The following is a 72089-nucleotide window of genomic DNA, read 5'->3' as shown; positions in this document are numbered from 1 at the left end:
CGGCCGAGACTGCAGCAGAAGAGGAAGCAGGATGAGCCAGAGACGTTTCTTGGTTTTGAAGGTGTGTACTCCACTGCAGCTCGTGCTTTGCACTTAGATGCCTGATCATGCAGGTTGTGCTCAGGTTGAGAAGGTTTATGCCTCACTTCAAGCTCTGATTGCACAGGGTGCAAACCACTCGTGTCCTGTCATCAGCACATTTTCTAAAGAACTTCCACGCTAGAGAACTCCTTTGAGCTGACTTTGGTGCGCTCGTTCCCTTGCTGCGTTGGGCAGTAGCGGGCGTAGTGTCTAGGGCACGGCCGCTCCGCTTCTGCACCCTGCTCCCTCTTCTGCTGTGCTGGTGGCTCTGTGCGACCACCGCCTCTTCCTCCAAACTACTCAGGTCACCTGCATGACGTTCATTCCATGTGGGGTCGAGGACCTCATCGTCCTCCACATCATCTTCCACCCAGTCTTCACCCCTGCCCTCCTTGTCGGTCTCCACAATGCTGAACGCCGCAGCAGTTGGCACCTGCGTTTCGTCATCATCGGAGACGTGCTGCGATGATCCTTGCATGTACTCATCTTGAGAAATAAGTGGTTGGGCATCGCTGCACTCAATCTCTTCCACTTCTGGGGCAGGGCTAGGTGGATGGCCCTGGGAAACCCTGCTGACAGAGTCCTCAAAAAGAATAAGAGACTGCTGTATGGCTTGGGGCTCAGACTGCTGGCCTGATTTGCAAGGGGGAGAGGTGAAAGACGGTTGGACATTGGCTGCAGGTGCCAACTCTGACCTTTCTGCAGTAGACTGGGTGGGAGACAATGTGAAGGAACTGGAGGCACTGTCAGCAGCAAACCAATCTACTATCGCCTCAACTTGTTCTGGCCTCATCACTTCTAGGGGCGTTTGATGCCCTACCAAATACTGATGCAGGTTCTGTCGCCTACTCACACTTGAGGAAGGTGTTTCACTTGTGCGTGTAGCTGGCACAGATCGACCACGTCCTCTCCTTGCAACAGGAGCTCTACCAGCAGCACCACGACCCAGGCCACGGCCCTTATTTGACGGTCTCCTCATACTTCTGTAATTTAAGATCTTGCCCTAGAAAGGTTTTTATTGAATAGCGGAATAGGAAATATGATCCAAAAAAGTGTATGTATCTCGCACGTACAAAACCACACTAGGCCCCAATTACTATTGTTTCTACCCCTAAAAGGATGGATGAGGAGTAGGAGGAGTATGGAACAGACAGCACCCTCAAATCTTCAGAAGTATGAGATGAACCCCAAAAACTTGGAAAGGTGGATCTCACACGTACCGACACAGACTATCCCGCAATTCAATTGATCCTCAAAGGTTTTTATTGAATAGCGGAATAGGAAATATGATCAAAAAAAGTGTATGTATCTCGCACGTACACAACCACACTAGGCCCCAATTACTATTGTTTGTACCCCTAAAAGGCTAGGAGTAGGGGGAGTATGGAACAGGCAGCACCCTCAAACCTTCAGAAGTATGAGATGAACCCCAACAACTTGGAAAGGTGGATCTCTCTCACACGTACCAACACAGACTATCCCCCAATTTAACTGATCCCCAAAGGTTTTTGATTAAATAGCGGAATAGAAAATATGATCCAAAAAAAGTGTATGTATATCACACGTACACAACCACACTAGGCCCCAATTACTATTGTTTGTACCCCTAAAAGGCTAGATGAGGAGTAGGGGGAGTATGGAACAGGCAGCACCCTCAAACCTTCAGAAGTATGAGATGAACCCCAACAACTTGGAAAGGTGGATCTCTCTCACACGTACCAACACAGACTATCCCCCAATTTAACTGATCCCCAAAGGTTTTTGATTAAATAGCGGAATAGAAAATATGATCCAAAAAAAGTGTATGTATATCACACGTACACAACCACACTAGGCCCCAATTACTATTGTTTGTACCCCTAAAAGGCTAGATGAGGAGTAGGGGGGGTATGGAACAGGCAGCACCCTCAAACCTTCAGAAGTATGAGATGAACCCCAACAACTTGGAAAGGTGGATCTCTCTCACACGTACCAACACAGACTATCCCCCAATTTAACTGATCCCCAAAGGTTTTTGATTAAATAGCGGAATAGAAAATATGATCCAAAAAAAGTGTATGTATATCACACGTACACAACCACACTAGGCCCCAATTACTATTGTTTGTACCCCTAAAAGGCTAGGAGTAGGGGGAGTATGGAACAGGCAGCACCCTCAAACCTTCAGAATTATGAGATGAGCCCCAACAACTTGGAAAGGTGGATCTCTCTCACACGTACCAACACAGACTATCCCCCAATTTAACTGATCCCCAAAGGTTTTTGATTAAATAGCGGAATAGAAAATATGATCCAAAAAAAGTGTATGTATATCACACGTACACAACCACACTAGGCCCCAATTACTATTGTTTGTACCCCTAAAAGGCTAGGAGTAGGGGGAGTATGGAACAGGCAGCACCCTCAAACCTTCAGAAGTATGAGATGAACCCCAACAACTTGGAAAGGTGGATCTCTCTCACACGTACCAACACAGACTATCCCCCAATTTAACTGATCCCCAAAGGTTTTTGATTAAATAGCGGAATAGAAAATATGATCCAAAAAAAGTGTATGTATATCACACGTACACAACCACACTAGGCCCCAATTACTATTGTTTGTACCCCTAAAAGGCTAGGAGTAGGGGGAGTATGGAACAGGCAGCACCCTCAAACCTTCAGAAGTATGAGATGAACCCCAACAACTTGGAAAGGTGGATCTCTCTCACACGTACCAACACAGACTATCCCCCAATTTAACTGATCCCCAAAGGTTTTTGATTAAATAGCGGAATAGAAAATATGATCCAAAAAAAGTGTATGTATATCACACGTACACAACCACACTAGGCCCCAATTACTATTGTTTGTACCCCTAAAAGGCTAGATGAGGAGTAGGGGGAGTATGGAACAGGCAGCACCCTCAAACCTTCAGAAGTATGAGATGAACCCCAACAACTTGGAAAGGTGGATCTCTCTCACACGTACCAACACAGACTATCCCCCAATTTAACTGATCCCCAAAGGTTTTTGATTAAATAGCGGAATAGAAAATATGATCCAAAAAAAGTGTATGTATATCACACGTACACAACCACACTAGGCCCCAATTACTATTGTTTGTACCCCTAAAAGGCTAGATGAGGAGTAGGGGGAGTATGGAACAGGCAGCACCCTCAAACCTTCAGAAGTATGAGATGAACCCCAACAACTTGGAAAGGTGGATCTCTCTCACACGTACCAACACAGACTATCCCCCAATTTAACTGATCCCCAAAGGTTTTTGATTAAATAGCGGAATAGAAAATATGATCCAAAAAAAGTGTATGTATATCACACGTACACAACCACACTAGGCCCCAATTACTATTGTTTGTACCCCTAAAAGGCTAGATGAGGAGTAGGGGGAGTATGGAACAGGCAGCACCCTCAAACCTTCAGAAGTATGAAATGAACCCCAACAACTTGGAAAGGTGGATCTCTCTCACACGTACCAACACAGACTATCCCCCAATTTAACTGATCCCCAAAGGTTTTTGATTAAATAGCGGAATAGAAAATATGATCCAAAAAAAGTGTATGTATATCACACGTACACAACCACACTAGGCCCCAATTACTATTGTTTGTACCCCTAAAAGGCTAGATGAGGAGTAGGGGGGGTATGGAACAGGCAGCACCCTCAAACCTTCAGAAGTATGAGATGAACCCCAACAACTTGGAAAGGTGGATCTCTCTCACACGTACCAACACAGACTATCCCCCAATTTAACTGATCCCCAAAGGTTTTTGATTAAATAGCGGAATAGAAAATATGATCCAAAAAATGTGTATGTATATCACACGTACACAACCACACTAGGCCCCAATTACTATTGTTTGTACCCCTAAAAGGCTAGGAGTAGGGGGAGTATGGAACAGGCAGCACCCTCAAACCTTCAGAAGTATGAGATGAACCCCAACAACTTGGAAAGGTGGATCTCTCTCACACGTACCAACACAGACTATCCCCCAATTTAACTGATCCCCAAAGGTTTTTGATTAAATAGCGGAATAGAAAATATGATCCAAAAAAAGTGTATGTATATCACACGTACACAACCACACTAGGCCCCAATTACTATTGTTTGTACCCCTAAAAGGCTAGATGAGGAGTAGGGGGAGTATGGAACAGGCAGCACCCTCAAACCTTCAGAAGTATGAGATGAACCCCAACAACTTGGAAAGGTGGATCTCTCTCACACGTACCAACACAGACTATCCCCCAATTTAACTGATCCCCAAAGGTTTTTGATTAAATAGCGGAATAGAAAATATGATCCAAAAAAAGTGTATGTATATCACACGTACACAACCACACTAGGCCCCAATTACTATTGTTTGTACCCCTAAAAGGCTAGATGAGGAGTAGGGGGGGTATGGAACAGGCAGCACCCTCAAACCTTCAGAAGTATGAGATGAACCCCAACAACTTGGAAAGGTGGATCTCTCTCACACGTACCAACACAGACTATCCCCCAATTTAACTGATTCCCAAAGGTTTTTGATTAAATAGCGGAATAGAAAATATGATCCAAAAAAAGTGTATGTATATCACACGTACACAACCACACTAGGCCCCAATTACTATTGTTTGTACCCCTAAAAGGCTAGGAGTAGGGGGAGTATGGAACAGGCAGCACCCTCAAACCTTCAGAAGTATGAGATGAACCCCAACAACTTGGAAAGGTGGATCTCTCTCACACGTACCAACACAGACTATCCCCCAATTTAACTGATCCCCAAAGGTTTTTGATTAAATAGCGGAATAGAAAATATGATCCAAAAAAAGTGTATGTATATCACACGTACACAACCACACTAGGCCCCAATTACTATTGTTTGTACCCCTAAAAGGCTAGATGAGGAGTAGGGGGAGTATGGAACAGGCAGCACCCTCAAACCTTCAGAAGTATGAGATGAACCCCAACAACTTGGAAAGGTGGATCTCTCTCACACGTACCAACACAGACTATCCCCCAATTTAACTGATCCCCAAAGGTTTTTGATTAAATAGCGGAATAGAAAATATGATCCAAAAAAAGTGTATGTATATCACACGTACACAACCACACTAGGCCCCAATTACTATTGTTTGTACCCCTAAAAGGCTAGATGAGGAGTAGGGGGGGTATGGAACAGGCAGCACCCTCAAATCTTCAGAAGTATGAGATGAACCCCAAAAACTTGGAAAGGTGGATCTCTCTCACACGTACCAACACAGACTATCCCCCAATTTAACTGATCCCCAAAGGTTTTTGATTAAATAGCGGAATAGAAAATATGATCCAAAAAAAGTGTATGTATATCACACGTACACAACCACACTAGGCCCCAATTACTATTGTTTGTACCCCTAAAAGGCTAGATGAGGAGTAGGGGGAGTATGGAACAGGCAGCACCCTCAAACCTTCAGAAGTATGAGATGAACCCCAACAACTTGGAAAGGTGGATCTCTCTCACACGTACCAACACAGACTATCCCCCAATTTAACTGATCCCCAAAGGTTTTTGATTAAATAGCGGAATAGAAAATATGATCCAAAAAAAGTGTATGTATATCACACGTACACAACCACACTAGGCCCCAATTACTATTGTTTGTACCCCTAAAAGGCTAGGAGTAGGGGGAGTATGGAACAGGCAGCACCCTCAAACCTTCAGAAGTATGAGATGAACCCCAACAACTTGGAAAGGTGGATCTCTCTCACACGTACCAACACAGACTATCCCCCAATTTAACTGATCCCCAAAGGTTTTTGATTAAATAGCGGAATAGAAAATATGATCCAAAAAAAGTGTATGTATATCACACGTACACAACCACACTAGGCCCCAATTACTATTGTTTGTACCCCTAAAAGGCTAGATGAGGAGTAGGGGGAGTATGGAACAGGCAGCACCCTCAAATCTTCAGAAGTATGAGATTGTGTTCACTGTACCCCACAAAGATTGAGTTCACTGCACCCCACAATGATTGTGTTCACTGCACCCCACAAAGATTGTGTTCACTGCACCTCACAAAGATTGTGTTCACTGTACCCCCCAAAGATTGTGTTCACTGCACCCCACAAAGATTCTTTTTACTGTACCCCACAAAGATTGTGTTCACTGCACCCTAAAAGGATGTTGTTCACTGCACCCCACAAAGATTGTGTTCACTGCACCCTAAAAGGATGTTGTTCACTGCACCCCAAAAAGATTGTGTTCACTGTACCCCCCCAAAGATTGTGTTCACTGCACCCCACAAAGATTGTGTTCACTGCACCCCAAAAAGATTGTGTTCACTGTACCCCCCAAAGATTGTGTTCACTGCACCCCAAAAAGATTGTGTTCACTGTACCCCCCAAAGATTGTGTTCACTGCACCCCACAAAGATTCTGTTCACTGTACCCCACAAAGATTGTGTTCACTGCACCCCAAAAAGATTGTGTTCACTGTACCCCCCCAAAGATTGTGTTCACTGCACCCCACAAAGATTCTGTTCACTGCACCCCACAAAGGATTTTGTTCACTGCACCCCAAAAAGATTGTGTTCACTGCACCCCAAAAATGATTTTGATCACTGCACCCCAAAAAGGATGTTGTTCACTGCACCCCAAAAATGATTTTGTTCACTCCACCCCAAAAAGATTGTGTTCACTGCACCCCACAAAGATTGTGTTCACTGCACCCCAAAAAGATTGTGTTCACTGTACCCCCCAAAGATTGTGTTCACTGCACCCCACAAAGATTCTGTTCACTGTACCCCACAAAGATTGTGTTCACTGCACCCCAAAAAGATTGTGTTCACTGCACCCCAAAAAGGATGTTGTTCACTGCACCTCAAAAAGGATGTTGTTCACTCCACCCCAAAAAGATTGTGTTCACTGCACCCCACAAAGATTGTGTTCACTGCACCCCAAAAAGATTGTGTTCACTGCACCCCAAAAATGATTTTGTTCACTGCACCCCAAAAAGGATTTTGTTCACTGCACCCCAAAAAGGATGTTGTTCACTCCACCCCAAAAAGATTGTGTTCACTGCACCCCAAAAAGATTGTGTTCACTGCACCCCACAAAGGATTTTGTTCACTGCACCCCAAAAAGATTGTGTTCACTGCACCCCAAAAAGGATGTTGTTCACTGCACCCCAAAAAGGATTTTGTTCACTGCACCCCAAAAAGATTGTGTTCACTGCACCCCACAAAGGATTTTGTTCACTGCACCCCACAAAGATTGTGTTCACTGCACACCAAAAAGGATTGTGTTCACTGCACCCCAAAAAGATTTTGTTCACTGCACCCCAAAAAGATTGTGTTCACTGCAGCCCAAAAAGATTGTGTTCACTGCAGCCCAAAAAGATTGTGTTCACTGCAGCCCAAAAAGATTGTGTTCACTGCAGCTCACACACAGAAAAATGGATGTGGATCACTGACACCTGCCTATCTCCAATCCCACACCACACAGCAATATCGATTGTAGTTTGTAGAACACAGTTTCCCTAAAATTCAGCAGACTCTGTCCCTAACAGGATTGAGAAGAGATCGTAGATCAGGATTGAGTGCAGATTCACCCCACCCCCCACACAGCAATATCGATTGTAGTTTGTAGAAGACACTGACCCTATAATTCAGCAGACTCTATCCCTAAAATGCCTACAACTCGCCCTGCCTAAACACTCCGACCTGTCCCTCAATTCTATCCGGACACAAATGGTTTTTTCCTGCCTATCTTTCCCTAATCAGCAGCCAGCACATTGATGTGTGCTCTGTCCCTTAGCTAAGCAGCAGAATGACGCTGCTGCGGCGGCTGCCTCGAACTTATAAAGACTTGGTCACATGCTTCAGACGGCCAATCACAGCTACTAAGACATTTGCAGGCATGGCTGGGATGGCTTAAGGCACACCAGTTAAACGATTGTTGATTGGCTGTTGAAAGCCCGCCATGAAAAGAGCGCCAAAGCATGCAAAACCCGGAAATAAAACGACCGAACACGGATTTTTACCCGAACATACAGTAAAGTGTCCGTGTCCGTGTTCGGGTAAAAAAATCCAATTATTCGGTACGAACACGAATAATACAGTCCGTGTTCGCTCAACACTACTCCTAAATACTGGCTTTGGTTAGTGGTGAATATGTCTACTGTTATTGTGACCAAGCAACTCAACCTTGGATTGCTCATTCTTCAGCATTGTTCCAGAAGGCATGATCTTTGTCTATATGTTCAATGACAGATGGTAATCTTGCTGTACTGCTGTTTTTAAACAGCAAAAGCTTGGTCTTCACACAACTCTCATGAAAGTTGAATTGGTGCACTCTTTCTATTTGTAGATGAATGCAGTTTGACCCCAACTGTTTCAAGAATTACCCGAAAAAACTGCAATGAAATTTTGGTTTGTGGTTCGAGCAGGTTTAGGGGAACCTCAAAGAAATTTCAATGTGGGGGGCGTGGCCAGATCACATGTGAGATGGCTGCCTGCTAAAGCCGCTATGATCTGCGGCAGCTTCCAAGGGCAAAAACAGCCAGGTGATTGGCTCCACACGGCGGCAAAACACAGCTCCAGTACCCAGAGACACCCAACAATGACCAAGAGGACGAAGGAGAGGGCAGCTCCATATAAACTGACAGATTTCTATCCTCCGCCGGGTAAACAGTGTGTCCAAGATGGCACCAAAGGGTCAGCAGAGCCTACACGTGGCCTGACTGCCTCAGCATCATAGACACACACTGCACATTACTTGGCCGAATCTGTCCACAAGACAGGCAGCATCTCAGCCACATCCACTCCATCCACAAGCCCAGCTAAATCGAGGCTGCAGCTTACTCAGGCTGAAGACTAAGGGACTGAGGTAAGCCTCTCAATGCAGCCTTTCCCCTCAAGTACAACACTCCATAGAGGCATTCCCTATGACAAATCAGCCAGTGCTGGACACCACATTGAGAGATATGCTGATGACTGTGCAAAGTTCTATACAATCTGAAATACTGAATATGATGCAACATTTCTCATCTGAAATTTCCTATATAGGACTACCTCCTTTAATGAAATGGTGGATGCCCAGAGAGAGGAATCCGATGACATTGAATGGTTAAAAGCCAAATTAGCAGACCTGGAAGACTGTTCTAGAAGGAACAATATCAAAATAAGGGGGCTCCCAGAAACCATTCAACCATCTACTCTACGTGATTATTTTACGCAACTGCTGTCAACATTCTTCCCTGACTCCCCAGCAGGAGAATTGATAATTGACTGTATGCACTGTCTCTCAAAACCGACACACCTGCCAGATACTATCCCATGGGACACGATAACCCGTATTAATTTCTTTCACATAAAGGAGAAATTCATGAGAGCTACCAGAAATGCTGCAGAATACCCCCAAAAATAAATTCTCGAAATTTACCATGCAACACACAAATATCTGGCCACCATCACTAAACCACTTCACAATCACCAGATCCCTTTCAAATGGAGTCACCCAGTGAAGCTAATAATTACTAAAGAAAACAATTCTGTCACAATTCGCTCTCTGGATGAAGGCCTAGGGCTCCTCAGACAATGGAATATCCTGGAACCACTGGAACAGTGCCAAATTTGCCACCACCACCATAACCGCAACGACAATTGGGAGGACGTGAATCCTCTGGACGACATGACCACCTTATCCACTTACCCACAACAAGCTACACAGATAGCTCTGGTTTGCTCGCCCAAGATCGGCTCATTGTTCTTTTTCCCCCAGCTAATAGACGCAGTGATTATAGCTCACACAGTTCTGCTATTCCTAACGTTCTCCATTAAAACCCCTGGTTCTTTCTTACATGCATTATCTGTTCAACACATTACAATTGCCTTTTTTGCTTCCTGAACGAGTATGAAGTAACCACACGAAACCCCTGACATCTGAATCACAGCAGACCCTTCAAATCAAAGTGACTTGACAGTAAGTTACTTACCTAACCAAACTTCATTTGACCACATACACATCAAACTAAATGGCTCTCCTGCTGAGTAGAAAGACCCTCATTTGCCAGCAACTTTGCACTAGTTCACCTAATACGGAACCTCCCTCAAAAACCATGCCCTTCAAAATTCTGTCCCTTAATGTTAAGGGCTTAAATCACCCAGGGAATAAATATTCTCTCTGGTCTGAAACCCGCAAATTCAAGCAGATCATACTCCTTCTTGAAAGGCCAGTGGCTTCAACATGGGTCCAGGGGAATGGGTGAAGCATTTCTTGAAGGAACCACTGTGTCAGACTGAGTCACCAATAATGGTGTCAGTTTGTGGGCAGGTGTTGACAGGAAGTAGGAGAATGAGATGAGAGTCTATATCGAGTGGGCTGTGGACAAACTAGGCTTTTGTACTTAAATTCAGAGGCACTGGAAGCCAAGGGAGACTGTCGCTTGGGAGTCCACTAGGCTGGAACACAAGCCAACACTGGAGACTGGGGCCAGAAGATGTCAGAGCGCCGTGACATCACAGAGGGGGTGGGCAACACCTGCCCACAAACTGAGCCGTTCAGTACAGCATCCACTGACACCATTATTGGTGACTCGGTCCGGCACATTGGTTCCTTTAGGAAATGCTTCACCCATTCCCCTGGACCCATGTTGAAGCCCTTTCAAGAAGGAATACAATCTACTTGAATTTTCTAATATCCTGTGAGTACAGACTTAGATGGCTGCGTCTTCTTTTTTTTGTCTTGTATTTACAGTTCATAGAGGCTTCCAATACCCTCATCGAAGAGGTGCTGCTGCAGCCAAAGATGCAGTGGAATTTTTTTAATTATATTTTCTCAGATCCTGACACTGGCACTTTTTGGCAAATATAATGACTTTCTGTTTGCGCTAAAAGTGTTTTTCTTTTCTTCTATCAAAATCAGCACAGAAAAATCATTGCTCTAAAACAGCAATGCATGTAACAACAGTTCTGCTACATTAAGAAATATTCAATATTCTTGTGTTCAACAAAGACATCAGTGTTGATGTCTAAGGCTATCAAAAGAAACTAATAGTGAACACTCAGTCCAGTAACAATGTACTGTACATATTAAACATATAAAACTTTGGCCTATAGAGTTTTGTATATGCATTGAGCAATGGAATGCTCAGTACAGATACCAGCTATAGGTTATGTGGTTTAGAAAAAAACTGCGGCAGAAGGCATGATTAGTTCAGCTCACAATGTTTGTGCTTATATGATGTTTTCCCAGACACTGAAACTGCTGAGCTTCTAATTTTATTTCTCTGGGGTGAACATGCTCCCCAGTTAATTTTACCTGTCATTGGTAAACAAGTCCTATGTCAGGATTATTAAGCGGTAATAATTTGGAGGCAGCCCTGGGGGTTACAATCAAAGCATATAAACTCAGTAATCATGAAGATATGAGCAAAATGTAATGCAGGTTAAAACACTGCATCCATATAAAACTTATCTTCCATATCATTCTGAATTTCCAGTGTAACATAACATTGTCTATATTGTAACTAAAAAAAATTAAACTAAGAAGAAGATGAAGAAAAAAAAACAAGAAAAAGAAGGGGAGGAAGAGGGTGAAGAATAACATAACTGAAATAATATGGCTAGGGGCAAACATACAACCAGTGAAACATATGTTGCATTTGCCCCAAATGGACCAAGGAAGGTGTGCAGTTGGTAACAGGGAAAGTCGTGATATGAAGTTGTGTTAGTGGTCAGGAGAAAACCCTAACTTTACTTTTTTTGTAATCTGGACCTGCTTGTCAGTTAAACCTGTTCCATTTACAAAGTTTCAAAATGTCAATACATGTGGATCAATATCATGTTTTGGAAGGTTGCCTGCTCATTTTAAGGATGAATACATTGACTTACAGTATATAACCGAATTTAAAGAGGAAGTAAACCCACCAAAAAAAAGGAAAGAAAAAAAAAAAAAAAAACCCTGTAAGACAAAGGCATAATGAGCTAGTATGCATCGCATACCAGCTCATTATGAAATACTTACCTTAGAACAAAGACCCCGCAGTGCTGCCCGCTCAGGGACAGGACGGCCTGATTCACGTCCTCCGGCCATCTGATTGGCCGGAGGCACGATAACATCGCTCCCATGCATGCGTGTGGGAGCCACCGTTCACGGCACAGGGCTCTGAAGGAACGGCATGGGTGGCCATTCCTTCAGAGCGCATGCGCCGATGATGTCATCGGCTGCATTAAAAGTAAATATCTCCTAAACAGTGCAAGTTTAGGATATATTTACAGTACTTATAGGTAAGCCTTAGTAAAAGCTTACCTATAGGTACAAGTTATAAGAGTGGGTTTACAACCTCTTTAACCTCTTCATGCCTAAGCCTTTTTTTTTTTTACATTTGAAGCCTAGAAGTTAAAACCCATTATTTTTGCTAGAAAATTATTTAGAACCCCCAGATATTTTATATATATATATATATATATATATATATATATATATATATATATATATATATATATATATATATATATATATAGTTGGTTTTTTTTTTTTTTGTTTTTTTAGCAGAGACCTTAGAGAATAAAATGGTGATCATTTCAAAGTATTTGCACAGCGGTCTTTCAAATGCAATTTTTTGGGAACAAATACTTTTATGAATTAAAAACAAAACAGTAAAGTTAGCCCAATTTTTTTGTATAATGTGAAAGATGATGTTACACCGAGTAAATAGATACCTAACATGTCATGCTTTAAAATTGTGCACACTCGTGAAATGGCGACAAAGTACAATATTCAAAAATCTCCATAGGCAACATTTTAAACATTTCTACAGGTTACCAGTTTAGTGTTACAGATGAGTTCTTGTGCTAGAATTATTGCTCTCACTCTAACGATCCTGGAAAAACCTTACATGTTTGGTTTGAATACTGTTTACATTTGCGGTTGCGACTTACGTATGCGGAGGGAGGGGGCACTTTAATATTTTTTTTACTATTTATTTATACATTTTTTCACTGTACCTTTTGAAAAAAAAAGAAAAAAGAAGGAATGTAAACATCCCTTGTGACAGTAATAGGCAGTGACAGGTACTCTTTATGGAGGAATCTCTCCTTTTGCACTTAAAAGCATTCAAAATACCAAGTCTGGCTGTTTTGAATGCTGTATCTTTTTTAAATTTGGCGCCTTTAAGTCTTCTGTACACTGGAAGTGGATGTTGGGTCTTTGGCCAGCTGGACGCTCAGGACTCCTGGTGGGACCAAGGACACCAATACAGTGATCAGTGCTAAACATATACTCTGACACTGAACTAAGGACACTGACAGGGAAGGTGTTAACATTAGTGATGTCGCGAACATAAAATTCGCCGTTCGCGAACGGCGAACGCGAACATCGGCGAATGTTCGCGAACCGGCGAACATTGCGAGCCGCCATAGACTTTAATAGGCAGGCGAATTTTAAAACCCACAGGGACTCTTTCTGGCCACAATAGTAATGGAAAAGTTGTTTCTAGGGGACAAACACCTGGACTGTGGCATGCTGGAGGGGGATCCATGGCAAAACTCCCATGGAAAATTACGTAGTTGACACAGAGTCGGGTTTTATTCCATAAAGGGCATAAATCACCTAAAATTCCTAAATTGTTTGGAATAACGTGCTTTAAAACATCCAGTGTGTGTATATGATCAGGTATGATGTTGTATCGATCAGGTAGTGTAAGGGTTACGCCCGCTTCACAGTGACAGACCAAACTCCCCGTTTAACACACCGCAAACAACCGCAAACAGACCAGAACCGACCAAAATGGGACAGGAACTGGGCTTTAAGGGTTAGGGTTAGGTTTAGTGTTAGGGGCTAGGGTTAGGGTTACGGTGAGATACTTAGGGTTAGAGTTAGTAAACCTACCCCTACGCCTCTAACCCTAACCGTCTAACCCTAAGCACTAAAAATAACCCTAACCCTAACCGTAGCCCTAACCCTAATTCTAATTTTTTTTCTGGTTCTGGACATGCTACAGAGCTGAAACTTCACAGGTACACTTTTTAGACCCCCAGACACTGAATCACACAAAAAAAAGTTCTTAAAAATTGTAATTTTTTGATAGAGAGCCAATTATTGGAAAAATTTTAAAAAAATAAAAATAAAAAATTTCTTTGGATTTAGCATCTGGGGGGTCTAAAAAGTGTACCTGTGAAGTTTCAGCTCTGTAGCATGTCCGGAACCAGAAAAAATTACGAGTTAGGGTTAGGGTTAGGTTTAGGGTTAGGGTTATTTTTATGGCTAGGCTTAGAGGGTTAGGGTTAAGGTTAGAGGGTTAGGGTTAGGTTTAGTGTTAGGCGCTAGGGTTAGGGTTACGGTGAGATACTTAGGGTTAGAGTTAGTAGCCCTACCCCTAACTCTAACCCTCTAACCCTAAGCACTAAAAATAACCCTAACCTTAGCCCTGACCCTAACCCTAACCCTAACCCTAATTCTATTTTTTTTCTGGTTCTGGACATGCTACAGAGCTGAAACTTGACAGGTACGCTTTTTAGACCCCCCCAGACACTAATCCAAAAAAAGTCATGCCTGCCACCGTATATATCAGTGGTGGGTGGGCAGTGACACTGCAGTGGGCACAGTACACTCTGTGGACCTGACAGTCACTGGCACCCAGGCAACTGCAATTATAAAAAAAATATATATATTTTTACTTTGCAAGCTGCTGTGCCACCGTATATATATCAGTGGTGTGTGGGCACGCAGTGGCACTACAGTGGGCACAGTACACTCTGTACAGTCACTGGCAGCCCAGGCAACTGCAATAATAAAAAATATTTTTTTTTTCAATTTGCAACAAGATGCTGTGCCACCGTATATATATCAGTGATGACAGAGGAAAAGAAAAAATATTTTTTAAAATGCAAGGTACTGTGCCTGTGCCACCCGAAATGAGTGTGGTGTGCACACAGTACAGTCTGTGGTGGGTCTGTGGCCTCTCACACACAGCGGGCAGGCAACTGCAGTGTACAATAGATATAGATATATATATATATATATATATATATATATATATATATATATATATATATATATATATATATATATATATTACACAAATACCAGCCCTTAGAAGGGCTTTTTGGGGTGCTGTCAGGATGCTGTCCTTACAGCAGTAGTGGACCAAGAACACTGACTAGCAAGACCAGGAACACTGACTAACAACTGTCCCTAGCTTAGCAGCAGCAGCTCTCCCTGCTCTCACTAACACACACTGCTTCAGAATGATCTAAGATGGATGCTGCCCTTGCTTATTTATAGGAGGTGGGAGGGTGTGGGAGGGAGGTATGCTGATTGGCTGGAAATGTGCCTGCTGACTGTGAAGTTCAGGGTCAAAGTTTGCCTCAATGATGTATTATAGGGGGCGGACCGAACATCGCATATGTTGTTTAGCAGCGGCGAACGCGAACATGCTAAGTTCGCCGGGAACTGTCCGCCGGCGAACAGTTCGGTACACCTCTAGTTAACATCAGGGGTGATCAAAGGGTTAAATGTGTCCCTAGGGAGTGCTTTCTAACTGTGGGGGAGGTGCTTGTACTGTGAGAAAGACAGAGATCCATGCTCCTACTTAACAGAAACACTGGATCAATGCCTTCACTTGTCACAGAATGCCAATCTGCCTTGTTTACATAGGCAGATCGCTGTTCTGCCTCTCCTGGGAATGATCGGCTGGTCCCCGTGGACATCGGGTCCACTGGACCTGTTGATTGGCTCCCACTGTGTTCAATCACAGCGGGAGCTGGTCACCAGCTGCGCGCATGCATGTCACAGACCCAGAAGAGCGAAGTCACGTAACTGTATGTGATTTCGCGCAGAAGAGCCGCTGCCCCGCAGTAGATGTACGTGGGGCGGTAGGCAAGTGTTTTAAGGATCTGTACCCCACTAATTGCCCTGACCTTGTAAGTCCTCCAACACCCCTGACACTCTGGATTCCGACATTCTTGTTGTGACAATAAATACTTAGAAACACACACAGTCAAATAAAGCAGTGGAATCTTGTTTACTGAAAGATTAATAGCAATGAAATTCAGTAACATTCTCTAGTTACCTGCAGGGAATTTTCTATGGCAAATAATCCAGAAAGCAGAAACAGTCAAAAAAGTATTGCAGGACTGATTATTGCAGTAGTGCATTACTGACTGCAGTATAATATGAACACTTCTACAATACCAACATATTCTGCTTGAATTGAGATCTATGGATACAGTGTGAAGAAGGGCAAAGGAACGACCAAGTTTGTGTCGGACCACTCCCTTCTGCCCCCCCCCCCCCTGATGCCACAGTCCCAATAAAAAAATGTAATAATTCTATATTCAATTCAAATAATATGACCCTTAAGTCTTTAAACTTACTCTTTTAGTAAATAGAGTCCTGGGTGGAAGTACGGGCCCTTATGGCACCAACACCACTTATCCCTTGTGGAGGAAGATATGTTGTAGTCTCTCAGAATAAAGGAAGGCCTTGCGTCTTCAGCTAGCACTTTAATGGTGTGCTTGAAGTGTCCTGACAAGCAGAGTGAACACTGTCGCTGCTCACCAAAGAGTAAGTTCTCCTACTAGTTAAGTCAGAGAAACAAGACAACAGTGTCCTTTGTTACAGGAAGATGGGCAAATGCCCGCTCACCAATCCCAGTGGCTTTTAGTGTGAAAGAGTGGCATGAGGGCTCTGGCACAGGTCTCTGCAGAGTCTGGCTCAAGGGACAGCGCTTGACCTCGTGTCACACCACGCTGCAGCCCAGTTGGATTTAGCGTGGATGTGATGAGAGCGGCCTCCAGGCATCCACTGAATGAGCAGAAGTGGCTGGCAGTGGATGCTCCTGCACCCCCTCACAATGACACTCTCTTCCTCTGTAGCACAGGGTGCAACTCTGCTACAGTCTAGCCCAGATCACTGCTTGCAGATCCAGGCCTTGATCCCAAGAGAGCGATTCTGTCTTACAGGCTTTTTATTACTGATCCCTGCATTCTGTCCTACTTCCCTAGCCAGCTGGGATTTGTAGCCCATAACAGTCTGACTGAATGTAAAAATTGGCTCTTTGGACTACATGTCCAAAGATGCTTTACTTCACTCTTATTTCTTATTCAAATTGACTTCAGGATGTGGTGACAGAGTCCAGGCTGAGCACTAATAGAGAACAGTCTCACTGGAGCAATACTGCAGAATATCTTCTGATAATGTGGGCAATAGTGGCCAGCTCCTGGCTACATCTGTAACTAGATCAAAATCTTCAGTATCAGAAACAGATGTTCAGGTCCTCGGTTGTCCATTTTCCTTGGTATTAGATGTCAAATACTGGTGTCTCCTAGAATAGTGAATAGACAATTTTGGGATGTTGGTCTTAGAGGCCATAAGGTTGATATACTAAATAATAGGCATGGTATATTTAGGAAAGTGAACTGATTAAATAAGATGAAGTTGAGCTCACTTCAACCAATCATGTGCTAGCAAAAATCCTTTTTGGGTATTCACTCCTCATGTAATATCCTTTACTTTGAACAGCCTCTAAGTCTTTAAGTAAATCAAATCTAGCGATATGCCAAAATCCTTTTGTGGAGGAATCATTTCCCAACAAGAAGTTTAATTGTCCTGAGGCTTTGGCTTGGAATTAAGTTGGTATTAATGACCTTAGGGTCACTTTACCATCTGACTGAACAATCTTCTTTAGATTTATCAAATATAACATGAGGACATTCTTAATCTATACACTCAATTTGTATCCAACCAGGCAGGCTTTTGTAGATGTAGGTAGATATAAAGGAGATTGTACATAAATAATGTAATGTGTCTGGTGAGTTTTAAAGGGACACTTGTGTTATTGGGCATGCCTAATAAAGCCTAGCTAAAGAAAATAGAGTAGTGGATAACGAGGTGTGGCAAGGACAAAAAAAAAAAAAAAACAGCATCTGTGCCTGTGGGCACAATATACAGTAGATTCCTTGACTTACTAGGTGACACCACGGGGAAAAGGTGTAAGCATATGTGGAGTAACAATGCCCAACCATTTGCATAGATGCCTTACCTATAACTATATTTGTTCACATTAGGAGAAAATACATTTATATCACAAAATATATCATGCATAGCATAGGTGACATATCAACATAGCCACAGATTGGTTGCATATGAAATATTTTTTTTAAATATTTATTTATATATGTATTTATTTATTATACAAGGCTAAATAAATTAATTTGCCAGATATCAGCAGATGATATGATAAGTTGGAAGCCAGGGGCTATTGAAAATAATAATAATTATAGGTTCATTAATAAAAGGTCGTTTTCTACATTTCCACAATGCAGGTATTTTATAATGGAAAGTACAGTTTGAACTCTTGAAGCTGGCCATACATTATACAATAGTAAAACGATCTAAAACAGCACTATCAGGCATAAATAATCACAATTATGATGAATAATAAAGTGTACCAGTGCTTAAATAAAAATATCCAATTCATACAATAGTGTCAGACAAATAAATAATTGTTGATAAAGTGCTCAAATAAATTACATTAAAGTGCATTCATAATACATTCATGGTGCAAAAAGTGCAGAAGTGCTGGATACTGTGCAGTCCAAAATTAATAGTCCACTTGAAATTGAGCTAAAGTGCTGAAAAAAGTGCTTGAAGTGTTCCACACAAGTGCCAAGGTGCTTTCAAGGAAACCCCTTTTGGGGATGCACTCCGGACCTAAAATGTAATCAAGCCTCAAAATGCAGTAATTTTCCACAGGGTGGCCAGTAGGGATGGATGAGTCAACACAGCCTCCAATACACCTCCAGCTTTCTCTATGCTCTCCCCTTGATCAGATGCTCATAAAGGAAGGGAAGGAGCCAAATATAGTGAAGCTGTAAGGTATTTATTAGGTTAAAATAAACTAAAACTACTCACAAAAATACAGCATGTATTGGCATTTGTGTACAGCAATAATCACACCGAATCGATCCACGCTTCCTTTATGAGCATCTGATCAAGGGGAGAGCATAGAGAAAGCTGGAGGTGTATTGGAGGCTGTGTTGACTCATCCATCCCTACTGGCCACCCTGTGGAAAATTACTGCATTTTTGAGGCTTGATTACATTTTAGGTCCGGTGAGTGCATCCCCAAAAGGGGTTTCCTTGAAAGCACCTTGGCACTTGTGTGGAACACTTCAAGCACTTTTTTCAGCACTTTAGCTCAATTTCAAGTGGACTATTAATTTTGGACTGCACAGTATCCAGCACTTCTGCACTTTTTGCACCATGAATGTATTATGAATGCACTTAAATAATTGTTGCTAAAGTGCTCAAATAAATTACATTAATTTGTCTGACACTATTGTATGAATTGGATATTTTTATTATTCATCATAATTGTGATTATTTATGCCTGATAGCGCTGTTTTCGATCGTTTTACTATTCTTCCTTGGTTTTTACCTAAGTGAGCAGCAGCTGCAGGAATTAATAATTTATATATCTTTTACCTTAGCGTGGGTTTGAACACATATAGTTTTATACATTATACAATGTTTTTATTTATTTTATTTTAGATTTACTTTCAACTATGTAGTGCAATGACCTGCTTTGTTGCATACAAATAGAAAGTGTTTAGGTTTGACCTCCTATTATATGGTTTTGGTAAATCAAAAGAAAATAGTACAAGAAGATTGTATAATGTATGACCAGCTTTATGCTGAACTGTGAGCAGACAGCTAAATATTTTTTTTATAGTATGTGAACTGTTTTATTTGTTAAAGGATTTGTAAATGCTAGTCTTGTGAAATTGGCACACCTGACACAGTGCAGATAGGGAAGTTCCTGCAACCAATGCTGTTGTTAAGCAATACAATCTAGTTCAGGACATTCAATGGCCTGTGACTAGAATACAAAGAATACAAAGAAACAGCAGCGTATTGATACAGTCATCCCTGTGCTCTCTCCTCCTATAAGCAACTTGTTAGATAGATAGATGACGCCGTATAATGCAAGAGAGACCTTACTGTCTTGGGCTAACTGGTGCAGGAGGGTCATTTCAAAACAAATTCAAATACAAGTATTTATCCTAGCTGTTAGCAATGACACAATAAAAACCAACCAGTTGCTAACATAAGTATTAAAAATAATCAATTTGCTGGAAAAAACACAGACAACTTACCTCTCTTCTCCTCCAGAGCTGCTGTTAGAAATCACGGGGATCCGTACAGCCTACTTGGCAGGGCCCGCCACTGAACAAGACAATATTATCACTAAAAATACACTAAAATAATTATTAACAGACACAAACATAACAGAGAACCCGTGTGAATTAGCCTTTTTCTAGATGTTTTTTACATTTAAAAAAAAAATTATAATTTTTTTTAAATGATAAAAATGTTTACAATTATTTTATTTTACAATTTCTTTTAAATTTTTAATTATAATGTTTAATTATTAATATTATTATTATTATTTTTTTTACAATTACAGAAGCAATAACTGGAATGATGCCCTGTGTCTGTGTCTCTCCCTGCAGCAGCTGAAAGCTGGCAGGAGGGGGAGAAACTGGCTTTTAGCTGCTGCAGAGAGCCAGCAGGGTTTCCTTCTGTAATTGCCCCTCCACCCAATCGCACAGATTTCCCATGCTGTTGGGGCCCCCCTGTGTGCCCGGGCCCCCTACAGGAGGGCTGGTGGGCTGCTGATCTTTGCAGCAGTGGAGTGAAGAATCACCCCTGGCTGATAAACTGTGCAGAGTCTGACATTTAAAGGGGTATTAGATTACGGGCCCCTCGCTGAACCCCAATCCTAAATTATTACTGTGCTCTGTAGTGATGTAGGAGTCAGCTGGAGGAATTATAGTGATCAGCAGTAGGACAGGAAATTGGCACTCCTAAAAATTTTAGATATTGCATGATCTTCAGCCAATGGTTCCTTTCACTTTAGCAGAGTTAGGCACAATGGACAGCAAGAAAGTGAATATGTCCATGTCTTCTTTGCAGGGAGCAGGTTATTTAGAATCTTTGGTTTAGTTACAAAGATGCTTTACCTACTTTTTAGTGCATGTATAACTTAAACTCCCTGGCGGTCTGATTATGTCCAGATTTCTGTGCTAAAAGTGGTACGTTGTTTTGCACGAAAATCTGTTGTTTTACATTTTAAAACTAATCTTCCCCTGCGATTCCCCGCTGTCCTCCCCTATCCTCCCGCTGTGTGTTCGGCCGATGCCGACACCTGTCTTCCACTTCGGCTTCCAGCGGCGGCAATTTAAAAAATGTAAGTGCACTAAATTACATGATACAAAGTTGTGATTTGATCCTAACGGATTACACTGTATCATGCCATTTCACCACAGGATTGCACCTGGTGACTTTTCCTGTGCCCTGCCTGTGCTTTCCAGTTCTTTGTGCCTGGAAAATAGAGAATGACCATGGCGTCCAAAATGCGTTCTTTTTGCGCAAAAGCACTTTTAGACGAACTGGAAAACAGCAACAGCGAAACTGAGTTACCTGAAGAACTGAGCGATAGCGATTCGTGGGAAAATTCGTCATTAGGTACGGAAAGTGACGACAGCGATGATTCTGATGTCTCTTTCTGGCACATAACTCCGTTGGAAATTGTGAAGAATCATTTGATATACTTCCCAAATTCCACAAGCTATGTGCCAGAAAGAGACATCAGAGTCGTCGCTGTCCTCACTTTCCGTACCTAATGACGAATTTTCCCACGAATCGCTATCGCTCAGTTCTTCAAGTAACTCAGTTTCGCTGTCGCTGTTTTCCGTTTGTCTAAAAGTGCTTTTGCGCAAGAAGAACACTTTTTGGATGCTATGGTCGTTCAAAATTTTCCAGCCACAAAGCACTGGAAAAGCACAGGCAGGGCACTGGAAAAGTCACCAGGTGCAATCCTGTGGTGACATGACATGATACAGTGTAATCACAGCTTTGTATCATGTCATTTGTGTTTTTACACTTTTGAATTTGCCGCCGGTTCCACCCCCCCTGTGTCGCAACGCTCGCAGGAGGGAACTGGAAGGCAAGCGCCAGCAATCGGCCCTGCACAGAGTGGGAAGAGACTGTCAGGATGGCGGGGGAGAGCAGGGAAGGTGAATAACATTGCGGGGTAATCCTGAGTGTGGCTCGGGGTTACCGCTTTTGGTACTGAATGTTAACCCCAAGCCACACTCGGGAATACCGCCAGGGAGGTTAATTACATTTTGGGATAGCTGCATGGAGTTCATATTTAAAGCGTAACTCCACTTTTGTTGAGAAAAAATTCCCCTCCGGGTGATCTCTGTACATTGCAAGGGTTTTAACAAGCTTTGTTGCAAATTACTACCTTTTGTTATCCTGAAGAAATCATTGTTTGTTCCTCTGTGCTGAGTGGGTGAAATGGAAGTGGTTTCATAATTATCTATCAGCTATGGCAGCTCCAGAGCTCTAATGTGGAAAGCTGCTGGGCATGCACCCCTTTAGACTTGTTCCTATTGGAAGTATTTCACCATAATGACATTTTTGTTGAAGGGGATGCTAGAACTCTGACCTGTATCCTAGGCAGACTTCTGGGAAAATTGATGAGCCAATCACACAAGCAGGAAATGATGTTTCTGGGGTGTGGTCAGTACACATTCTGTATACAGAACATTTCCAGGTAGCCATATTGCATTTTCAGAAAATTACAACTGCTGCAGATTGAAAAGGAAAGGTAATTTTTATTAGCATTCAATTACAATATGATTTGTGTCACAATTATTACGCTATATTGTTTTTTCTTTACTGGCTTACTTTTTTCCCCACGAAAGTGGAGTTGCCCTTTAAAGAAATATTCTTGAATAACAGTTCTTAAAAAGAAGATTTTGCATGCATAGTTTTCTAGAAATATTAGTTTTATCTTTACACTTAATTCTATTCAGTGTATAAAAACACAGGAATGTTATGTCTGTATTTCATGCACATCACATACTCTGCGTAGATGAAATTTGCAACTCAAACTGTCCTAAAATGAAAGAGCTGCATTTCTAAGCCAGAACACACAGTCCCACAGCCTGTTTAGCAGAGCTGCTCAACACAATCCTTTTCTTAGCATTGCCTAGGGCAATGAAGATCTGATTCCTCAAACAAAGTCCTTCAGAAATAGAAAAGAAAACCTCCTGATAAACACTTTGGAAGACATAATTATAAGTGTTAACCCTTACATTTATGTAAGGCTTGTAAACAACACCATGCATTTTCAATGATCTTTCTGCATAACTGTTTTTTCAAGTGTTTCTGTTGCATCTCTGTGCATTAGCAGATATTAATAAATTATATATATATATATATATATATATAATTATAAAAAAATAAATTTACATTTAATATAGCTTCAGTTGCTCCAAAGCATAGAGATTACATTTTGACATAGGCTGGTCCAGCTGATATTCGCTAAGAAGTTGTGAGTCAGAAAATGAGTTTGTTAAATTCTCTTCTGTACCAAGTATCTTTTGAAACTAAATATTTTATATAACTGAAATCCTTACGTGGAATTAGACTGTTGACCCATATAGTACCATTGTATATTATGATACTTTACATGCCATTTAACTGTTACTTCTTAAAACTGAACCTGTCAACCCTTGTAAAAAAATAAGAAATGTGTACCATACTGCTGTCCAAAAGTCACATCAATGGTTAGAAGAAGTGGGTGGTGTTCTCCTCTTAGACATGTCCCCACTAAAAGATTTCCCCTTTCTTCATACTCTGAACAACACAAAAATTCTGGATTTCCCATCACTTCCATTCTTGGTGACAATGGTCACTAAGACAGCAATAGAAAGTTATAACTAAAAAAAAGTAATGGGACGTTTTAAGTCTCCCACGCATGCTGGCATTTTATCAGATATGTTAAGACAGGATATTGTCATGACCCATACCAGCAGAAAGGGACTGTGTGTGCTAGACAGTAATGAACAAATGGGCTACAGGAGGATTTGTGAGCCCAGTCTGAAATCCCTGAATGCTGAGCCTACCGTTTGAACCCATTTTAAGGCCATGGGAGCCAAAACATGTAATATTTTGTTGGGTTTTTTTCAGGGTCAATTTTCAACTTTTGGTTAAAAAAAAAATCATGGGCACAGCCATAGGGCCTAAAAGATAGTTTTTATTAACTATATAGATAAGACAAATATTATGATAAATTTAAAATATAAATAGAAGTAAATAATCTGACAAGTATGTGACCATAAGTATTGGGAAGTCTGGATTTAGTGCAGGGACATCTCACTATGTTTCTGGGGGTCAGTTGCAACTACCTTAAAGTAAAAGGAGATCTCAAAAAGCCTGAAATCATATGTACTTAACTTTATTGACAGTGGAGCAGTTGAGAAAAATGTAACATCTTGACTAGTCCTCTCTAGCTACAGGCCTGTCTAATGCTAAAGGGTGCTGTGGCTAATGAGGAGCTTATATACCTTCTTAAAGCCAGATAAACCACAGAACTGATACCAGCCTGGCAATAATACTAGTATACTGTATGTACGAGGCCGTGTTTATAGGTTACCCCTTCCGGCTTTTAGGTGGTGGGTGGAACGCATAGATCAGCTCAGCCTGTTATGGCAGACAATGAGATAGAGGCGAGGAGAACACACTATTGTGCATGCATGTAATACTCATGACATCGTGAGATGTATTGACTGTTAATCCCACCTCACTGTGAAAGCGAGGCTTGGCTCTTGTCACTCTTTCCTATCATTGACATTATTAGAATGAGGTGTGGAACGCATGCGGCACGCCAGGACACATGCACTTCCTTCTATTAAGGTAAGAATATGTGAATGTTTACTATGGAGTCAATTCAAATTAATTGAACACCTATATATAAGCACAGTACATGGATAGATGCTCATACCTCAGATGAAGTCCATGTGGATGAAACATGCATTGGGTTGGATTGGGCTTATTGCATGACATTGCACTTATTGGGTCACAATTTGAATGCCTACTATATACATGGAAAATGTGAGTTTTCTACTTTTTAAATATAGTCCTAATTTGATGGTATCACACTATGTGGAGACCTTTTGTTTTTCTGAGCACCCAGGAGATCTGAAGAGACACAGAAGGGTCGTCTTAATAAGGCTCAAAGTCTACTGCTTTTAGGATTCTTTGCTATTGACAGTAGAGTCCATCATTTCTGGTAAGAGTTCCTGATTTCCCTTTATGGTGACATATGCACTTGTGGTGATCCCTTTACATTCTGGAGCACGGAATAGGATATGGATCCTTCTCTTAGGATCCTTCTCTTAGGATATGGATTTCACTTTTGATTTGGACATTATTTATTCACAATAAGTGGACTTTGCACCTTTATATATTTAATTGAAACTCAGAGTTACATTGAAATATACAGGACATATATTTTGCTATATTGCATAATTTTGCACTATGAACTTTGGTCGATTTTTGCACTATTACATTTTACCCTAAAAAGGGATACATCCATTACAGGTCATTAGATATCTTTCCACAGTGTCTGTTTATTTACCTAATCCTATTAATTGTGAAAGGGTACCAAGGGGTACGACATACCCCTTACCCATTCCTGCAACTGAGAGGGCTGGATATCTTAAAGAGGGCATTCAAATTCTAATACGACCCCCCCTCCCCCCCCTCCCCCCCACAGCATGTGGCTTTGTATTGTCCAGGGGGTGGGTGCCCATGCATCCTGTCTCTCTAGTAACTGATATATATATTTAGGGGAACCCCACATCTTTTTTTTGTTTTTTTAGTGTGGGGTCCCTTTTAACAATCCATACCAGACATCTATCTAGAATTTGGCTCTAGCATGGACTTTTGAGAGATTTCATGCAATTAGTCCCCCTTAAAATCCACATGAGACCTTTTAAACAAGCATGCACCTGGCTGGCAAGAAAAAGGAGGGGGAAGTGAATGTGTTCCCTGAAAACATACCAGGCCAGCAGATAAAAAGAAAAAAGGAGTTCTCAGAATCCATACCAAACCCTTATTTTAGGCTTTTCCAAGAAAGGGGTTTGGTATGCTTTTCTAAGGGGAGTCCGAGGCAAAAAAAGAAAATGTCATGGGGTCCCTATAATTAATACCAGAGCATCATTTAGGCATTCATTCTGGATAGGAAAGCATGTGCCCATTTCCAATCCCCAGAACCATACAAGGTCACATGCCCTTCAGAAGAAAAAACAAATAAAAATGTGAGGTCCTCTTTAAAATTCATACTACACCCTTCTCCTAGATAAGGGTACTGTATGTTTTTCCAGGAAAGTCTCCAGGCAAAAATATAGCCCCTAAATATCTGCCCTAACTAAGTGTATGTGTGGAAAAAAAGTAAATACACCCTGAATAAAGACACCCTGAAAGAGTCCAATAAAAAAAAAAAAGTCCCTCAAAGAAAATACAACATCAATCGCGCCACCCAGCAATGTAGATCCAACATCAGTTATGATGGACACCCTGATGACCTGCAACTTAATTAATTACTTACGGCTTCAATAGCTGGAGATTCAGGTGGGTGAATTGTCCAAATCTAGCAATTTAGTTCACCCATTTATTAAACTAGTAACAGCTTTTATTTTTATTTTACTTTAAAATATAATTTCCACTTTCTAGGCACAGTTCACACTGATGCGATGTGGGAAAAGCACAGGAATCACTATTTCTTGCATTGCATCACATAGCAATCATACCGAGTTCATGCAGTATGCTGTGGGTGTCAATTAAAAGTTAATGACACCCCAAAAAGAAGGTCACAGAATGCAGTGCGTTTCCTAGAATTGTATTGCACCCATGCAAACTGATTCCATGCAGCAAAAAAAAGGTACCTGTATCTTTTTTTTAAGCAGATGTGGTGCGATTTAAACCATATAAAATGATAGGCTCAAATTACACCACACAGAATTGCACCTGATTTGCACAGGAATGCGGTGTGATTCCAGTGTGAACCCCATGTGATGTGAAACATCTCATCAGTGGGAACCCAGCCTGAATGAAAAGATCTTTATTTTTTCAGAGGTTCTCCACTTTCTGGAGTCAGTTTATAAAAAAAAGTAAGATGTTTTACTGTTTTTAATGTTTAGCTGCCTAAAAATTGAACATTAGCACTTTTGTTTTGAAATATCCAATTTTACCAGCAGGTGGTGATGCAGATAAAATCTAAAATTTCAGCACCTGCCAAAAGTGCAGAATTCCAGAAATGGAGGGGGACAGAAATAGCAGACAATGACAAAAACAAAAGTGACCATAAAAATATCATAAGAGATGACAGCTTTTCCAATACAATTTTTAATCCAAAAATAGTTAAACAAATTATGGTATCTTATCCAGCTTCCAGATGAGAATCTGAACAGTGCAAAATAAATGGTTTTGGAAGTTTCCCCATGCATGTAAAAAAAAAAAAAGCGTGCCAAAACAATCCTCTACTGCCCACCTCTCCTCAGCCTGGCATCAAGTAAACAGCAGCCCACAGCACTTCTTTTCACAGTGAAACAAAAGGACTTCACACTGAGCCCCAGAGCAAAAGAGAACATGGTTTATAAAGCAAAAATTCATTTCCAAACATCTCCTGTACACAGGATTCCATCGGTACTGTGTCTGACACACCGCACACAATACACACAGCGGGTGTGACATTTCTCTGCCTGACTCACTGGAGACAGGTATTTTGTTATAGTAAACCATCTAATATATCTAATATATCTTTTTAACACCAATTCTTGACAGAACACCTATTTTCCTTTTTTTTTTTTTTTTTTTTTTTTTTTATTCTAATTCAGTACTGATGATAATAGTTCAAGAAAAAAAAAAAAACACTTTTTTAAATAATAACAAGGCTCCTGTATTTTGTCAGAACAGATACAGTAGTAGGGGAATTAAGCCTACTTGGTCATCTTATAAAGTAAACCTGTATATGTATGGTACAAAGCAGGTCATTTCATCTTTGTAAACAAAAGTAAGAGTGGTCACCTTTATGGGGTCTGATATGCAGTGCGCCTGTTATTTTGGTCAGTAGCCGAAGCATACAGGCTTTACTCAAATGCAAGAAGACACTCTTGAAATACAGGAAATTATGTCATTAATGATGTAATTGAACTAATGCCAAATATACTGAACATAATCATAAATGCAACACTTGTTTTTGCCCCCATTTTTCATGAGCGGAACTCAAAGATCTAAGAAAAACGGGATTCATCCATGAAAAGAACACCTCTCCAAAGTGCCAGACTCTATTGAACGTGAGCATTTGCCCACTCAAGTTGGTTATGACGACGAACGGCAGTCAGGTAGAGACGCCGATGAGGACGACGAGCATGCAGATGAGCTTCCCTGAGACGGATTCTGACAGTTTGTGCAGACAATTTGGGTTCTGTTTTACTGCAGTATATTGAAGTGTGTCAGTGCAGTTTTACTGCAGTGTATTGAAGTGCATCAGTGCAGTTTTACTGCATTATATTGTAGCGTGTCTGTGTAGTGCACCTAACACCTCTTTTCATTGATTTAAGTGCATCCAAGTACACATTTCCCTGTCTCTGTATTACATTTGTATTACATTTTCGGTACATTTGTATTGAAATGTATTACATTTCGGTAATACGCCTTCTATCATGTCTGGGAGGCCAACAAGGAGAGGCAAATGTTCCCATGGCACCGTGAGGGGGCCAGCAGGGTATTTTTCCACAGGCAAAGGTGGACATGGTCTGTCCTCAGGCAGGGCACAATTTCTTCTGTTAGTAATGTTGCCTGTGCAATCCAGCCACAGCATGCAGAGGAGGTGGTGGACTGGCTTACTAAACCATCCTCATCCTCATCCTCTATCACCCAAGCAGAGACTAGTGCTGCCAGAGCAGCTTATTTTGCCTCCTTGTCCACAGCCCCAGCATTATGCAGGGAGGATTTATTTGAACACAGCATCAGCCACTTGCTCCTTGATGATGCACAGGTATTACTTGATTCATCAACAGTACCTCCATAGGGTTACAGTGTAAAGGCACCACCAACATCCACCCACCCACCCTTTTATGCATGTGATCAGCTGTGTCCATTCACAGCTGATCACATGTAAACACGGAATTACCGGTAATGGGCTCTCCTCACCTTACACTGACAGAGTGTGAGGAGAGCCGATCAGTGGAATTTCCTCACAGGGGAGACCTGTACAGGTAATCAGGGCACTGATCATCAGTGCCCTGGTTATCAGTGCAGCCCCAACAAAGTCCTGCAGTGATGCCAGTCAATGCCCATGAGTAATGCCAATTTGTGCCCATCAGTGATGCCAATTTGTGCCAAACAGTGATGCCAGTTAGAGCCAAACAGTGCCTGCCCATCAGGGCCACCTAGCAGTGCCCATCAGTGCCACCTATCAGTGCTCATCAGTGACGCATATCAGTGCGGCATATTAGTCCCTCCTCATCAGTGCCCTTCAGTGCCACATCATTAGTGCCCATCAGTGCAGCCTCATCAGCACACATCAAATTTTCTGTCTTCTTGGAATAAATTTCACCAAAAGAACACTCCATTTGTGTGAAAAACAAAAGATAAAAATGTAATTTGGGTACTGCTTTGCATAACTGTGCAATTGTCATTCAAAGTGTGACAGCACAGAAAGTTGAAATTGGCCTGGGCAGGAAGGGGGTAAAAGTGCCCAGTATTGAAGCGGCTAATCTTGTTCTGAGTGCACTAACCATGGCCTCATCATACAGACTGACTCCCCAAGCTGTTGTTTATTAAATAAAGACAGCTTGCAGGGAAAATGTATTTTTTTGCCTTTATAAATATAAATGTAACTTACATCTAAATGGGCACATTTTTCTGTTCTGGTCCCATAGACTTTAATGGGGTTCATTATTCAGCTCAAAACTTTTGCAATGTTCGAGATTTCTGATGCAAACTGAACCAGGGGGTGTTCGGCTCATCTCTAGTCTTCGGTAGATGCCAGGCAGGAGAAGTCATCAGAAATCTTCAGTGAAGCAGGCAGGCTGGTAGACAGCTGGTGAGTGGCAGACTGAAGCAGACTACTACTGGTGACAGCGGGTGGGTGAACCATACACCAGTAGCAGAACAACTGGCACAGCAGCATGTAAGGCAAGTATTGGAAACCTCTGGAAGATTAGATTATTCAGGTAGGCTGAGTCATACACTAATAGGATGGATCAGGTACAGAGGAGCAGACAAGAACATGTTTACAAGCCAAGCCAGGAGCCAATCAGTGGAAGAGAAGCAAATGGAGAAGGCAGAAGTGGAGGTCAAGGACAAGCCCGGGTTGGTGTAGGTGGAGTTCAGAGAGTGGTCCAACAACTTGGGTCAGCAACTGGAATCAGGATTCAGAGTCACAGGATACAGGGGAGGCTGAAGACAAAGCAGCACTGATCCTAAGCACTGACACACCTTAAAAAGCCCATTTGCACCAACAACTGTCACTGATACCTGCATATATGCAGACAGGTGAGCATAAGTATTAGCCAAATTCCTACATCTACAAGAGGAAGCATGAATTAGCCTGTACACAGAAGTCTGTCTAGAGGAACCGGGTTGTCTACTGGAATGCCGTTCCTGACAGAGGCTCTCTTTTACAGTGTGGGGACTTTAATTCCATAATTTTAAGATCTCTGGACACAACCCCCAATACTCCCCTAACAAGAAGCACCCTTTATCCCTGCATAAATGAAACTGACCTATATGATCCCTAAAGTTGTTTGCATGCATCAAAGAAAGACTTTACTTATAACTCAGCACCTCACAAATTGTTTTCACGGATAGACCTAATCCTTACTAATTTACCACTGTTACAGAAAGTATCCAAAGCGGATATCCATACTATCACCTGGATGGATCACGTGCTAGTAACTGTGATCGTGGAAGAAAAATGTTATGTTACCCCATCTTACTTGTGGAGCAATGACACCTCTTTTCTCTGGGGCCCCTAACTGTGACAGGCTTCATTCACATAAGATTTTTGTCAATGGAAGCAGAAGATGCAAGCCTTATCAGATCTCTTAATTAAAATTTAAAACCGCAAACCCAACACAAGAGGACTGTGTTTTCATTACCTTTGGAGAAATTATAAAATTATATTTCTCTTGCTATCTGATCATAGGAAGAACCTAAAACGAGTCAAAACTATATACTATTCTAAGGAGAATAAGGCAGAAAAATGTCTTGCTAGTTATTTTAAAACTAAGCAGGCTAAAAAAAAATATCCTCTATATTAGATCTGACTACTAGATCCCCAGCTTTCCACCCCAAAGACATTGCCAATGCTTTTCAAAAATATTATTATGAACTATATAGTCTGAAACATGACTTAGATACCCCTCAACCTACAGAAAAATATCTATCTCTGACTTGCTGTCGCCTATAAAGATGCATAACTTAGAATCTAAGTTACTGCATTCATTGAACCTCAGAATATCAGAAGAGGAAATACTGCCTGTAATTAAATCCATACCAGGAGTTTAAGGATTCATTACTTCCCCATTTAAATAAATGATATAATGGGGGCGTGGCGACTGCCGAGTAAGATGGCCACTTAGGTGGTGAGCTCCGGTGTGCATCCGGCTTTACACCCATCCACAGCCTGCCACAGCGATTGCCGCACTCAAGATGCCTGGATTGTACTGGGGGAACACTCCCTGCACCCCACCGTGATGACAAAGAAGCGTACAGAAGCACCTCCGGTTTGTAAACTGTCAGAGTTTTTCCGACCGCCAGCACCTGGTCTCCACCAAAATGGCGGCGGCGCCCACTTCCCTTCCCAGACGCTAGGTCTTCTAACAGCGGCGCCAGGATCAACCGGGTAGACGGGGGAACAGACACAGATGCGGCCTGCACGTTTGGCGGACTCCTCTCCCTCCATTCCATCCACCCAAAGTCCGGCCAAGTCAAGGCCTAGGAGGGAGGACAGACCACTGCTACCATGGATGTCATCCATGGAGGTGAGCAGTGACCTTAATACAACCCATAATGCTTGGGCCTACACTCCGCCACCGGACCCTTTTGCAAATCTCACCACTATGGGACAACCTGTCTCGGACACTACATTGAAGGATATGCTCTCCATGTTGCACTCCTCCATGCAGGCTAACATTCTAGCCTCCATATCATACTGCCAAAAAGAATTACATGGTATGGGAGATAGCGCTGATGCTGTGGAAAATAAAATCGGGGAATTTACTGTGTCCTATAACACCTTAGTGGACTCCCACACTTCCCAACAAGAAGATATCCACCGCATTTAGGCTAAACTGGCCGACCTTGAAGACAGGTTGAGGCACAACAACCTCAAAATTTGCGGTATTCCAGAATCAATTCAATCAAACCAACTGCCTTGCTTTGTACGGGATTTATTCCGGAAAGCTGTGCCAGACCTCACCAATGAGGATCTAACAATTGATAGAATCCATCGCATCCCCAAGCCCTCTTTCCTCCCTCAAGAAACCCCAAGAGACGTACTTTTAAGAGTGCATTTCTTCCAAGCCAAGGAGAACATTTTAGAAACCTTCAGACGTAAAGACCGTCTCCCCAAACAAGCTGCAACACTACAAGTCCTCCCCGACTACTCTCAGTACACCCTGCAGTTGAGAAGGAACCTTAATTCTATAATGAAAGCTTTGCGCAACAGCAAAATAATCTATAAGTGGAAATACCCGGCCAAACTTTGTGTGACCCATCAGGGCTCTACATCCCAAATCACCACCATGGAACAAGGTCTGCGCTTCCTCCGCCAATGGGGCATCCTCCCTGATCCTCCTGAGCATCAGCATTCCATTACGGAGCCGCAACCAAACCACCTGCAGCCAGACTGGCAAGTAGTATCCAGACCCTCAAGATCCTCCCACCATCACAAGTGATAATCGCTATGCGATCCTAGGCCGAACGCACCTGACCTCATTACCATTACGGGGCACCCTCTATCATGCTCGTTACCCCACCAGCCTTGCAGCTACAGCTGCCCACCTGGTCCACCAGGACCATGTTTTTTTTATCTCTTAAATGGTTTTGTTTGTTGGTTTCTCTTGTCTACTACCCTTTTTTACAGAACCAGACTACCCTTTTGGAATTGGAAATTTCCACTACTGATTTCCCAGAACAACACTACCTTTTTCATCGTTACATGGAACAAGGACTGCACTGTGATGAACTAATCCTTCACCCTCACCTGGATGGACTTTCCCCGGAAACCTCCACTCCACTTGGCACTACTTCCATATGTGCTACTCAGGTACTGCTTTCTTTTTCACGGGTTGCCACTTCACCCATGCACACCTGCCCCTTTTTACATCAGTCTCTGGCTGTACTCATGACACCACTCCTTCCTCCATGCCACCATGTCTCTCCAGTTGCTATCCTTAAATGTTAAGGGTCTAAACCACCCAGTTAAACGCTACTCCATGTGGAAGGAGGCTGTGTCTCATAAAGCAGATATCAAGGACAAACTCCCCGTTGTTCCCATCAGGACTACCCCCATATCTTTCAAGCCTCCACAACTGAAAAAAATAAAAAGAGGTGTTCTTTTAGCTATTCAAGGCTCTGTGTCTTTCACTTACTCCAGGGTGGTGTTAGACACAGAGGGTCGATATATCATTCTTAACTGCACTATTGATAACTGTTCTTATACAATAGTAAATATATATGCTCCAAATACGAATCAACTGCAGTTCTTGCGCAAACTTTGCTCTAAGGTCAATAAACTCAAGGTCGGTAAGCTGATCATGTGTGGGGATTTCAATTTGGTAGCGAATCAAGCCATGGACTCTTCATCTAGAGGTAAAACCTCCGTGCCCACTCTTGCCACCCTTATACATTCAGAGGGACTTCATGACGTGTGGAGCTACCAACACACGGAGGAGGGGGACTACTCCTTCTCCGCCTGTAATAATACCTATACTAGGATTGATATGTTTTTAGTTGATGCACAAACTCTACCACACATTCTAAAAACTTCCTTCCCCCCATTACGTGGTCGGACCACGCTGCTATTCATAGGTCCATATCCGCCAGACCTACCTCACCATCTGCTTTCATATGGCGTTGTAATAACTCCATCCTCTCTGACCCCGATTCCCTCAAATCCTTAGACTCCCAAATGTGAGAATTTTTTTGTAATAACGATACACCCGAGATGAACCCCTCCACGTTGTGGAACACACATAAGGCGTTCGCCAGAGGCATTCTTATCCAATTGGGTTCCAGATTAAATAAAAAATTTCAGGGCAAAATGAATGACCTTATTACACTCCCTGGACGAAATCCACAAAATTACTCCTTCCCCCTCCAACGCTTCTAAGTTATCCTCCCTTCGCTCGGACCTTCGCAGGCTTCTAACCGAAAAACACGATAAAATGATGGCACGCCTCCGTCTGCAATACAATTCGGCCCACAACAAGGCAGGCAAATTTTTGGCCTCCAGGCTTAAAGCAAGAAAGGTCAAAACCAAGATTGACTTTGTCACACACCCGCACACTGGTGTGAAAATGTCACACCCCCAAAAAATCGCGGATGCGTTCATGGATAACTATAGTTCCCTATACAATCTCGAACTAGACCCAGACACCCCCCAACCCACAGACGCAGACATCCAAAAATTCCTCCAGCACTTACGCTTGCCAACCCTTTCAGCCGACTCCCTGTCACAACTTAATAGCCCCTTTATGCCACAAGAACTGGCCAAAACATTAAAAGCCCTACCTCTGAACAAATCTCCAGGTCCTGACGGTGTGACCAATGAATACTACTGTTCCCTTCAAGAAATATTATCACCTTACCTCTTAAAATTATTTTCCAACACGGTTACCACTGGTAGCTTCCCACAGGAAATGCTTCAAGCAAATATTACTACTCTCCCTAAACCCGGTAAACCCCCCACCACACCAGCCAACTTCAGACCTATTTCACTCTTAAATAATGATGTGAAAATTTATGCCCAAATCATCGCTAATAGACTGGCACTGGCACTGCCTTCACTGATCGGAGGTGATCAGATGGGATTCGTTAAGGGGAGACAGGCACCTGATGCTACAAGGAGAGTAATCAACTTGATCCACCATGCCAAACGTATGAAAACGCCTTCTCTGCTTCTCTCTATTGATGCAGAGAAGGCATTTGACCGAGTTTATTGGGGATATATGAGAGCTGTTTTAGAAAAATTTGGGTTCTCTGGCCCAATCCTCTCCATCGGCTAAGGTACTTTCGGCTGGAACATTGTCTAAATCCTTTCCCATATTGAATGGCATGCGTCAGGGCTGCCCATTATCGCCCCTTATATTCAACTTACTAATTGAACCTTTGGCCGAATCGCTCAGACACAGCCCTCTCGTCTCGGGCTATAAATTCAGACACTCTCACCACGTTATTACACTATTCGCTGATGATGTGATCTTCAGACTTACGAATCCCATCGTGTCCCTCCCGGCAGCACATCAAATTCTCCAAGACTTTAGTAACATATCGTATTACAAAGTTAATTTCAGCAAATCCGTAATACTCAATATGGGCATACACCCTTCCACACGTCTGCTGCACGCTCGTCTCCCCCAAACTCTCCGACAGACTAACCCAGGTGTATATAACTCACAGGTCCTATCTCTCCCTTGATAGGATGGCTAGGTTCGACCCCTCCCGAGACCCCACCTGCCCCAAGTGCCTATTGTCTCCAGGCACTTTTGGTCACCTACTTTGGCATTGTCCTTGCATTAGGGGTTTTTGGGCGCAGGTGATACAATTCCTATATGACCGCATGGGCACTCTTGTCTCGCTAGATTCTAAGCTTTGTCTCTTGGGTATTTTCCCTGACAAGGACATGGACAAACATACCATTAAATTCTTACATGAAACACTATTTAGTGCCAGGAAGCTGATTGTCCGCACATGGATTCAGCCCTTGCCCGACTCTTGCTATGTGGATAGCGGATGTTAACCAATCCTTGCCATATAAGAAGGTTATTTATGCCAACAGGGGCTGCCTTCAACGCTTTCACAAGATATGGGATAGATGGCTTCAGGCCTCTGACACTTGCTCTTCCTCATGATTACTGGTCACTGCTGTATTGTTATGTTTGGAACTGCCATACCTTCATTGCTTTTTACCTTGGTATGCATATCACCCCTCTTTGTAGGAGACTTGCTTGCTTTTATTCTGTAGGTTTTGTTCCCTATGTAATTTACCCTACCCGCTTTGCCGGGCCCATGCACTGTTTTTTTCTTTTGTTCCCTTATGTATGACTCTGCTATGCCATTTTATACTATGTTTGTATTGTTGTTTTGCGCAGAACCCAATAAACGTTTGTTTTTTAAAAAAAAAATAGTAGAATCCCACAAAGTTCCCTCTGTGTTCCTTGCCCTGGTTGCTGTGAATTTTTTTGACCAGGTGCACTGGGGGGTACTTACAGGCCACACAGGTGTACATTTGGGATTAAGGGGTTTGCATTGAACACTATTTTGGCATTTTACACTACCTCCTCAGCTCAAATCTATTCTATCTATTGTTTTATCAGACTCTTTCTCTATCACGAGAGGTCTCTCTCTAAGGGCAAGTGAAGACATTCTTTTGTGTGGGAGAGAGTAAAATGTGCATGATTTTATCACTACTCTGTTCTTTCTTTCAAATGCCGTTCCATTTTTTTAAACAGGTGTAAATAGCTATAGGAGATTCAATAGCAAATAAATCAGGAAATCACTTACAAATATACCTCAAAATTGAATTTCAGCTGTAAAAGGAGTAAGTGGATCTTGAGACATTGTATGTTCCATCCTCCATTAAAGGAATTCAGATACTTCAGCTTTTCTCACTGCAGTATTGACATTTCTCTGGTGGATATAATGAAGACAGATCCTCCCATTCAGAAAAAAGTCTGAGAAACAATTTTCTAAAACAAACAACATCTTGAGGGAGGTATACATTTTTTTTTTTTCCAAAAAGCTTTATTTGAAAATTGTGCATAAAAAAAAATAAATTATAGCAGTGGGACCATTCCGATCAACATTCTCAGTAGTCAAATAGTAACTTAGAGTGAGGCAAACATGGGATGTAACAGTTTCACATTGGAGTATAAGATATAGGTAATGTAACTTGAATACAAATAATTACAAGAGCGAAATAGTAAGCATTTGAATTACATTGTTTAAGGCATAATGTTTAGAATGAAGTCATTAAACTTTGTATAATGGTGTGACATTGGTGAGCATATGGTTTTTCTGAAGATGTAAAAGTATATTGTAGGAATAAGAGGAGAACGCACGCCCCCATGCTCCCCCAATGGTGGGAAGGGGAGGGAGAGGGATATGGTAGATAGGGGCGGGAATAAAAGAGAAAATATTTTTGTGAGAGCTGCAAGTAAATTTAGTAAGCGATTGCCAGACGTTTTCAGTGACATAAGTAATTGTGTTTCATTCCAGTTATGTTGAGCCCATTATGTGGGAGTATGTGGGAGTAAGTGGCAGTATTTTTGAATGAGAGCCAAGGGTTCCAAAGTTTCGCATACAGTATCTACTTGGAGTGTCGTGGGAGATTGCAATAAGTTCTTCCATTTCAGAAAGTTTGTCAATTTGTTTATTTGTTTAATTTATTTGCTTAAAATGTTTGAAAAATCTTTGCAATCTGTATAGTTAATTTAGAGAAAATTTTATTTTTTCAACAGTTGAAGTTAGAATGTGATAGCATATTGACCAGGCCCCAATCAAATCAGATTTATATTTTATATTATTGTATTATTTTACCAGATACTATACTTAATATAGATCATCAAAGAGACATTTACATGTAGTTTTCTAAATGCATAATTTTCTTTCTGAAAGGGGCTGCAACATTAAATTCCGTCTCATCTAACTGCAATGGGACAGTGTAAAATATTAAAATGATATAATTTCTGGAACAGTCCCCACATTTATTCCTCCTCTCCAATTGCAAAAGTCGAGTGTTTTTGTTGCTGACTGTTTGGGGGAGAACTAGTTATAATCCTCTTGTTGTGATTCTGTGACCTTCCAAATAAAGCAGAATTTCTGCAGTATTTCTAATCTGGGCAGTTTTTTTGTACCAAATTGTCTGCCTTATATGATGTGTTGTCTCTCTAACTTGAATTCTAAACTTTTGTATATAATCCTAAATAATATTCCTTATACATTTATTTAACTATTGTTTTTGTCTGTAAATGGACTGATCTTAATAACTTACTAACTCTTGATGTGTTCCTTGTATTTACCTTTCCAACTGGTATATTTGTTTTTGATAGCATTTGCTTAAAAGATTTATCATTTGTTTTGTGCATTTTTCTGAGCAATTATTTAATTTCTACTTTAGACCTGCTAATTCAGAAATTAATTTGTCATAAAAAAAATTATATACTACTAACACATGTGCTTTTTCTTTTCATAACAGACAGTTCTTTCCTTTGGGAAATACTGTATATATACACACAGGTTAGAGGTACATTACCTAAATTAAACTAGTTTAGCAAGTGCAAGTTTAAAACACTTGGCACATGTTTTAAAGCAGTGAATGTGAATTGTACAAAACATTCACAGGTGGTAAATCAATCACTGCCATTCATAACACATGCAACAGGTAAAAGTCAACTGCAGTGAATGTCAGATTCACTGCTTTAGAAATATTCCCCATGCTGGTAAAGTAAATAAAACATGCACATTATATTCTGTGACTGGTTACATTTACAAGAAAACTAAAATTACATTTCCAGTACAAAGCTTAAAAATAGATTTGAAAGTAAATAAATGTATTTTTAAATTTACATTTGCAACTAAAATAAAAAAAGTATATGAGTGGTAAGAAGCAACAAAATACACAAAAAGGCAAAGCTACGGGTTAAGAAGGAACACTTTTTTTATTCATTTGAAACCTTTTGCACCTGTAAGGTTACTTTAACTGAAATTATGTTCAGGCCAATGGACACGCCTTTGAACTACAAAAGAAAGAACTAGTCTATATACACTTTGCAATAATATTGTTACTCATAATCAAGCTAACAGCTGGCCCAGGTAATTTTGCTGGTTGTGGGGGCCGCTATAAGGAGGAAGACCAAAGAATATAAGGTACTCACATGTTACTTAGAAAAAGGTTTTTTTATAGTGTACCTTATATGCCCATATGTATCCAAGTTGTTAAACACCTCACTGTCATTTGTGGAGCAGACAGAAACATGGATATCATCAAAATAAACAAGCTGAACATTCTTTTTTATGACTTTCAAAGTAGACATCAATGCATTTTTTATGCAATCTACAAACCCTATAAAATTTTTGCTTTATATTTTTCTAATTCACAGTTTTTTTTACCCCTGTCTTGTTGATTTGTTTGCCTTTGTTGAGATATTCCTCAGCTATACTTAAAACAATGTAATTACTGTACCTTTAAAATCTTATTGTAATATTTTTATTCAATTTAGGATGTTTGTTATTGACAAACCATTACTATACGTTTTTACATAAAATGCATGCCATGCATTCTATATATGCATGTCTATCTTCATCAGAGTCCAAAAAGAAAAAGAAAAGTAAATGGAATTATTGATGGTGCTGAAAAAAAGTCTGTAAAATCAAAAATGGTTTATTGAATTCATCATTAAAAAGACTTTAACCACTTCCACACAGAGCAGTTAAACCCTCTTCCTGCCCAGACCAATTTTCAGCTTTCGGCGCTGTACCCAATCAAGTTTTTTATCTTTTTTTTTTCACACAAATAGAGCTTTCTTTTGGTAGCATTTAATCACCACTGGGTTTTTTATTTTTTGCGATATAAGTGAAAAAAGAGCGAAAATTTTGAAAAAAAAAAACACATTTTGTTTTAGTTTCAATTATAAAATTTTGCAAATAAGTATTTTTTTTTTCATAAATTTGGGCCAACATTTATACTTCTTCATATCTTTGGTAAAAAATAACCCAAATTAGTGGTTATTTAGTCTGTGTGAAAGTTAGAGTCTACAAGCTATGGTGCCAATCATTGAAAATTGATCACACCTGATGTACCGACGGCCTATCTCATTTCTTGAGGCCCTGAAATGTCAGGACAGTACAAATACCCCCTAAATGACCCCTTTTTGGAAAGTAGACATTCCAGGTATTTAGTAAGAGGCATGGTGAGTTTTTTGAAGTTGTAATTTTTTCCCACAATTCTTGGGAAAATTAAGATATATATATATATATATATATATATATATATATATATATATATATATATATATTTTTTTTTACACAAAATTGTCATAATTACAAGTTATTTCTCACACACACTATATGCATACTTGCAATTACACCCCAAAATACATTCTGCTACTCCTCCTGAGTATAGCGATTCCACATATGTGGGACTTTGTCACAGCATAGCCACATACAGAGGCCCAATATTCAAGGAGCACCATCAGGTGTTCTAGGAGCATAAATTACATATATCATTTCAACGACCTATCACACTTTTGAAGGCCCTGGAGCACCAGGACAATGGAATTACCCACAAAATTACCCCATTTGGAAAGCAAACACCCCAACACATAATCTAGGAGGCATGGGCTGCAGATAGGTACTCAGGTACTCTGATGGGCTACAGACAGGTATTCAGGTACTCTGATGAGCTTCAGAAAGGTACTCGGCTATTCTGATGGGCTAGAGATAGGTACTCGGTTAATCTCACGGGGTTCAGATAGGTACTCAGGCACTCTGGGCTGGAGACAGGTACATCGGGTACTCTGATGACAGGTACATCGGTTACTCTGATGACAGGTACTCAAAGTACCCTAGTACCTGTCATCAGAGTACCCGAGTACATAGAAAAAAAGAAAAAGGGAGGCGCAAACACCTAGTGCATTACCCGTGGTCACTGTTTGCAAAATTTTAATAAAAATGCCAAATGCATACTCACAGACATAAAGATGATAAAATCATGTTACAAGCATCCACCATGTGTGAACTGGAACAAGTCCTTCAGTCAGGACCGCTAACGCGTTTCGGGGGTCAGGCCCCCTTCTTCAGAGCTGCCCATCTTTATGTCTGTGAGTATGCATTTGGCATTTTTATTAAAATTTTGCAAACAGTGACCATGGGTAATGCACTAGGTGTTTGCGCCTCCCTTTTCTCTTTTTCTATGTACCCATGTTGGAGTTCCCTGCCTGAGGAGAGCAGCATGCCAGACTTCCCCTTCGGAGTGAGCGCTAGGCTGAATTTTTGTACCTTAGAGTACCCAAATACCTGTCTTCAGAGTACCCGAGTACCCCAGTACCTGTCACCAGCCCATCAAAGTACCAGAGTACCTGATGGGCTGGTGACAGGTACTCGGTTACTCTGATGGGCTAGTGACAGCTACGTTGATGGGCTAGTGACAGGTACTTTGATGGGCTAGTGACAGGTCCTCTTTATTGGGGGGGCAATCAGTGTGTTTTGGGGTGCACTGTAATCGGTAACTAGCTGTTACCACAATCTCCTCCTCACACAGGATCAGTGTGTGAGGAGGAGAACACGGTGACAGCTAGTTACCGTGTTCTCTGTTGACACTCTGTGACCGGCTGTGATTGACAGCCGGTCACGTGGTAAAAAAAACAATTTCATTGGCTCTTTACCTAGATCGGGGATGGGCTCTGTCCAAGGGATGAGCCTCGTCCCCGATCGCCGCACTGCGCACCCCCCCGGGGGGCGCGCATTGAGGAGAGAATGAACGGCTTGCGCTGGAGCCGCTCGTGTGATTGGCTGTGATTGACACAGCCGATCACGTGGTAAACAGCCAAATTCATTGGCTGTTTACCTTGATCGAGGATGGGCTCAGTCCGAGGGACAAGCCTCATCCCTGATCGCCGCGCTACGCGCCCCCGGGGGCATGCAGTAGCGGCTAGAGCGGCCGCCGTCATATGACGGTGGCCCGGATCGACAAAGACTTCCTGCCGCCGTCATTTTACAATGACGCGGTATGGAAATGGTTAAGGAAATAACCCCATAAAATATATAGAGTAATAACAGCTCAGTCTTCCTGTAATATCATCCTCCCTCATATATCAGTCATACTAATAAAGATATTTATAAAACAAATATATTATATAGATGAAGGGGAAGAGTAATGATTAACCCAATGTATTTTGCAAATGTAGCTTCCTCAGGGGTTCAGGAAATGTTGTTAAGCAGAATGACTAAAAGAGAGAAAGGCAGCAAAATAATAACACAGTTTGAATATACTGTATATTATATGCAACAATGTATGACATCAATACGTGTCAATTCTATACATCCAATTCATCACTTACAAATGCTTTTCACAAAAGGATATACTATCTTAGCTGATGGAGACCTTGTAGGACCTGGTATGGAGTGAAACTTGGCCATGGATGATGGAGACAATGCTCATACTCTCAGCCCAAGAAGCCAAAAGGCTGTGCATTGGGAGTAGAGATAACCATAAGGCCATTATAGTCCTCACAAAAAAAAAAAAAAACTGAGGGGGGGGGTGGGGACTGAGGGGGGGGGGGGGGGTGGGGACTGATGGACCCCTGACCCTCTGTCTAAACAGTGCTGATTGGCCCTGTGCTGATCGCGTGCACTCTTCAAAGAAAAAAGAAAACTCTCCAGAAACACACACCAAGCTGTGCATGTGCAGCTTGTCCCTTAATGCTCTGTTCTATCAGGAGATGGATTGGAGTCAGTGGAAGGAGGATCAGAGAAGACAGGATCACATAGCCTTTATACACATTGCAGAGGATTAACCCCTTAAGTTCCACAATGAGTATAACAAGCATGCTTTACTACATATACAGACCGATTTTATTGTTTTGGGTTTAGTAACACTTTAAAAGAGGATCCCATTATTCTGGAAAGAATATTCACTCAAATGTTTACAACACATAACTATACAATTGTAGTGCCAATTTTCTTCCCGGACTTCATAGGGCCATGTAATGTACACAAAAAAATATATCTGTTATAGAGCCATGCTAAAAATGCTCCCTTCTTCCGTTTTTAGTCATTTTCCTAAAAGTGATAAAAGGACACAAACCTTTTTAAGTTGAATCATTTGCAACTGATATAATGTTGCTAAAATATTTAATTTATAAGCATAAATTATAATCAGTGTTGGGGTAGTTACTCAAAAAATGTAACTAGTTACTAGTTACTTCTGTAAATTGTAATGAGATTACTTTACTAGTTACTGCATTTGAAAAGTAACTTCACTACTTATTACTTTACTTTACTCTTTCTTAATTGACCGTGTAGAAGAAGATACATGACACTCTTTCTGCATAGAGTTTATTGTATAAACACAGGCTTTAGTAAAAATGAGAACAAAACCTGAAAAAACAGAATAAAACATAAAGTGCAACAAAAAGTCATAAACTTCATCCCTCTTTATTCTTCGAAATAACGATTGTATCGCACGGCTTGGGTAACGCAGGAAAGCGCTTTCCTATAGCCTAGTAAAGTAGTGTAGTTACTTCCTATAGCCTAGTAAAGTAGTGTAGTTACCAATATTAGTATTGTAACTAGTTACTTTACTTAGTTACCAAAAAAAGTAATGCAGTTACTGTAATCAGTTACTTTGTAACTAGTTACCCCCAACACTGATTATAATATGGACTTCAAAATTATTTTTGACCATCTACATGTGGCATCATCATAAATGTGTGTAAAAGAACTCAGCTCCAGGATATGAAGTATTTGAGCTACCTTTGAAAAACACAGGAGAAGCCAGAACAAATTCTATAACAACAAAAATGACAAAAAGATTTTTAGCCAAACATTACTCCTTCTAGTAGGTATGAGTAAACCTGGCAAGAATTGGTTCACAAACTTCAAACTACCCCCTATGGAGGGGGCAGATATTTGGGGGCTCCGTTTTTTTTAAACTTGCAGATTCCACTATAAGTCCCTCCCGATTATACTCCCACATCTTTCTTTGGGAACATTCTGACAAACTGCCTTGTAAGGGGAGGGAGGCATTCCTTCAAAGATACGCCTTCGAAGTTGGAAGGTATGTGGCCCAATTTGATGCAAATCCATCTTCAATCCTGATAACTCAATGCAAGCCAAAGTGTATACCTTGCATTCCCATCACTGAATTACAATTATCAAAATATCCCAGACACTGTCTTTACATTACTGCAGCACCAGGTATATTCAGTCAGTTACATCACCCAGGATCCCTGGTGTTGTGTTTGCAATATAGCAGCCAGAAAATCTGAGTGGGTGAATGGTTGCCCTAGTTTGGAGGCACTATGAATGGCAAACAGGCTGGGTTCGCCTAAGACCTGAGTTACCATGAGTTACAGTACTACACTGATCATCGTCTTGCTGAACTGAACAGTAGAAAATGGTATTCCTGCTCAGCAACACCACCACACAAAGACCTAGTATTTTTTTTAGCATTTAGATGTACTGTACATTGGCAGTTTACTCAAATTCCATATTATGTAAGTCTTACTTTTTTTTTATTTTTAAATGCAATAGCCAAAACACATCTGGTTGGATGGCCATTGGATAAAAATATTGAGAAAAATCTTATGACTTTGCTACTTCAAAGCTGTGCTGCAGTTTACAATATGAGAAAACCTTTTTATTATTTGCCTTAGGGTCTACAGAAAAATGATTTACATTGTGCTTCAAGGAGCTTTGGCAGTTAAAGTGGCTTTCCACCCAAAATTAGAACTTCCCGCTCATCTGCTCCCCCCCCCCGGTGCTACATTTGCCACCTTTCAGGGGGGAGGGGGGAACGGGTACCTGTTTTGACAGGTACCCTTCCCCACTTCCGGTAGACAGTGCCGCGGCAACGTCCCTCGGAAGTTCCGTCCCCCCTCTCCTTCCTCCGTCGCTGAGCCAATGAGAATGCGCAGCGCATTTCACACATGCGCAGTAGGGAACCAGGAGTGAATGGTGGTGGCAGTACCCAGGAGTCGATCCAAAAATCAGCTGGGGTGCTGACATTGCAGGCTCCCTGGACAGGTAGGTGTCTACAGTACATATTAAAAGTCAGCAGCTACAGTATTTGTAGCTGCTGACTTTTCATTTTTTTTTCCACAGCTGGAACACTGCTTCAAGATACAAAAATAAACAATTCTGAAAATTGTTTCTTTTACAAATAACACTCATCGTCCAGGGAAATCTTTGATTTAGGCTGTGAGAGTCTGGACATTTGCTGTGCTAATGACTATGCGTTGTTATGTAACAAACCATTATATTCACTTTCTCCCTCTGGTTAAGAAGCCATAAAAAGCCTAAAACTAAAGGAATGTTGGAAAGAAGAGGATTCCTGGGAGACCGATTTTCAGTTTTACACTCTTTCAGGCCTATTGAGGTTTCAAATGGTTGCTATTTAATTTAATCCTTAAAAGGCACCACAGTGTCCCACAACTGTGCAGATTTGGGACTGTTAGTCATCTGAACAAAGTAAGATTATAACTGAACTTTAAGGAAAATTTAAGTCAGTCTCTAAATTACTATTTTCTGCTGAACTGTAAATAATCTACTGTATGTGATATTCCATAAGCACAGCATTTTGCATAGTAGAGTTTACAAACAGCAATTTTGGAAAACAAAGTACAAATATAGAAGAGTCAATTTTTGAAAATCTATTATTTTTACATGGATCCACACAGAATGGACACACAGGCCACTTACCTACCTTCTTAGCAACTTTTTTTTAGAAATTATACACATATATACTATATATATATATATATATATATATATATATATATATATATATATATATATACATATACACAGTATTAGGCTGGGGAACAGGTAGCAGGTACAAAGCTCCCTGGGATAAGCAGTCTCTCAGGCACAGTTACCATTTCCAAGAAGGTAGTGACAAAGACAGGTCTATATACAAGTGCTGTACAGTGTCTTCAAAAACAAACAGGAACAAAAATAGAAAAACAAAAACCTAGCCGTGTCTCAGCACTAATTATACAAAATATATAGGTCCTAACTACCAGTCAGTTTCCTTATAAACCGCTTGTAAGATTTCACCAACCTTTTGATCTCACAGACAAGAGGCATCTGATTTCCAGGGCCAAGAGCGCTGGCTGTCTGTTCCAGGTGAGCCCAAGTTGGCCTGAGGAAGAGGACCAAGACCCGAACTGGATTGTGGATCAGAGATCCCTAAAGAGAGGTGCCTGGAAGATGTATAAACCTTGAACAGGACTTTTCCCACCTCTCTCTGGGACGCTGTGCTACAATATAGATATATATATATATACACAGTAGCTCACAAAAGTGAGTACACCCCTCAAATTTTTTAAAATATTTTATTATATCTTTTCATGTGATAACACTGAAGAAATTACACTTTGCTACAATGTAAAGTAGTGAGTGTACAGCTTGTATAACAGTGTAAATTTGCTGTCCCCTCAAAATAACTCAACACACAGCCATTATTGTCTAAACCGCTTACAACACTGCCACTGGAGTCCTCTTCAACTCCTCCACAAAAAACATCAAGGAGCTGGTAGATGTTGGAGACCTTACGCTCCTCCACCTTCTATCTGAGGATGACCCACAGATGCTAAATAGGGTTTGGGTCTGGAGACATGCTTGGCCAGTCCATCACCGTTACCCTAAGCTCCTTTAGCAAGGCAGTAGTCATCTTAGAGGTGTGTTTGGGGTCATTATCATGTTCTAATACTGCCCTGCCGCCCGGCCTCAGAAGGGAGGGGATCATTCTCTGCTTCAGTATGTCACAGTACATGTTGGCATTCATGTTTCTCTCAATGCACTGTAGCTCCCTAGTGCGGGCAGCACTCATGTAACCCCAGACCATGACTCTCCCACCACCATGCTTGACTGTAGGCAAGACACACTTGTCTTTGTGCTCCTCACCTGGTTGCCCCCACACATGCTTGACACCATCTGAACCAAATAAGTTTATGTTGGTCTCATCAGACCACAGGACATGGTTCCAGTAATCCATGTCCTTAGTCTGCTTGTCTTCAGCAAACTGTTTGCAGGCTTTCTTGTGCATCATCTTTAGAAGAGGATTCCTTCTGAGGACGACAGCCACGCAGACCCATTTGATGCAGTGTGCAACGTATGGTCTGAACACTGACAGGCTAACCCCCCACCCCTTCCACCTCTGCAGCAAAGCTGGTAGGCACTCATACGTCTATTTTCCAAAGACAACCTCTGGATATGACGCTGAGCATGTGCACTCAACTTCTTTGGTTGACCATGGCGAGGCTTGTTCTCAGTGGAACCTGTCCTGTTAAACCACTGTATGGCCTTGGCCACAGTGCTGCAGCTTAGTTTCAGGGTCTTGGCAATCTTCTTATAGCCTAGGCCATCTTTATGTAGAGCAACAATTCTTTTTACAGATCTTTGGAGAGTTCTTTGCCATTTGGTGCCATGTTGAACTTCCAGTGACGAGTATGAGAGAGTGAGAGCCATAACACCAAGGACTCGGTGAGACTTTGTAACACTAATGAGTCACATGACACCGAGGAGAGAAAATGGCTTATTGGGCCCAATTTGGATATTTTCTTTTTTTTTTTTCCAAAATATTTTTATTTGGTAAAATCAGGAGTAACAATCAAAAAAGACAAACGTATGTGAACATTCGTAAGCAATGAAATCCAGTCGTCAGAACAGAATCTTCTAATACAGAACTTGTAATGTTCTGGTACCTTTGGGTACCCTAATTACTCTTTCATAAGTGTATGCGCCCCACCATTCTCTTTTGGTAAGGTGCGCATACACCTTTAAGACTGATGCTGTCATCACTGAGCGCCGAACTGGATGGCTATTTAGATCGCCGGCTCTCACTCACATGTGTTCGTTCAAACTGCTTTGTGCCTTGATGCTAACCTGTCTTGAAGCTCTCATGCTTGCAAGCATACCTCGCTGTCGGAACCACGCTGCACTGATCCCTGTATCCCGCTACCGGATCATCCGCTCTTGCCGAACCTCTCCTCTGCTACATTGCTATTAGTGATAAGTACCCCACAGGGGAAACCTCTATAACCTTCATACTAAAGCTTACACTATCTAGCTCTGCATACTAAGGACTATTACTACATCTGCATTATCTAAGATTGCTAGCTCTTGAGCCTACTACCACCTGTTCTTGCACTGGGTTGATCTCTCCTGTATGTCCACCTGCTACTCTGTCATCTGCTACCATACATGATTGCTAAACCTATCTGCATCCCATCTGCTACTATCTTACTTTCAAGAACATTTCCTTTCAAGTGTCTGTCATCTACCATCTCTACCCAATCTGTCTCTTCAGCCTATCATCACTGTGTTACTATATACATAAGTCACTCTAGGAAACATCTTATTGAGTGTGTGTATTTACTTGCTGAATTGAGATCATCCACACATGATGAGTCATTGGGAGTTGGGATTGGTGTCTCAGCGTTTCTCTACATGACTACTGAAGTGGAATATTTCTGCAGCTGAAAATCCACATCATACATAAAACGCAGGAGCATTACAGAACTCAACTACTGAAAAATACAACTTGAATCAGAGAACTACAAGATATAGACATAACTTCGGTATAGCAAAGGGATATATCAAGTAAATGTAACCAGGAAATTATTAGGGTTATTAGTATTTTGATCATATAGAGAGACTGATGTTCTCTGGGGTTTCTCACGAGCCTATGAGTGATCAAAAATGAAGAGAATCTGTGAGGAACCTCTGAAATTGCTGTTGTGTTCCAGCTAAGGGATCATGGATGATATTGCTGTTTTTATGATCAGATGCGGGGCTAGGGAGGAACACCGCGCATCCATGAGGGAGCCTGGTCCTCCCCCCAACCCCATCTATAGTGTGTCTGGCTTATGTGGTTTGGTGAAAATGAAGGAAGGGGAAGAGGAAAGAGGAAAGGAAAGGTAGGGAAGGGAGGGGGTGGGGGAGAGGAAAGGGTGAACCTCTCCTCCCGGTCCCTGCCCCAAGTGAGGAAACGGGTTTAAAGCGTATGGCGTCTTAAGAATATCATAAGGTAGGTTTCGGCATTGGTGAAGGGGTAAGCGATGATGGAAGCAAGGAGCCTCTCACACTCATCCCTTGTTTAGGGGTGAGTGGGACCCGCCTCACAACATTACCGCTAGTTGCGAAATTAATCTTGATCGCAGGGTCGAATCATTAGGGAATAGGATATGGTATAGAGGCCTTCATCCAGGTCCCTATATTGTAGGTTCAATTGGGGTTTTAGTTGGAGTTTTGGTTTATATGTGACAGATACGTGGTTGAGGTCTGGAAGTGGGTCTAGGGACCCCAGATATGTGCATACTTGACTGCCGTATCTCATGCTATGGAGATCAGTTCTTCCATTTTTGCTATCTTGTCAACTCTGCATATCCATTCATGTATGGTAGGGGGATTGGGTGACTTCCAATGTAAAGGAATGCATGCTTTTGCAGTGTTAAGTAAGTGTGGTATCAGGATTTTGCGGTATCTATGACTAGGGATATCTGGATGGTGTTAAAGAAATTGTGCTGGGGAAAATTCCAGTGTATAGTCAGTGATAGATGAGATCATAGTGTGAATATGGTTCCAAAAAGGCAGTATGCGATGGCAGGACCAGAAAAGATGAAGCATTGACCCTGTTTCAGAGTTGCATCTTCAGCATTTGTTTGAGATGGTTGGGTTTATTTGATGGAGGAGGGAAGGCGTTTTGTACCATCGGGTTAGTATTTTATAATTATTCTCCTGAGCGGAAACGTTCAGGGAACATTTGTGTGCTATGGTACAGATTCGCTCCCATTGGGCTTCTGAGAGATTTAAATCCAGGTCCGAGGCCCGGGATTTGAAGGCTTTGGTATCAAGTAGTTTGGTGTTGCCAAAAAGCATATTGTAAGTGACTGAAATTAAGTGCCGTTGTGGGGTTGCGTCAAGGCAGATTTTTTCAAGGGGTGTAAGGTCTCTGGAGATCGAACCCTTTTTATTTATCGTGTTTAGGTAATGGCGTACTTGGAAGTATGACCATAACGGGATTGGAGTATTGTCAGGGGTGGTCTTAAGAGACGAGCGGTCAAGAAGAGTGTTGTCCTTAAAGAATTGATAAGCTTTGAGCTGGGTATGTCGCCATAAATTTTCCAGAAAAGAGGGGGACATTCCAGGGGCAAAAGCAGGATTGAGTTTAATTGGCGTGAGGGGTCCTGGGTTAGATGAAATTGTTGTATGTCTGCATTCCTCTCTGAAGCAGGTTAGTGTTGTGACTATTAAGGGATGGTCTCGCAAAGAGCGTGGAATGTGGGGTATATCAATCCATGGCATTGTTTGTATGGGTAAGTTAGATAATGAGTTTTCTAGGTTGACCCAATCTTTACTCCGCTTGTGGATTGACCAGTCTATAAATCTAGTGAGATGGCACGCCCAATAATACTTCCATAAGTCTGGTAAACTAATCCCGCCAGCGCTTTTGGGTTCTGGTTAATAAGTTAAAGGATAGTCTGGGGCGTTTGAGATTCCACAAAAATTGAAGACAAATTTGCTTAAACGTTTGGAAAAATGAAGTGGGGATTTCAACAGGGATAGTTTGGAAGAGGTAAAGTAGGCGAGGGAAGATATTCATTTTAAGAATGGCTGCTCTTCCAAACCAGGAGAAGTGCGGTTTGTTCCATTTCTTTAGATCTTCGGTGATAGTTTTAAGAGTGGGTAAAACATTTTTAGAGAAGAGGTCTGTCAAATTTATCGGGAGGTGTATACCTAGGTACTTGATGGAGTCAGTTTTCGATTGGAAGGGGACATTTTTCATGTATTGCTTCATCAAATTGTGGGAGAGTGTAATATTAAGAGCATGTGATTTTGAAAAATTAATTTTAAAATTGGATAGGTGTTGGAAGTGTTGGAATTTGTGTAGTAGGGTTGGTATAGATAGTAGGGGGTCGCTAAGGAATAAGAGTATGTCATCGGCAAATGCAGCTAATTTCTATGTGTGGTGAGCTATGGGGATTCCTTTAATATTGTCATTTGCTTTGATGGACCATAAGAAGGGTTCAAATGTTAAAACAGAAAGAATAGGTGAAAGTGGGCAGCCCTGTCTCATCCCATTACTTATAGAGAAGGCGTTTGACAGGTGGCCATTGACTCTGACGCAAGCTGAAGACATGATACAGAATACAAAGACATGATAGAGTGGAACATCCTGTCTCCAATACCGAGGTGTCATAGTGCCAGAGACATGTATGTCCAGTCCAACCTGTCGAAAGCCTTCTCTGCATCCAGGGGGACATTTTCACTTAGGGGTGTACTCACTTTTGTTGCCAGCAGTTTAGACATTAATGGCTGTGTGTTGAGTTATTTTGAGGGGGACAGCAAATTTACACTGTTATACAAGCTGTACACTCACTACTTTACATTGTAGCAAAGTGTAATTTCTTCGTGTTGTCACATGAAAAGATGTAAATAAAATATTTTCAAAAATGTGAGGGATGTACTCACTTTTGTGTATATGTGTCTATTTCCCAAAGACAACCTCTGGATATGACGCTGAGCACGTGCACTCATCTTCTTTGGTCAACCATGACAAAACCTGTTCTGAGTGGAACCTGTCCTGTTAAACCGCTGTATTGTCTTGGCCACCGTACTGCAGCTCAGTTTCAGGGTTTTGGCAATTTTCCTATAGTCTAGACCAGTCTAGACCAGTGATGGCGAACCTTGGCACCCCAGATGTTTTGAAACTACATTTCCTATGATGCTCAACTATACTGCAGAGTACATAAGCATCATGGGAAATATAGTTCCAAAACATCTGGGGTGCCAAGGTTTGCCATCACTGTCCTAGACTATCTTTATATAGAGTAAAAATATTTTTTTTCAGATCCTCAGAGTTCCTTGCCATGAGGTTCCATGTTGAGCTTCCAGTAACCAGTATGAGAGAGAGCGATAAAACTAAATTTAACACACCTGCTCCCCATTCACACCTGAGACCTTGTAACACTAACAAGTCACATTACACTGGGGAGGGAAAATGGCTAATTGGGCCCAATTTGGACATTTTTACCTAGGGGTGTACTCACTTTTGTTGCCAGCGGTTTAGACATTAATGGCTGTGTTTTGAGTTATTTTAAGGGGACAGCAACTTTACGCTGTTATACAAGCTGTACACTCTACTACTTTACATTGAAGCAAAGTGTCATTCCTTCAGTGTTGTCACATGAAAATATATAATAAAATACTAAAATTGTGAGGGGGGTGTACTCACTTTTGTGAAATACTGTATATATATATATATATATATATATATGTGTGTGTGTGTGTGTGTGTGTGTATATGTAGCTCTAACCCCTCAGCGGCCACTGGTAATTGACTCTCCTATTCCTGCTCAACCAGGTAACACGCATTTCTTCACTAGCAGCCAGACACAAGAAGTCAGTCTTGTAACTTGTTTTTGTTATATTTATTGGGGGATAACAACTTGGATAGGGTGAAGGGGTTTATGGTATGCCCAGCAGATGATGAACACAACAAAATTTGGGGACAATCTTCCTTTCTCTCTGTATAAAAAAACTCACAGTCTTGGATCGGTGAATAGCAAAAGTCCATTGCAGACTAAGGAACCTGGGTCCTTCTGGAAAGTAGCACAAACTTGAAGTAACTTCTTGCAGGAATGTTTATCCTCTCCCTGTGGATCTGGTCCCAGTTCAACTACTCCGAAGGTCCTTCTTGAGAATTCAGCCCAGAATGTGACAAATATTAGTAGCAATAGACCTTTACATGCTACAAACCCTCTGACCCCTATTTAAAATTGAGCACAGTTTGTTGCACACCACTACAGGAAGGAGTCCCTTCTCTCTTCTGAAGGACTTCTCCCAGCTCCTCAGCAAACTACATGCAGAACATTTCTCTTCTCCCCCTGTAGAACTGCTCTCAGCTCAAAAGCCTACAGTCACCAGAAGCCCTCCAGGCTGCTCTGGAGATCTCCCAGGACAAGCATAAAGGGTTAAACACAGTGCTGTCCTTTGAGGGCTTGCTACGTGTGGCAGTCTTTCCCCTTGTGAATCCCTGTGTGTGCTGATGTACTCACTGTCCTCTACTTGGTCACAATCACACCAGACTGTTGAAGGGATCCTTCCTAAGCCAACCAGAGCCTCCAGCCTGTGGCCCCCCCTAGACCTAGAGGGCCCCTTAATGCCACCGACAAACCCATCAGCACTCCATCTTCATCTTCCACCCAACTCCCTATGCCAGCATGACTCACCCATACTTAAGGGCTGGCTTAACCCCCTGCCAGGCCCACTGCCTGGAGATTGGCCAAGCTCTCCTGAGTTTCAACCCTCCTGACCTCCACCCTCTAAATTCCAGAACATTCTCCAACTTTCCAGAACCAGGGGAGGCACCAGAGACCTGCCTGCATGAGTCATCCAGCCCTGAACTCAAGTAAACCCTGACCCAGATTTCATGACTCTGACTTAGACCTGCACCAGACTATATTTTACCTACTCTAACACTAGTAGCACACTAAGGGGTGCTACATATATATGTATAATAGGGAGAGATTTGGGTTTGAGTCAATTGTATATTTGACCTGAACCCAGCATATTCATCCTTTGATGAACTGGCAAACAAACCGGACTAAACTTCCCCGTGTGTCCTCCCGAATCTCTGACTGCTGAAATGGCCACCAGGGATCCCAGGTGATGCCATTGGCCAAATATAATGTTGACCATATTTGGTCAATGAGGTCACCCAGGATCTCTGCCACTGTGTTCACTTTGCTGTATCACTGTGGACTCTTTCATTTGCAACAGAAGTGGGCAAACATAGTCACACGTCTGGTCCTCATGACTTGAATGGGATTATATCAAGGGAAATTATTTACATTTTGTATTGCTATTAAATTATTTTTTTACAGTGTGAGTGTTGCTGTTCCTTTTTTCTTTTTTGGTAATAAGTACTAAGGGCACTTGATGTACCCCTGCACTAATCTACCCTTGGAGGGCGTAAATATCTGGGGGCCTCCTTATTAAAAATGGGGCTTCCAGATTCCTTTAAACCCCCCTCACAAAACCCATCATCTATTTTGGGGGACAGGATGTGGGGAAAAAGTCCTTGTCCCTCAAGAAGTTGTCTTGTAGATTTGCCACCACTGTGCTTAGCAGGGTACTCCCCTCATGAAAGGCATTTTACCGTAAATGTTACAGGAAAAACACCTCTCTCACTTCATTGTATTTTATTCTTGAGGCACAAAGGTCTCTTCCACACATCTTTTATTTAAAAAAGGATGAGGTGGGGGGGGGGGGGGGCTTTTGGATGCCCTCTTTATAACAAGGATATACACTCACTCCCAGGGAAATAAATACCTCCAACACATTCTCACAAAAAGTTATATGTACTCAAATAAACACCATGGACCCAAAAATGCTTCAGATGCATCCTTTTTTGAACAAGAACACAAACAAGTGAAGTTTTTCCATATTTCCCTGAGAGGAATCACCCTCATAATAAAAGCATACGGCCTGGTCTGGTTCTGGGGGATGTTCAATCAGAAGGTGGGAACACACTGAATGCCCCCCCTTTCCTTGTCACTCACAATGCATGCCTGGACAAGAACCTGGTTTTAGAATTATTTTAACATTTTACTTATAAAGGCTATTACTTGGCTGTATTACTTAACAACTAACTACCATGTCTATATTTGAACAAAAAATAGCACAGCAGTTACCTTCTACATTAAAGTATATGTGTCTTTTCTACTATCAGTGCCGTTGCAGCCCAACTCCATATTAGGCAAACCATAAAAAGCTGAAGTCTCCAGCTGTACCTAAAAATAAAAGAGCAACTCTGAATGCTATACTAATTGTATCTCTGGTACTGTTCCTGCTGACTGTTTCTCTTCTGGGTTTAATAACACTGGGCATCACATCTCTGCTCCCTACCCTGGACTCACAGGCTGATTGAGCACATAAGCACCACATTATTATAGGTCATCAAGCTCTGCAACATTTAGGATTTGCAAATAAAAAATACATAATTCCAAACAATGGAAAAAGAAGAATAAAGGAAGCTATTGCTAGATGGAATAGCAAGAGAAAGGGCATGGGTAACTTTAAGAATCCTATATGTGTTGCATTGTGCTTGTTTTTTCCTTATTTTTTGCGTAACATATTCTTTCGTTTTTTTTTTCACAGAAACATGACTAAAAAAAATGTAATAAAAATGTAAAGCAATAGTACACAATATGTATTTTTTGGAATTGAAGCATAAGCTGTGAAACTGACAAGAGAAAACGCTTTGATTCTGAAGATTGTGTTTTCTTATCAGAGAGTGCAGTGTCCTCGGTGGCTTGGTAAGTAATATGTCAATAAAAGTAGCAAAAAAAAAAGTTTGACTTTTATGATTTTATTCAATCATTTAACATTCAACTCTTTAAATAACACTTTTAACAATTTTTACTACAAAAGGGTTTCTAAAATCATATCAAAAGTTTGTACTTTGCAAAATATCAGAACTATCACCTCCTAATTAGCACGTACCAGCCTGAAAATATTACATCATAAATTTGGCAAATAAGTTGTTACATCCACTTTAGCAGAATTTATCTGAATCACCAGATAGGCATATGTAATGGAATAATAAACACTCTAAGGCCTCTTGCACACGATACTCCTGTTTGAGCATCTCCTTTGGTCTCTTGCACACGATACTCCTGTTTGAGCATCTCCTTTTGGCCTCTTGCACACAATACTCCTGTTTGAGCATCTACTTTTTACAGACCTTTTTTTTGTATGTATTTGCAAGTATTTGCAAGTATTCACGAGTATTCGCGAGTATTTGCGTGCATTGAGGCTTAAATTACTGACCAAAAATGCAGATTTTTCTATTTTGTTCTTACTGAAGAATGCACAGCGCTTGTTTTTTTACGCGACTGTGTGCATAGGCACATTACAATTAATGGGCTGTATTCTAGCTCAAAAAGCTGTACTGAGCTTTTTCAAGCCGCAAGATGTATCGTGTGCAAGAGACCTAAGTGTTTCTAAAACCAACTGTCTACTTCTTCAATAGATTAGTAGGTTAATAAACTAGAATTACATAATCAATGTGTCCTATTTTTATGTAAACACACCAAAATAGGTATGCATAGGAAAAATGTATCCAACAAGTAAATATACAGTACATTTTAAGTATAACTATTCCTGTACACACTCAATGTTGTGGGTTCACTTCTGGATCTCGAAGGCACCCAGACATCTGCTCCTTAAGCATCCCTGTTTATCTAGGAGATGGCATCTGCATCCTAGCGGCCATCCTTGTTTGACTAATGGTGAGCCAGCACCCATAAGGCCTTTATAGCCAGTTTGGTATAATATAGTCTTTTTTTTTTGGCCTCCTGGGGGTGTATTCCTTTAATTAGGATTTTCTCATTTAAAGTGCTTGCCTTGAGGTGCTCAGAGTAGCCTAGCTCTGAGGAAGGGGATGCACCCACGAAACGTGTCAGTTGTTTACCCCGCAGTGTGAATGCAGCACATGTGTGTCCACATTGTTTAGCATCGTGTGTGTTTTTATCGCCTGTTCCTTTTTACCACTTTTGTGACTACCCATTTTTTTTATTGATCCTATTATTGAGTAAATGTTTTATGGCAATACACTAGGTGTGTGTGCCTTCTATTTTTATTTTGCTTTTGCAGTACCAATCGGGCCACCTCCTCTGAGGAGGGCAGCATCCGCTTATATCTTTGGTGTTACCGTTGTCCTTGCTATTCTACACCACGGAGAGGACCTCATAGCACTGGAAATGACTGCTTACGTTTGTACACTCCTTATTTATCCACCTTTGTTAGAGAAGTATAGAATGTAACCCCCCCAAAAAAAAATTCAGTTTGTTCCAATATGTGAAGAGAAAAGCAAGAAAAGAAACTACTTAAAGGAAAGATGTTCAGCATGAATCTAGAAAATACACACATATTGGCACCATTAAGATATTTTCTTATAACTGCTTGAAGTTGTTCCAAAGTTGCTCCAAAAAGTAGGTGATATGCTGGGAACTGGCATCCTTTTTTATACCACTGCGAGGCACCAAAAAGTGTTCACATGCTCTGGAAGACCACACCAATGAAGCAATGTTGTGACATCAAACAGTGATTTTGCACCTAATTTCTTATCTCAAAAAATAGCATTTAAAGGATAGGTTCACCTTTAAAAAAAAAAAAAAATTAAAATTAAATTCACATCTTTTTTCAGGTAAATAAAATGTGCATTTATTATTTTTGGGAGCCTGGAAATCATTACACTCATGATCAGCAGATCATGGGTGCAATGCAGGGCTCTTGTAGACTCTGTGTGTAAGCAGTCTGGCAATGCACCATGTGGCAAAGCAGTTACACAATAACAGAAAACATCAATGAACTACCACAAAGCTCTACAGCACCATGGTAGTTAATTGAGAACTACAAGATGACAGCCACAGAGGCTGCTGGACCTTGTAATTTTTCATTTGCAGAGCTCCGTGAATGAATGGCGCAGCTGGGCAGGAGGAGCCCCACACGGCCACGTTTGTGATGGAATCCAGGCACCCCGACTGGGTATCTCCGCCAAGAACCTGCTTCCTAAGCTCTGGAACATGGGATCCGTGAATCTGGCTATAGTTACCCCAAGGACTAGACAGTACAAGTTTCGAAATCAAACCACTATCAAACTGTTTATTCAAACACAAAGCACAAGGAGATAAACACTTCTGGGACAACCCCTCCCCCTTAGTTAATCCACACAAACATACACATCCCATAATAAGCTTACTCAAGGCAGACAGGAACAACAGAACAATGGAATGCAGGTATTCAACAATAACATGGCATCATGTACAAACGAGAGACAATGGACATTGGCAAAGGCCAAATCAATCCTGGATGCCGTTCTGTGAACCCCAGACCAGCAGGAATAACCCCGCACCCCAGGATTTTTCCAACGCCACAGCTCAGTAAGCTGAGCCGCGGAAGCCCAGGACAGCAATTCAGGGGCCGACGCCCTCCTCGGGTTAGAGGTGTCCAGTCCGCCATCCAGGATAGCATTAAAATCTCCTGCCAGCAGAAGGGGAAGGTGCATGTAAGGGGCCAAGGTCACCAGGAGGTCCACGAGGAGCTGAGAGTGAAATGACGGAGGCAGGTAGACACTGACTAGTACCATTGTTTGCTGATGCAAATCTAAAAGAACAACAACATATCTTCCTCCAGGATCCGTAATCACTTTCTGAACCGAACAGGGTGCTCTCTTACCAAGGAAAATAGAAACCCCATGGGCATACGTGGAGTACGTGGCGTTGAAGATCCGTTGGATCCAAGGCCGCTTTAGAGAGAGCACCCTGCCCCCATCCAAATGTGTCTCCTGGAGGAGGATAATATGAGGCTGAACAGTTTTGATATAGTTAAATATCGCCGTTCGCTTCACCTTATCATTAAGACCCCGTACATTCCAGGACATAATCTTAATCAACCCAGCCATAGTACATTAGTGAGGCAAACAGAGCGGGTGAGCCGGAAGACCATGAACAGCCCGAAGAACTATCCCCGCCTCCCAGCCCCACCCAACACAACCTGCAAAAAATACATGCATGAAATATAGAAAATGAATGTAGAGAGCAAATAACAGAGTCGTGTAATATAAAAATTACCACTAGATGGAGCCCAGAGCCTAAAAAAAAACATCCCTGCTGTAATACCCCAAACCTGAGAAACAAGAAAACAAAAAGTGGTATTCAGCCTAATACCAGAACCCAAAACTGTCTTTAAAGGCATGGCTGTGTCATAGAACAACAGCCGGCAAAACCCACATCCACAAAAGACAAGCAGGCTGTCAAGTCCAAGTTCACCTCCAAAAAAAAAAAGGAGGAAAATGCAGCAACACCCCACGAAAGTAGGGAAAACAAGGGAAAGCAGACAAAATTTGAAAATAAAAAAATAAAAAGAAGTTCAGTGAAGTGCAAAAAAAAGTTAGAACAGAGCTCCCATGTGTAGAAGTCCATTCCACGACCCCACTTGAAGATGCCAGATGGGCACAATGTAGAGCCAAGGGCAATCAGGTGAGTAACTGGAACATAAGGAAAGTCAAAACAGGAGAAAACCCCCCAGGAACAAATTCTGTAAAATAAAGCAGCTGGCAGGAGTAGAAGCCAGGGGGCAAAACAGGTCACCCCGCACCAGGAAGGAAACTGTAGGCATCAAGAAAACAGGTACAGGAGAGCAAATTAGATGGATTCCAGCCAGTCCGCAGCCTCCCCCGCTGAATTGAAGAAAAGTGCAGAGCCCTTGTAATCCACCCGCAGCCGACTCGGATACATCATGCCATATTTCAGTCCTTTAGCTCGCAAACCTTTACGCACCTCGGTATAGGACCTGCGCTTCTTCTGTGTTTCCACCGAAAAGTCAGGAAACAGCATAATCTTGCTTTTATCAAACTGCAGCTCCTCCCGCTTGCGGGCCTCAGAGAGAATACGGTCCCTATCACGGAAATTCAGAAACTGGACCAGAAACGGACGGGGGTGCCCCAGGCGGGCAAGCTCCCGTGGGCACCCTTTGGGCCCTCTCCACCACATAGGTAGGCGGGGGGGGGGGGCAGGCAAGTGAAGCAGATCACAAAATAATTTTTCAGCAAACTGAGTGGGGTTAGATCCTTCAGCTTTCTCGGGTAGGCCCACCACTCTAACATTATTGCGACGCTGCCTATTTTCAGCATCTTCCATCTTATCCGCCATGGCATTCACTTGGGCCTGCATAGCAATAATTTGAGCTGAATGAGAAGCCGTAACATCCTCCACCTCAGAAATGCGACCCTCCGTTTCAGTCAGGCGCCCCCTTATTTTGTCCAGATCATGACGGATAAGGGTGCACTCAGAAGCCAAGTTATCAATTCTGAGCAGTCTTGCACCCATCAATGGCAGCTAAGATAGGAGCTGTTATGTCCTCACCTCCAGGGGCCCCTCCGGCCGATCCAGCAGTCCCCAGCAGTGATCCCAAAGCGCCTGGCTCCCCCATCTGTTCTTTAGGAGGGGTCCCAGACGAGGTGGACATCTTCCCCGCCTGTAAGGGGGCCCGAGCAGCCGGAGATGAAAGGAGAGGAGAAGCAGCCTGTGAAGGCAAGATGGCGGCGGCCGCGCACGCGCCTCGCGGCTGGGCCGTCCGTTGCGGCCCCGGGGGGGGGGGGGAAGGGGTGCAGAAACCCCAGATTTTTTACCTGGCATCAGTCCTCAGCAGGTGTCCGAGGTGGAGGAGGACAAAACCGCTGTATTACGGGGTCCAGGGGCCGCAAATGGAGGCAGATAGTTTCAGGATGGTGCAGAGCTCTGTGAAAGCACATCCGGCGCCGTCTACATCCAGGCCACGCCCCCCGCAGATGAGGTTTAATGTTGAAAAATGTAAGGTAATTCACTTGGGCATCAGAAACACGAACACAAGCTACTCGCTAGGGGGGGAACGTCTGGGTGAATCTAAGATGGAAAAGGACCTGGGGGTCCTATTGGACAACAGGCTTGGCAGTGGCATGCAATGCCAAGCCGCTGCAAGCAAAGCCAACAGAATACTGGCATGTATAAAAAAGGGGATTCACTCCAGAAATAAAGAGATTATTCTCCCATTTTACAAGACCCTGGTCCGGCCACATCTGGAGTATGCCATCCAGTTCTGGGCACCGGTCCTCAGAAAGGATGTGCTGGAACTGGAAAGAGTCCAGAGAGAGAAGGGCAACAAAAATAATTAGGGGAATGGAGGATCTCAGCTATGAGGAAAGACTACACGCATTGAACTTATTCTCTCTGGAGAAGAGGCGCTTGAGAGGGGATATGATATCAATGTACAAATACTGTACTGGTGACCTTAGCATAAGGAACAAACTTTTCAATGAAAGGGAATACAATAAGACACGTGGCCACTCACTAAAATTGGAGGAAAGACGGTTTAACCACAAAATACGTAGGGGGTTGTTTACTGTCAGAGCAGTGGGGATGTGGAATTCTCTTCCATAAGTAGTGGTATCAGCGGGGAGCATCGATAGTTTAAAAAAACTATTAGATGGGCACCTTAAAAACCACAACATAAAAGGGTATACAATGTATGGTTAACATCAAACACACACACACATCATAGGTTGAACTGGATGGACTAATGTCTTTTTTTGACCTCACTAACTATGTAACTATGTAAACGTCTGCAGCTACAAAAAGTGTGGCTGCTGACTTTTAATAAACACACTCAGCTGTCCCACAATCCAGCGATGCAGCTGTCCAAAGCCTTGCTCCTCTCTCTCACCTCTCCCTGGCACTGGCATCACAAGTGTGGTCAACCGACTGACAGCTTGCGGCTTCACAGCCGGGTGCGCACTGCTCAACCACGAGTCACACTGCACCTCCTCAGTGGTTGGGCAATCTTCTGGGACCTGTGAAGTGTCCCAGAAGATTTCAGGGAGGGAGGAGGAGAGGAGAACTTCTGCTCGAGTCGCCTATGTGGCCCGGGTGGAAGTAGGAGCGGGTGCCTGCCAAAACTAGGTACCAGCTCCCCCCCAAAAAGCTGAGTTATACTTACTGGTATCTCCTTTTCTAGTAGTCTTCCAGGACAGCCCATGAGACCTTAGGGCTCCTCCCCCAGGGACAGGAAACACATTCCAAAATTTAAATAAAAGGCGGTCCCTTTAGTCCTCACCTTCAGTATTTCATGAGAACCGTAGGACATTCTGTAAAACATACATATATAGATATATATAAACACATATTATACATTATACATAATACCAGATAAACCGGGTGGGAATCCGGCTGTCCTGGAAGACTACTAGAAAAGGAGTTACCAGTAAGTATAACTCAGCTTTTCTCAGAAACATCTTCCAGGACAGCCCATGAGACGATGAGCAAGAAACTTACCAGTCTAGGGAGGGACTACTGCCTGGAGCACCTTTCGACCAAATGCCTGTTCCTGAGAAGAGAGGAGGTCCAGGCGATAATGTCTAACAAAGGTCGAAAAGTTAGACCAGGTAGCTGCCTTACAGATCTGGTCTGGTGAGGCACCGGCCCTTTCGGCCCAAGACATGGACAAGGCTCTAGTAGAGTGTGCATTAATGAAAGGTGGAGCCACCTTCTTCACTATATAGGCTTCTGTGATAGCCTGTTTTATCCATCTAGCTAAAGTGGCCTTAGAAGCTTTTTCCCCTTTATGGGAGCCGGAAAACTGCACAAATAAAGTATCACTTTTCCTGAAGGTTTTAGTCACCTCCAGGTATTTCAGAAGGGCTCTTCTGACATCTAAACAACTAAATTCTTTTTCTTTTTCGTTATTTGGGAATTTACAAAAAGTAGGAAGTACTATGTCCTGAGTCCTATGAAAGGAAGAAGCTACCTTGGGTAAAAACCCTGGATCTGTTTTTAGCACAATCCTGTCATCAAAAATCATGAGAAAAGGTTCTCTGATTGAGAGAGCCTGTAATTCACTTACCCTTCTAGCTGAAGTTATAGCTACTAAAAATAAAGTTTTTAGGGTGAGCAATTTTTCTGACAAATCTTCCAAGGGTTCAAATGGACTGGTTACCAAAACCTGAAGCACCAAGGATAGATTCCAAGCTGGACACGTTTTTATCACTCGGCTTTGTTCTGGCAATTGCCCTAAAAAAATTATTTACATTTGGGTCTTCTCTAAGGGAAAACTGAAGAAAGACACTAAGGGCGGCAGCCTGTACCTTCAAAGTTCCCAGGGAGAGACCTTTGTTGATGCCCTCTTGAAAGAATTCTAAGATAGTTGGTATATCTGGAGATTGTCTGTCTGATTCTCCGCCATCCAAAAATGGAATTTCTTCCATATCTTAGCATATATCTTTCTTGTGATTGGCTTTCGACAGCTGGTTAATGTTTTGATTACTCTGTCTGAGAACCCCTGAGAGCCTAGTATCTGTTCCTCAGATACCAGGCGGTCAGGTTTAGGGTTCTGAGATATGGATGGGCCACCGGACCCTGTGTCAATAGGTCCTGTCTCCAGGGTAAGACCATTGGAGGTTTTGCAGCCAGAGCCTGAAGGCGTGCAAACCATGGTCTTTTGGGCCAGTAGGGGGCTATCAGGATCATCTCTGTGTCTTCCTAGATGAATTTCTGGAGGACCTGTGGGATTAATCTGACCGGAGGGAATGCATAACAGAGCTTGACCTTCCAGGGGTAGGCAAAGGCATCGATGCCTAAGGCCTGATCCCCCTGAGTTATGGAGAAGAATTTTTCTGTTTTCCTGTTTGCCTGGGCAGCAAATAGGTGCACTACTGGAAGACCCCATGAGGTTGCGATGTTTGCAAATACCTCTGGGTTGAGGGACCAATTGTCCTGATTCACCTGGTGGCAGCTGAGATGGTCTGCTAGACCGTTCTGCGTCCCCTTCAGATGGATAGCCAAGATGGATGTTAGATTCAGCTCGGCCCAGACAAAGATCTTCTGTGCTATGGACTGTAGACCCTGACTCCGAGTACCTTCCTGTTTGTTCAGGTACGCCACAGTTGCTATATTGTCTGACCGAATTTGTAGATGACTTCCCTCTACATCTACCTGAAAAAACTCTAAGGCCTTTTGGACCGCCATAAGTTCCTTCTGGTTCGATGAGGTTTTTATCTGTGATGGGGACCATTTTCCCTGCGCCCATTTGTTCTGCAGATATGCCCCCCATCCGGAAGCGCTTGCATCCGTGGTGATCCTCTGTGACACTTGGATGGTCCAGCCTAGCCCTTTTGATAGGTGAAGAGAGGATCTCCACCACCAAAGAGTTCTTTTTATTTTGGTGGGAATCTTTACTTTTTGTTCCAAGGAACTTGGTCGTCCGTCCCAACTCTTTAGTAAGAATTTTTGGAGGGGACGTTGCTGGAATCGTGCCCAGGGGACTGCTGGGAAACAGGAGGTCATCAAACCTATTACCCTTGTTATGTCCCTCAAAGAGACCCATAAATTGGTCTGTAAGGAGGCTACCATCTGGTACATCTTCCCAATCTTGGACTGAGGGAGAAAGATCATCTGATCCCGAGAGGAAATCTCGTATCCGAGGTACGTTACTCTCTGCGAGGGTATTAGGCAGGATTTTTGCCTGTTGATGATCCAGCCTAGTGAAGTCAGAAATTCCTGAACTACTAGGAGGTCTGCCTTCAGTTTTTGGTACGACTCTGCCACTACCAGGATGTCGTCCAAGTAGGGGGTGATCATGATGGATTTTCATCTTAGTGGGGCTAGTGCCTCCCATAGGACTTTGGTAAAGATCCTGGGGGCTGAGGATAACCCGAAGGGTAGTGCCTGGAATTGGAAGTGTTTGACTTCTGGTCCTATCCTCACTGCCAGTCTCAGGAATTTCTGGTAGGACTTGTGTATCGGGATGTGAAAATATGCATCTTTTAAATCCAGGGTTGCCATGTAACACCCTAGATACAATAGGTTCCCTACGGAGTATATTCCATGCGAAAGTGTTTGTATGCTATTGAGAGGTTCAGATTGCGTAAATTCAGGATCAACCGATAACTCCCTGAAGGTTTCCGTATCACAAAGATGTGAGAATAAAACCCTGTTCCCTGTTCTTCCTTGGGGACTGGGATTATCACCTCTTGATCTAATAATTACCCTAATTGGAGACTCAGGGCGGCGGCCTTGGTTGGATCCCTGGGCAAACATGTAATCAAGGTTCTTTCTGGAGGCTGGAGACAAAATTCCAGCTTGTGCCCTCTGCCTACCAGGTCCAGAATAAAGGGGCTGGAAGTAATTCCCCTCCACTGTGGGAGGAAGGCCCTTAATCTCCCTCCCACTCTGAGAAGGGAGTCATTGGGGCTTGTTGGGGCGAGGAGGGTTAAACAAGATGTTACCCCTCCCCCTACCTTTATGCCCAGTCCAGTGCTTCTTGAAAGTTTGCTGAGGTTCGCTAGATCTCTGCTGTTGCCCCTGCCACGAAAATTCTTTTGGGCATAGGGGTACTTTTTCTTTTCTGGGAATCCCTTCTTTTTTATCCGCTGTGCGTTCCAGAGCCTCTGTTAGGCCTGGGCTAAAAAGGTGGTCGCCTGTGAAGGGAAGACCACAGAGGCGTGATTTAGAAGTGAGGTCCCCTGACAATGCTTTGAGCCATAGGCTTCGTCTGGCTGTGTTAGCCAAGGCTGAGGTTTTTGCTGCCATTCTTACAGCCTCGGCTGAAGAATCCGCTAAAAACCCTACAGATTGTAAAGAGTGGAAACGACTTTACAATCTGTTCCCTTGGTGTTCCGGCAGATAAATGCGATTGGATCTGAGATAACCATAACTCTAGGTGTCTGGCTATGCAGGTGGATGCCAGGGCAGGTTTTAGACTCATAACAGAGGCTTCCCAAACTCTACGTAACGTGGTGTCAGTTTTCTTATCCATAGGGTCTTTTAGTGACTCTGAGTCCTCAAATGCCAAGTCTGTTCCCTTGGATATTTTGGCAAGAGGGGCATCCAACTTGGGGATTTTGTTCCAAGGCTGCTCCTTGCTGTCGTCAAATGGAAACCTTCTTTTCAAGTTTCTGGGAAAAAAAGGTTTCTTGTCAGGTGAATTCCAATCCTGTTTGATTGTATCCAACAGGGAGCTATGCACAGGGAACACTCTAGCTTGTCTCTTATGGCTGGCGTACATAAGGTCATGTTTAGAGAGCTGCACCTTCTCCTCCTCAATTTCTAAAGTGACGTATACTGCTTTGAGTAGATCATCCACATCCTCCAAGCTCAGTTTGAAATTGGAGTTACCATAAGAATTTCTTTCTTTAGGTTCTTCCCCTGACCCGGATCCCTCCAAAGAGGAGTGGGAAGACTCTGATTCCTCCTCCTCAAAGCCCTGTGTTGGCTTGGTCATAGATGCAGGGATCTGAACTTGGGTGGGAATCTGGGTTGGTGCCTGCATCTTTTCTATGAGAGTTCTAAATGAACTGAAAGTATTTGTCAGTTCATCTCTCACTGAGGACAGCATCCTCTGGGTAGAGACCGTAGGGTCATCCCTGACCAAATTCTCTATGCATGTACGGCACACTGTTTTGTTCCAAGTGGAACTTAATTTTGCTCCGCATACTGCACATTTCTTTTTGGGGGGCTGTGGTTGGACCTTGTCCTGCGCCTTGGTCTAAAGATAGGAAACAAAAAAACCTCGTGGACAGAAAAAGGAAATAGTGCTCTCTTTTAACCGACCCCTAACAGAGAAATAGAGGAAGGGAAAGAAAACGGAGTCCCTAACTGGTATCTGCAAATAGGGTGTACATAGCCCCCTTGCTTACCTGAGAGGTGCCGATGCCAGAGCCGACTTCTACCGCCTGTGCGGTTGCTGCCGTGGGGTCCATCGCTCTATATGGTGGTCCCAGCGTATGCTGTTTCACCTAACATCGGTCGCCCATTTGTCTTCTCTGTTCGTGCCTCCGGAAACTGGAACGAGGGTTTCCTGGCGCCCGCGGATGTCGTCACTGCGCCGGAAGCAACGTCTGTCACTTCCTGTGAGGCCAGAGTGGAAGTACCTGAGTTCCGCCCCCTCCGTTTTGGCGCCAACTTCAAATTTCTTCGAAGTCGGCGGGTCACGGGTACACAGCAACTGCTGCTCCAAGGACCCCGCCAGAAACGGAGCGGACTCCCCAGCGTTACACCTGACAACATCTGCGGTCCTGCCGGTGTGGCCAAGAGAACAGGAGACAGCGGTCAGCCCCTATTGCGGCACTTAAGGGGTACCGCTATGGGCAGGAGAAGATGCATCCTTTTCCAAGTCTTTCCATTGACAGTCCAGGAGACCGGGAGCTTCAGTTCCAGGAACATGTTACCCCCTGTCCGGAGGAAACACTAAATACTGAAGGTGAGGACTAAAGGGACCGCCTTTTATTTAAATTTTGGAATGTGTTTCCTGTCCCTGGGGGAGGAGCCCTAAGGTCTCATGGGCTGTCCTGGAAGACGTTTCTGAGAAAAATTGACATGCCAGATGTGGCATGTAAGGGAGTGAGAAGTGCTTAAATCGGGAACTTCCCCTTTTGGGTGGAACTCCGCTTTAACCCTTTTACTGCCACTTCTGTAAAAACTATGGCGGTGGCTTTTGGGTGTTTTACAAACACTCCTGGCAGCTGCAGCCACACACCCCTGGATCGCTTCCAAAGACCTCTATTACTGCAGGTCCCCTCCCTGCTTACATCCTTGCCTTGTTTTCTTGACTCCATACGCCCACCAGCATATGGAGTGCCTCCAGGTAAAGGGGAGAGAGATCTCCCCTTTATGTTATTGATCCTGAAGCAACATGTAAAACATTACTTATGGGTCCTAGTGTCACTGTCCTCAGTCTGTATGGCTAAGAAAGAATCTAAAGGAGCATGATCTGCATAGAGGGCAGGTGAGACATCAGTGGACTTTCCCCTATGTAATGAAAAAATTTTAGTAAAACAAAAAGTGTAAAAAATTTAACTTTCATCCAAGCACTTAAAACCCCTCAAAAATTGTTGAGCCCCCCACCCTCATATACACACACATGTACAAACGTAAATGCACATGTTGGGCACCCCTACGCAGGAAAATGTTGATTGCATTACACATGTTACATATCACCCCACATGCCCGCGTGAAATCAATAATTTTAGGCCCATTGTTCCCAGTTAACTGTAAACTGACTGTGGGAGCTTTCAAAGCATCACCTATGGAAAATTTAGGAAAATGAAGTTTGTTGCTGTTTTACAGGCACAAGCAATTTTAAAGTTTGATGTATCTAATCTTCCTAAACCATTCCACTAATATTGTGTGACATAAAATATTGGAACTACCACTTGGGTGTCTGCTTTCAGAAAATATATAATATTTTGGGGTTTTATGTAATCTTCAGGCCTAAAATCATTTTTTAATCATGTTTGCAAAAACTGCAAAGACCACTCTGGCAGGAAAAGGGTTTGGGACTCAACCTAATAAATGAAAAAGTTTACTTTAATATAGAAATTAAGAGGCTCATTTTGTGTTTTTCAACTTAAAGTTCTTTTTTTATTAAAAAAAAAAAAATGTTAAGCTGGTATCGCTTTTGTTTTAAAGAGATTTTCATTTAGTTATATACAGTACATTTATGTTATAACAATTTGGTACAATTGTAAGGCTAGCTGTAAAGATTTTCAGATTTAGTGTCATCATTATATACAGTGTATATATATATTGATCTTTCAGACTTGTTAATTACCCTACCTTGCTGTCAAGGACCAGTTCAAGTTATGCTTGAAGATCTATGTGCTGAACTTTTTAAAAATATCTAGAATAATTTTACATAATGCCACTTTTGCCTTTGGCAACAGTGTATTTTGCTTCTGGCAAGGTGAGAATATTCAGTGACCAGACTAATCATTTAGGATTACTGACATACAATCCTTCATTGTGTGTGGGTGAGCATAAAAACCTTTAGAGCTTCAAAGACACTAACTAAACCTTTTCCTTACACACATGGGATATGCTGGTGAAATGTATGCATTTGAGACAAGAATAAATGTTTGATTGGGTAACCCTAATTAAGATGGCCTTTACAAAATTATCTTGTCAAGTTACTAAAATAACATGCACCTGTGTGGTAACTGAAGGCTGAGCCCCCGCAAGGTGGGAGCATTGAACCTTAGTGAAGTCTATCTCTTAAAAAGTGCCTTCACCCATCGGGCCCTGTGTAATGCAAGGAAGAACCTCTAACTAAGATTTACCTTGTCCTTAGATATAGTACTAACATGTGCTGTATTTCTTGCATAAATGGCAGTCCAGTACTTGAATGTCTTTTTAAAAGTATATTTTATACACAAATTGGTGGAATACCCAACAGTAACACATCTTCCTAAAGCTAGCAGTCACTGCTTGGAGCTGAGACTTCTTCTGTTCTGTATTTAGCAAACAGAAATTGCCTAAATTTTAACAGAGGTTTCTGTGTTTTCCCTATACCAGGAAGTGATTGCAGCAGCAAACCAGTGGAGCTTCAGGTGTTCTATTTGCCTAAATTCGGGCCTGAAATGGAGCCAAAGATGAACAGGACCCTTTTCGAGTGTGGACCGCAGCCGTCCCAGAGGTGTTTGAGCCGTCTTCATTGAGATACGGTCATACTCTCCTGTCATCCTGGTCTCCTTAAACCCGCATCCAATTCGCCTAATTGTGAATCCAGACTTAAGTGGTATTGAACAGTCATATGCCATTATGTGCTAGTATGCACTGCACTTGCAAAAGGAAAACCTCCGGTGCTGGGGTGCTTCCGTCTTCTTTATATACCAGCACTGGAAAAATGTAATCATAAAATATATATAATCAGTGACAACAATACCACAATGATATTTATGTATTATATATATGTACAGTATGTGTGTGTATATACACACTTCAATTACTGAAATTGCTTAAAACCAATAAAAAGTGAAAATACAGTAAGTAACAAAATAGTGTTAACAATCTCCGCCACACACACATAAATGTGACCAACTTGTGTCCATAATTCAATACAATCTAGTGCATACAAGATATTCAATAGTGTAAATCCTCATATGATTATTCTTAGCAATGCACCTTTGTGACCCCAAATACAAATAGATTTGTCACCAGACATCAATGGCCTCTTATCACTAAGTAGGTCATATGAGGCAGATGTAATATGCATATGTAAGATGTATAATGCAAATGATGCATGTTATTTTAATGTATATGATAATTAGACACCCCTCAGGATTCTGGTCAGGATTTCCACCTCCTTCACTCCAAATATGCGTGAGTTTTCTCCCACTAGAAAAATGTATGCACTTCCATCTTCACAAGGTCTTCCTTCTGGGTTCACTCTGTTTGGCTGCTTGCACATTTGCTCAGTGTACATTATCATTGACAGGCAGGAGGAAACATTTATGGCAGGAGAGATCTATAGGGTGAAACTGACCTTTTCCTATGTTTACACAGGGCAACATAAAAAGTGACACTTACCTTGTAGAAGAGCCTAACATGTAGAAGGAGGCCTCTCTTACAGCCCCAGCTCAGGGACCACTGGTGATGAGCTAGTGGCCGTGGGAGCATGGCAAGGTAGGAGTGCCTGTGAGCAGGGCCGGATTAAGAGCATCATGGGCTTGGTGCTGAGGATTTTGAAGGGCCTTAAGGGCCGTGCCTTGGCATGCACCCAGAGGAGGAAGGGTGCAGCCATGCATGCCTAATTCCACATGGGATGCTGTCTCTGAAGCCCATAAACACATCCATGCATCGGCAACTGTCCCTCCTTGTCCGGCCTTCGTGCTGTGTGGGGAGGTTCTGAGGGAGCTGCCTGGGGAAACGAGCATAGAAGCCAGACTTCTGTGTTTACAAGTGACAGAAGAGCAGTAACAGTGAATATGGCCAACCCGGGGCCTATATAAAGGTAGGGGCCTGGAGCTGCAGCTCCAATAGCCCCTACGTTAATCTGGCCCTGCCTGTGAGGTGTCCAGATGACCTTATAGGAAAGTAGCCGGTGTTTTGCCAGAGATGGTCAGAAGGCCACAACAGCAGGTTGCAGCAGCAGACCCTGAATTTGGCAGGCAGTGGCTTGCCTGGCAGATGGCTGGTCAAAGATACAGAAGAGGCTGGCAGCACGTGAAGGACCAGCAGGGACCAGGTAAGTAGCATGCAGACCTAAACAGATGGATAACTGGATAGGTGGTCAGACGAACCACGTCAGCCGCAGATGGTCGGGTACAAGCATGGATGGCAAGCAGAGAAATGATCAAGGTTAAAGCAGGGGTGAGCAATACAGGTTAGCAATGCAGGTAGCGTACAAGTGTGGTCAGGAGAAGCTGGGTCAATCACAGAAACAGAGCAGGAACACAGGGAGAGCTGTAGATCAGACATCACTGACTAGTACAACTGCTGCACTTAAATAAACAATTTGGCACCATTGTTAGCAGCAGATGCGTGTGTATTGCCACACACCCACAGGCCTGCACCTGCGCATTTGTATGCGCCTTGAGCCTTCATCCACAGTATACTATGACCAGTACTTTTCCGACAGTCACTAAACTCCTTCTCTCCACCAGAAGCATATTTTCACCTCTCCTTTGCTTCTGCACCAATTTGTTGACCAGATGAGAGCAAAGTTAAATACCTGCCATGTCTGAGTATGGGAGGCCATGTGACTCACACCCCTTTCCCATCTAACAGCAATGTGTGTTTCAGCACTTTCACCTGGAGTTGGGGGGGGGGGGGGGAATTCATAGCCCCATGTAAGCTCCAAGTCAGTTTGGAATTTACATAGGGCTTTCTTTTCCTAATCCCATTGGTAAAATGAATCAGCATGGGAGCAAATTTAGGTACGCATATGCTGCTGGAATGGAGGAAGTTAAAGTGATTGTAAAGTCTCGTTTTTTTTTTTTTTAAATAACACAAACAAGTTACACCCTACCTCCTCTGTGTAGTTGGTTTTGCTTAGAGTGGCCTGGATCCTCCTCTTCTCAGGTATCTCTTCTGTGCTCCTGGTCCCTCCCTACTGTTGAGTGCCCTTACAGCAAGCAGCTTTTCATAGGGCTGTCCATTCAGACACACAGCCACAACCGGGTCCTACCCCCTCTCTCCTGATTGGCTGATTGACTTTGAATGACAGCAGTGGGAGCCAATCGCGCTGCGCTACTGTTAAGTCAGTGAGGAGGGGAGTCCCAGGCAGGCAGCTGAGACACTCTTGCAACATTGCTGGATAAAGATGGGCTCAGGTAAGTATTAGGGGGGTTGCTGCGCACAGAGGGTTTTTTTACCTTAAGGCATAAAATGCCTTAAGATAAAAAAAAAAAAAAAAACCTTCTGCCTTTACAATCCCTTTAAGTGATCACTTTGCCTGCATGAACAATAGAAAGGTTTCGCTTTCAGGGACCAGTAATGTACTTATCGATAAGGTAAATATAACGTGTACAAAATCCAGGGAGGTAAAGAAAAATGGGATTGATTACATACTATGTTTATATGAAATATATTACAATAGAAAAAAAAAAAAGTTTATTCTTGCTAACGGCCCAGAAGCAGATCATATTTTCTTTTAATATTACATTAATTTGAATGAATAATTAATGAATAATTAATTAATAATAAATAATTAATAATAATGTATTAATAATAAATAAATAATAATAATTAATTAAAATCAATTAATATTAATATTTTAATATATACACAGTGTATTTTGGATGCAGAAGAAGAGACAGAAATCCAGACGTACAGTGCCTGAAGAAAAAAGGTTAAC

The sequence above is a fragment of the Pelophylax lessonae genome (genome assembly GCF_965119305.1).
Source record: "Pelophylax lessonae genome assembly, chromosome: 8".
Lineage (NCBI taxonomy): Eukaryota > Metazoa > Chordata > Amphibia > Anura > Ranidae > Pelophylax > Pelophylax lessonae.
This window is presented reverse-complemented; position numbering follows the sequence as displayed.